Raw genomic sequence first — 72089 nt, forward strand, 5'->3', positions numbered from 1 at the left:
TCCATTCCTTCTTCCTGGGGGCACTGCTGCCCCCCTGAAAAATGCCAACCTAGGCAAATGCCTTGCTTGCCTTGTGGTAAATACACCCCTGTGCAAAACCATTGCATAGAGCAGGTAAGTATAACATGTTTATTATTTTAATAAAATAAAAAAATGAAGGTTTACGATCACTTTAACCATTTGACGTCCGGCCTATGGCCAAATGGCGTCCGCAAAAATGCATTACCTTTCCGGGAGGCCGCCATATGGTGTCCTCCCGTACATGCGCAGTTTGCGCGCCTGCAGAGCCGAGCAGCGGCGTGATCTGTCACCGGCCTTGCACCTCGGACACGGCCGATGACAGATCTGAGTACCGACCCCCGTTGTCGGTACTATGTGACCTGCTGTGACCAATCACAGCAGGTCACATGACAGTTGTATACAATGGATGGCTTCATTTATGCCATCCATTGTATACTAGTGTCTAGCTGTGAATGGTCACAGCTAATCACATACACATGTCATGTGATTAGCTGTGGCCAAATCACAGCTAAGCACAAAAAAAAAAAAAAAAACCCTGAATGAATCGATGTCATTCAGGTAAATGCTTGCTTATAGCAAAGTCATTCTTTGCTATAAGCAAATTGTGTAAAAAAAAAAAAAAAAAAAATACTGATCACTTCCCCAAAGTAGTACAATGTTACTATGGTAACATTGTACTACTTTGGTCATAGTGAAATATGAAAAAAAAATCTTAAAAAAATAAAACAAATTTAATAAAAAATTTAAAATAAAATAAAAAATAAAAAAAATATATATTTTTTTTTCACACTGTCACCAGTCAGTGTCCCTGATCACTGCCATGCCAGTTATATGATGACGCTGTACTGCACTGGTGACAGTATGTAAAAAAAAAATAGTGAAAATAATTTTTTTTATTTTTTCATTTTCCGAAAAATTATGACAAAAAAATACAACTTCAAAAAACTCGCCATTCCTCTTATGAAGTACGTCGGACTGTCTACTCTGCAAAAAGGGGTCATTTGGGGGATATCTGAACTGTCCTGACATTTGGGGGATATCTGTACTGTCCTGACATTTGGGGGATATCTGTACTGTCCTGACATTTAGGGGATATCTGTACTGTCCTGATATTTGGGGGATATCTGTACTATTCTGACATTCTTGGACCTCAAGAAATTAGATTGGCTGTCAGTACTTCAGGATTGATCAATATTCAGATCTATACCATAGTTTGTGAACTCTATAACTTTCCTACAAACTAAATAATACATCCTAATTTGGGTTATTTTCACCAAAGACATGTAGCAGAATACATCTCGGCCTAAATTTATGAAGAACAATTATTTATTTGCAAACTTTTATAACAGAAACAAAGAAAAACGTGTTTTTTTTTCAAAATTTTCAGGCTTTTTTCTTAATTTAGCAAAAAATAAAAACCCCAGCGATGATTAAATACCACCAAAAGAAAGCTCTAGTTGTGTGAAGAAAATGATAAAATTTTAGTTTGGGTACAGTGTTGTATGACCGCGCAATTGTCATTCAAAGTGTGAGAGCGCTGAAACCTGAAAAATGGCCTGGGCAGGAAGGTGTAAAATTGCCCGGTATTGAATTGGTTAATATTTGGGTAACAATCCCCTTTAACCTCCCTGGCGGTATGATTATTTCAGATTTTTGGTGCTGAAAGCGGTACCATTATTTTGCATGGAAATATGTAGTTTTTTTTATTGTAGGCTGTAATTTTTAGGAATAACTCACTGAAATCTGTCCGAACAAGAGTCCTAGTAAACATCCCGGGTATGATAAAATTTGAAACACAAAATCATAAATTATAATTTAATAAATAATCATAAAAAATAATAATAATAAATGTAATTCAATAATATAATCAAACCAAAAACACTGAAATTTGAAATAGAGCGCAAAGTCGAAAAATCGTTTTCAGTGTCTGATGAGGAATTTCCCCCACGAATCATTATCACTCAATTCTGCAAGTGGTTCTGATTTACTATCGCTGTTCTCTAGCCGATCTAAACCCGCTTTTGACCAAAACGGACACTTTTTGGACGCCATGGACTTTTCTAAGTTTCCAGGCAGAAAGAACATTCAAAATGCAGACAGGGGACAGGACAAAGCACTCGGGACAAAATGTATGTGAAATGGGTTGAAACAGCAATGTTTTACTATGTAAAATCGTTTTGAAAAAAAATGACATTTTTTTTAAATTTTCAAATTTCCCGCCGCCGCCCGTACGTCCCGACGTCACAGGGACCGGAACACAGGAGCCGGATGCCGGCATTGGTCAGAGGAGATGGCCGGGGACGCTGCAGGGGGGACATCGCGGGAGCGAAGGACAAGGTAAGCTCTACAGGGACTCCCTATGCAGCGCCGCATGGTAAGCCCGAGTGTAGCTCGGGGTTACCGCTTTTGGTATAAAAATTTTACCCCGAGCTACACTCGGGAATACCACCAGGGAGGTTAATAAAAAAAACATCCCTGTAGATCAGAAAGAAAATCAATATGAAATCATAATGCATTCAAATGTAGGCAACAACATACAATGTTACATTGTAATATTTTTTATTTACTCTCTATACTATACTATACTATTTACTTTAGCTTGCTATCGTACATTTATATAATGACTGAATATTTATTGTCAGTTTAGGATGTTTCCAAAATATAATTAGATCTAATCTTTTAAGACAATTCAATCCTCTCATAAATATTCCATTGTCTTTGCTTTGGCAGTTGTTGAAATTGCCCCAGTGTCTGAGTTCTAGAATCCAGCCGCGATGAAACAAAGTTTTAGAAGTGTCATTGTGTTCACCGCGCCGTTTTTGACAGACGTCATCCTTTATGCTCCTAACGAGAGGTCTAATTGCCATTAGGCAATGGTGGAATAATTTATTTAATGATATGCAGCCTTTGAGACCTGGAGACCCTCACAGGCAAGTATGAATAATCTTTCCTGGTTTCATCTGATCATAAAGACCACACAGGAGCCGTTTCAGCAGATTTCAATCTTTTTTTTGAGCAACAGTTCCTAAATATAGCTCTGGGACTGGTTCTGTGCTTTATGTTCCTGGGGTGTCTGTATGATTAGGGGGTCCCTTAACCAGCAGGTGCCATGCCAGCAGGCTTGCTCTTGTTTTGCCACTGGCCTTGCAGAGGTAACCTGGGAATATGAGTAATCGTCGGAATAGAAATGATGGTAAATTTTCAGTCAGCACGTAGTTTGAGTTATTACTGCAGTGCTTCCCAAAGTACATTTTGGTGCAATCTATATTTTTACATTTTGCATTTCTATAATGAGTTGCAGATTCTTCCTCTAGAGTCTATATTGCTCTGATATTACTCCTTGATCAATGAAAGCTGAGATAAATGAGACCTAAAAGATGCAATTGCTGACAGTACTATTAAAGCCCAACTCCTGTCTCTCCCAGAGACCCCTCACATATACGGGTGAAGGGTATTTCCACATAATATCCATTGTTTTGGAATGGGATGTCCAACAGCTCAGGGAGCTATCATTTGACGAACAGTGCTGTCAGGATCGGTAGAGTGCACTAGGTCTGTTTGGTTTTTAATTTTGGCGAGCCAGCAGGCTGCAGGCATCGTGATTGACAATTGATTTACAATGAGAGCGATTTGTGGGGGGGGGGGGGTATTTTTCTTCAAAAAAGGACATGTCAAACATGTTGGCATCTTTATTTCTAGGCTACATTTTTTTTGTGAACGAATATGTGTACTATGTACCCCATACTCATTCATGTAGGGGGGAAGTGTCTGGGGGCATTGTTAAGGGGGGCTGTCAGGATCGGTAGAGTGCACTAGGTCTGTTTGGTTTTTAATTTTGGAGAGCTAGCCGGCTGCAGGCATCGTGATTGACAATTGATTTACAATGAGAGCGATTTGGGGGGAGGGTGATTTTTCTTCAAAAAAGGCTACATTTTTTTTGTGAACGAATATGTGTACTATGTACCCCATACTCATTCATGTAGGGGGGAACTGTCTGGGGGCATTGTTAAGGAGGGCTACCAGGTTTCGCCAAGCCCTCCACTCACAGGCCCCAAAAGCCACTGGGCCAGAGTTGTGGAGAGGAGGCCATTGTCCTCATCAACATGAGAACAAGGTCAGCGGCGGAACTATCGGGGTCACAAAAGTTTCACTTGTGACCAAACACTGGCATTCCACTGCTGTGGGGGCCCCAAGACCAAGCATCTCCCCTTGCACCTCCGGCTACCAGTTGGAGGGGGGAGGGAGCAATCGGCAGCTCTGTGGTGCATTCGGCATCTTCCTCTGCTCTTCCAGCCAGCAGTTCACGCTATACAGTGGACAGGAGAGGGGTTTCTAACTTGGCCAGGTATCAGCTTCAGTGCACAAGCAGAGAGACTCACTTACTGACTGACTCACTTACTGTACTGAGGACGGTGCCTGCCCGGGTCAGAGGACCATCCTTTCTCCATTCTATAGCTGAACTGCTGGCTGCAGGGACAGAGGGAGATGCACTACAGAGCTGCCGATCAATATATGCAACAGAGATGAGTGGCCATGGGGTGACCAGGATACTGAAAGTTTACGATTGTGTGTGTTGGGAAGGGGGGGGGTTGTACAGAGATGTGCTGTGGGTTGGAGATGTGCTGGAGAGGTTGGAGGTGCAGAGATGTGCAAGAGGGTACAGAGGTGTGTTCAGGGTGTGGGTGGGATGCAAAGATGTTCAGTAGAGTACATAGATGTAATACGGGGTAGAGAAGCATGCTGGTGGTTACAAAGGCTTGCTGTGGTGTACAAAAGTGTGCTGTAGGGATACGGAGGATGGAGGGAGGTGCAGAGGTGTGTGTGTTGGGGGGGGTACAGAGGTGTGGGGGTTGCAGAGATGTGCAGAGGAGTACATAGATGTGCTGGGAAGTGTTGAGGTGTGCTGAGGAATACGGAGAATGCCGGGGGGTGCAGAGGTGTGTGGGGGGGAGGGGGGTGCAGGTGTCCCGGGGGTTACAAAGGAGCTGCAACAATGTGAAAATGGATACAGAAGTGTTCTGGAGGGTATGGAAGTGTGCATGGGGTACGGGGGTTATTTGGGATATACATAGACATGCGGGAGCTATGGAGGGGTGCTGGGGGGTATGGAGGAATTCCATGGGGGTGTAGAGACATGCAAAGGGGTATGGCATAAGGTGGCTCTTGTAGAACCATGCCCATTTTAAATTCCCCACTCCTAATTAAGATGTTCTCTGCTTACAATGGCTGGCTGAACACATAGCAAAAAAACATGTCCCTAAAATTTGTTTTGGAAAGATTGGCAACTATGCAGGAAGGGAGCTCACTGCAGAACACATGAAAGGGTCCTGCAATGGGGATAAAGAGCCCTGGGATCAGTGGGAAGGGCCTCAGAACCAGTGGCAAGGGCACTGGGACAGATGGAAAGGGCTTCCAAGATAGGATCTGGGGGGCCCTTCATGTTTTCCTGCACCAGGGCCCTGGAGGTTCTAGTTACACCTCTAAACAAGGTGCTTTTTGGGGGAGATTGCCGTGGGCATGGCGACCTCCCTTGTTGAGGGCATGTGACCTGGTATGCTTTAGGAGGGGGGGATTACACCCCCCCCCCTTCCTTTCCTGGACAACATGCTGCATGCTTTGATTAAGGTATCCACTTTTTAGCTGTCCTCCTCAGGCTTTCAGCACAGTAGATGCTTAGGCCCAGAGGCGGACTGACCATTTAGACACTCGGGCACTGCCCGAGGGCCCGGGGTCAGTAGGGAGCCCCATGAGATGTCCCTGGTACCTTTTATAAGCTTTTTTGAGTTTGGGCAAGGGCACAGAGGCCCCATGATTTCCTATTGCCCGGGGGCCCCATGAATTGTCAGTCCACCCAAACAGTGGTTTCTTGTCTTGGTAATCCTTCTCTTAGTGGCAGCAGCCCCAGTAGTACTGGAACTTTCCAGGACAATGATCTGCCCAGGGCTCCTACACATTTACACCTTCCCAGCCACCTTCCGTATGTCCTCTTGCAGGGATTGGCCAGGGCACAATACATATTCATCTGATCATTCGAATCTCCCTCTCTATGCTCTGGAAACTTCTTCCAGAGGCAGGGGAAGCCATCAAACTCTCAGCCTAGGAAGCCTGAGCAGACTGGAACAATCAACCATCAATCCATTGATTACAATGAAGCCAAAAAAGCTGAATTTGCCTAGCATTCTAACTAGGAGGGCACTAAACTTGTATTTTAAAAATTCACTGCCCCGACCAAATTGAATTTGTAAACATTTTTTTTACACTGGTACATGTCCCTGAGGGAAGTTTCCCCATGCTATTTGTTTGACAACCCTAAGCCTATTAGCCCAGAAAATTTACTTTTTTTTTATTTAATCAATTTGACTTCCATTGATTTAGTGGAAACTTTTTTAAAGTTTGCCATACCCTGCCTAAACCAAACCCAGCCCACTAATAATAGTCAGGTGTACACAAACATATAGCATTGCTGCTAAAATGAAAGGACAGGGTGCGCTCAAATTCCAATGTGCTTTTGATTTTTTTTATTTCATAGATCATGCTAAAAAATGATGAATGTAATGAGAATTTTCTCAGAAACCCTTTAATAGGCAGAAGAGTTTCTCCTCGGACTATAGCAGAAGAGCGAGGTGGAAGATTAATGTCACTTAGTAGGAGTGCTAATTAAGGCTGACAGATTTTTATGTTTTGGTATTTGAAAGCAGTTTATGATCTGCTGTGAGCTGCTGAAGAATAGAGAACAATGATACATTTGAAATGTTCCTGATCTTTAATTCTTCATCATTAATCATGGGAATTAGAACCTTTTATTGCTGCTTACATCTTTCCACTAGCTGTGTAGAAGATTGTTCTAATGAAGAAGCTGTTGTATCGCATTAAGGAAGATATTCTAAACCACCAAATGAATGCAGTTATGTATTAATTAAAAAAAAAATTAATATAAATACCTGAATCTGTCTTCATATCAGCACACCATGATCCTCTTGGAAGCAGTACCCTGGAAAAACCAGAGCAGCACTACCGGCCAATGAGGGTAACCCTAAGAAATGTGGGGTGCTGCTCATCCTTCAGCTCTGGTGACTCCTAATCAAGGGTGCAGGTGGTTAAAGAACCTGTCCATTAGCTTTGCAGCATACACTGGAAAGGGAGAAATATCGTCGCCTACCAACATGGCCCAAGAGGTGAACCAACAAGACGGCTTCAGCTTGACTCCATCCAAGCCATATCCCGATGCATTTCGCCCCGCCCACGGGACTTAATCATGGACATCATCTCCATGAATAAGACTCATGAGCAGGGCAAAATGCATTGGGCATGGCCTGGGTGGAGTCAGGCTAAAGCCATCTTGTTGATTTACCTTTTGGGGCAGGTTGGTGGTGGTGGGGGGGTTCTCAATGTCCAGTGAATGATGACCTGGCAGATTGTGGCTCCTTGTTTTGTATCTTTTAAGGTCAAGCAGTAAGCAAGTAAGCGGTAAAAACTTCTGTAGCGTATGAATGTGCTTTACTAAACAAAATGCTGTCCATTCAAACTACTTACAATTTTAGGAAAACTATAAACAACATACAAAGTATCACAAAATATGCATACAATAAATACATGCACAAGCTATCTATCCGTCTTAACAAATGAGCATGGACAATGTATGTAATAGGAATAGGAATGCACTAAACAGTTACTTAACCTCCCTGGCGGTATGATTCTTTCCGATTTTTTGAGCTGAAAGCGGTACCATTTTTTTTGCATGGAAATATGTAGTTTTTTATTGTAGGCTGTAATTTTTAGGAATAACTCACTGAAATCTGTCCGAACAAGAGTCTAGTAAACATCCCGGGTATGATAAAACCTGAAACACGAAATCATAAATTATAATTTAATAAATAATCATAAAAAATAATATAATAATAATAAATTTAATTCAATAATATAATCAAACCAAAAACACTGAAATTTGAAATACAGAGGCAAATTCGCACATTGCTGAGCAAAGTTGCAGAATCGTTTTCAGTGTCTGATGAGGAATCATTATCACTCAATTCTGCAAGTGGTTCTGATTTACTATCGCTGTTCTCTAGCTGATCTAAAACTGCTTTTGACGTAAAAGGACGCTTTTTGGACGCCATGGACGTTTCTCAGTTTTCAGGCAGAAAGAACATTCAAAATGCAGGCAGGGCGCCGGACAAAGCAGTAGAGACAAAATGTATGTGAAATGCATTGAAACAGCAATGACAGCAAAAATGACATTTTTTTTAAATGTCAAATTTCCCGCCAGCGCCCGTATGTCCCGACGTCACAGGGACCGGAACACAGAAGCCGGAGGCCGGCATCGGCCGGAGGAGATGGCTGGGGACGCTGCAGGGGACACATCGCGGGAGCGAAGGACAAGGTAAGTGCTGCAGGAACCCCCTGAGCAACACCGCATGGTAAGCCCGAGTGTAGCTCGGGGTTACCGCTCTTGGTACTGAAATTTTACCCCGAGCTACACTCTAAGGAGGTTAACCTTGGTTCTTTCTGGTGATATGGAGTCTTCTTCCTTCTATCTGGAATCTTTTCCTTACTTCTCTGAGTCCTCCAAAATGACTACCCTTTGTCTTCAGCACAAGTCCTTTGTTCCCTCTCCCTACTTCCTCCCAATATCACATCCTGTTTCATGAGCTCCATGAACCAGTCAACTTCAGTAATTAGCATATGAATAGGGGAAACCTAGCTGCTAAAAACAACACATAGTAACCAAAATGCCATATATACTATATTGCCAAAATTATTGGGACGCTTGCCTTTACATGCACATGGCATCCTAGTCTTAGTCCGTAGGGTTCAATATTGAGTTGGCCTGACCTTTGCAGCTATAACAGCTTCACCTCTTCTGGGAAGGCCATCCACAAGGTTTAGGAGGGTGTCTATGGGAAGGTTGGACCATTCTTCCAGAAGCACATTTGTGAGGTCAGGTATTGATGTCATATGAGAAGGCCTGGCTTGCAGTCTCCGCTCTAATTCATCCCAAAGGTGTTCTATTGGGTTGAGCTCAGGACTCTGTGCAGGCCAGTCAAGTTCCTCCACCCCAAACTCACTCCTCCATGTCTTTATGGACCTTGCTTTGTGCACTGGTGTGCAGTCATGTTGGAACAGGAAGGGGCCATCTCCAAACTCTTCCCACAAAGCTGGGAGCATGAAATTGTCTAAAATGTCTTGGTATGCTGACATCTTAAGAGTTCCCTTCACTGGAACTAGGGGGCCAAGCCCAACCCCTGAAAAACAACCCCACACCATAATCCCCCCTCCACCAAACTTTACACTTGCCACAATGCAGTCAGGCAAGTACCATTCTCCTGGCAACCGCCAAACCCAGACACATCCATTGGATTGTCAGACAGAGAAGCGTGATTGGTCATTCCAGAGAACACATCTCCACTGCTCTAGAGTCCAGTGGTGGCATGCTTTACACCACTGCATCTGAGGCTTTGCAATGCACTTGGTGATGTAAGGCTTGGATGCAGCTGCTCGGCCATGGAAACCCATTCCATGGAGCTCTCTATGCACTGTTGTTGTGCTAATCTGAAGGCCACATGAAGTTTGGAGGTCTTTAGCTATTGACTTTGCAGACAGTTGGCGACTTCTGCGCACTGTGCACTTCAGCATGGGCTGACCCCGCTCTGTCATGTGACGTGGCCTACCACTTGGTGGCTGAGTTGCTGTTGTTCCTAGTTGCTTCCACTTTGCTATAATCACACTAACAGTTGAGCGTGGAATATTTAGTAGCCAGGAAATGTCACGGATGGACTTATTGCACAGATGACCACCTATCACGGGACCACGCTTGGAGTCACTGAGCTCCTGAGAGCGACCCATCCTTTCACCAATGTTTGTAGAAGCAGTCTGCATGTCTAGGTGATGATTTTATACACCTGTGGCCACGGAAGTGATTGGAACACCTGAATCCACTGATTTGAAGGGCTGGTCCAATTCTTTTGGCAATGTAGTGTATTCATGCTATAATAAAATCAGAAAAATAGTCATAGCAACACACTCCTTTAACATCAAATCATTATTTTGTTACTTATTTTTAAAAGATTTAGTTCACCTATTCAGAAAAAAAATGAAAATGTACACTAAATTATAAACACTCTTTCAGTTTCCTGCCTGTGAATTCTTGCCTCCTTATGGCAGTGCTTCTGCTTGAACTAGAATTTTATTCACAAGTGTTGCTCACCTGTGTTCAAATATAGAAGGTACCTGCTGTACTGTAAATTTATGTCTCTTTCCCTTCTATCACTTCCTGGCCCACCTCCCAGTCTGCTTCCCTATACAAGACATGCTCAGGACAGCCCACATTGCCTGAGCATCTTCCCAGTTTCTCTGAGCTCCTGGTTTGCCTTGTATTACTTGTATGCCGTGTCTGACTTCCCATGTACCAACCCCAGCTTTGTTTGCCTGTCGCCTTCACTGACCTTGGCTTGTTTTCTGGATCCTTTTCTTTCTCCTGCCATATGTACTTTGCATACACAAGTGGTCTTCGTATCTTCAGCAGGATGTACCCTGGAGGTTGTGACCTGGTCCCAGCTTGCTGCAAATCTATCCCCACCATCAGTTGTATAATCCAGCCTTTTTCAACCAGGGTGCCCAGGCACCCTGGGGTGCCTTCAGGTTTCTTCAGGGGTGCCTTGGCAAAATGCCTGCCTTTTAGTTACACAAAGTCACAGATTTTCATTGTTTACCATCACAACCTTCTAGCCCCTGGTATCCTAACATCCAATTACGTCATTGGTTGATAAGGACATCAGGCGCCTGCACAGCATCCTTTTTTTACCCCTCCCCTGCCCCTCTCCATCAGCACTGGGGTCACATTAGCTGAAAGAGGGAGAGAAATTGAGGGAGAATAGAAACATTGGAATACTAGTCAGTACCAGTGTGCAAAGGTTTATTTCCTTTGGAAGAATAAATCACCTCTAACATTGGGTGTCCTACGTACAGTATGTGTGTGGATTCTGATGCCCTATGTAAAATGATTAGTTTAGTTTTACATTTTAGAATGGGGTGCCCTGAGATTGTGCATAATTTTAAAGGGTGCCTTGACTGAAAAGAGGTTGAGAAACACTGGTATAATCAACACAAACAGCGCAAAATAATTTGTTAAGGTTCTAAATTAATATAAAAAATATTATAAATAATATTAACAAAATAAATATTAATAACAAAATTTTAAACATATAAAGTCCCACTCCAAAACACATGAAAAAAATCTAAGTGAGGAAAATCTTTAGATACTCAAAAAAGTCCTTTTTCCAAAGACGTGTGCTTCCACCAAAAATGTGTGCTGAAACATTATATATACCGCACTCACCAGATTATGGTGACAAAAATGCCTTGTTAGGTATTTATGGGATCCAAGACCCTTATAATATGCCTCCAGATCTCCACTCCACCAAAGGAAAGCTTTCCTCCAATCTCCAAGACCACCAGATTTCACTTCCCAGAGATACTCAATATAATGTAGGGAAAAACAAAATAACATAGCGTAATACTGCAACACCCGGTTATATCAATCATCCAATACCAGGCCACTCACATTTTGAAAGATAAAAACCAGCATTTTAATTGTATAAAATGAATCCACAATTGTCACAACTCCAGGATAATTTTCAGAGATCCTACAGTCAGCAGGAGATGACAGCATAGAGAATCTCCCATACAAAAGATGGCCCCCAGGAACGCAGCACGCCGGCGTACGTTCCACTCACTGGAAGTGACGTAGTACGTAGGGAGGTGGAACTGGAAGTGCGTCAATGCGTTTCACCCCTCCCCCAGGGCGTTTTCACAGCCACCATCAGTTTCCCTGATGAAGAAGCAGTCTGGGGCTTAGAACCCCACGCCCTGGGTAAACCCAGGGTTGGAATTCTACTAGGGCTTACTATCACATAAACCTGGTAACCCTACTTACCCCTTCAGTCCCTATTGCATGTAACTTATATGATCTCCATCTTTCGCTGCCCTCTCCAGCCAGTATAATGGTGCAGTAATTAAAGGATAGACAACAGCATAATGTGAGAAATGGTAAGTGCCCATTGGTCAGCATTGGCCATGTGACTGCACTAACCAATGAAAATCCTTTTGAGACTCTTTTCTTCTGGGATGGCATCTCAGAACTAGGGGCGGACTGACCATTGGGAACTCAGCCACTGAGAAGCCCATGGTAGCTTTCATAGGCTTTTTTGGGTGTGGTTTGAGTGCGGGTGAGGACCAGGGGCGGACTGACCATTTGGGAACTTGGGCACTGCCTGAGGGCCCAGAGTCAGTAGGGGGCCCCATGAGAAGCCCCTGGTAGCTTTCATAGGCTTTTTTGGGTGTGGTTTGAGTGTAGGTGAGGACCAGGGGAGGACTGACCATTTGGAAACTCAAGCACTGCCCGAGGGCCCGGGGTCAGTAGGGTGCCCCATGAGATGCCCCTGGTACCTTTTTCATAGGCTTTTTTGAGTTTGGGCAAGGACACAGGGGCACCATGATCCCCTATTGCCCGGGGACCCCATGAGTTGTCAGTCTGCCCCTGCTCTCCTGTTAAAGTTCTGAGCAATAAATCCTAAAAACACATTCTCTGGACTGAGTTTGAATCATCAGTATGCTTTGGTCACTGGAGGCCTCTGTGATGCTCTAGGAGAAGCTGTTTTTTACCAGCAGCCCCTTTGGGAGTGATTGCTACACTGACTGCTAGGCCCCATGATCCCCTATTGCCCCAGGGGCCCCATGAGTTGTCAATCCGCCCCAGGTGAGGACACAGGGACCCCATGATTCCTTATTGCCCGGGGGCCCCATGAGTTGTCAGTCTGCCCCTGCTCAGAACAAAGAACGCCAATAGGTCAGTGATGACAAAGGAGCACGAACAATTGTAAGACAATTTTTTAAAGCACTGGACCACTATACCAGCTGCAGAGGGCGCGGGAAGATGGGAATCACAATTTTTATTAAAACAATATACCAAATACCAAGCTTTATTAAAATAATATATGCAAAAATGATTTAGGTTGGGAATCTACTTGTAGTGTTATTGCCATGTTAGCAGATGCTTATTTTGGGAATCCTGGCTTCAATCACCTTTAGACATGTTGGGTTTAAAAAAAGAACACTTAAATACCAATGGCCACCATTTTTAAGGGTTGTTATTAGGTGTGAAATAATGACTATTATGTGCCTGTGATCTCACCAGGCACTTCGCTTAAGTAAGACATTGAAGTGGCTTGATTTGGTGACAGGTTCCCTTTTAAGCCGAAGCTTATTGCACTATTGTCTACTTTGTGGCAGAGCATTTTTCCCGGTAATGATGGCTTTTCACTATATTTCTTCAGCAAATGGCTCAGTGTGACATGATGAGGGTGACAGAAATGGTTTATTTGTGCATCTGTGTTAAGACTGACGGATCATTAGAAAGGCGAAGACTTCGAAAGAACTATCAGTTCAAGGCCAAATGTTATGAAATTCGATGCTGACAATATTGCTGCAGGTTGGCCTATGTTACACAAGTAGGAGGTTTATTTCGGGACCGCAGTTTAAAGAAGTCTAAAGAAATGTAAGTTTCATTTTAAAGAAGTTCTCATATGGGCGATTTGGAATTGTGGCGAAACGCGCAATGCACATTTGGGTGCTATTCATCTTAACCTCCCTGGCGGTATGATTATTTCAGATTTTTGGTACCATTATTTTGCATGGAAATTTGGCGTTTTATATTGTTGGCCTGTAATTCTTAGGAATAACTCACTGAAATCTGTCCGAACAAGAGTCTAGTAAACATCCCGGGTATGATAAAACTTGAAACACGAAATCATAAATTATAATTTAATAAATAATCATAAAAAATAATAATATAATAATAAATTTAATTAAATAATATAATCAAACCAAAAACACTGAAATGTGAAACAGAGCGCCAAGATCGCACATCGCTGAGCAAAGTCGCAGAATCGTTTTCAGTGTCTGATGAGGAATTTCCCCCACGAATCATTATCACTCAATTCTGCAAGTGGTTCTGATTTACTATCGCTGTTCTCTAGCCGGTCTAAAACCGCTTTTGACCTAAAGGGACGCTTTTTGGACGCCATGGACGTTTCTCAGTTTCCAGGCAGAAAGAACAATAAAAATGCAGGCAGGGCGCCGGACAAAGCACTCGGGACAAAATGTATGTGAAATGGTTTGATACAGGAATGTTATACTATGTGATTTTAGTGATTTTAGTGAATGTCACTTTTTGTCACTTTCAAATTTCCCGCCGTTCCGTCCCCCGTACGTCCCGACGCTCGCAGGGGATGGAACCCAGATGACAGATGCTGGCATCCGCCTGATTACATTGCCGGGGACACTGCAGGGGGAACATCGCGGGAGCGCAGGACAAGGTAAGTGATCGAGGGATTGCGGAGCAGTGCTGCATGGTATTTCCGAGTGTAGCTCGGGGTGACCACTTGTGGTACTGAAACTTTAGCTTGAGCTATGCTCGGGAATACCGCCAGGGGGGTTAAAGTGGTAGGAAAGCCTAACTGCCCTAAAATAGGGCTTACCTGTATGTACAAAAAATACCTCTTAAACGTGCACCGTTCAAAATACATTAGCAGCTGTGATGTCACTGCGCTCTCAATGGACGGCGTGCCTGTCATTGAGAGAGCCATGCCGCAGCCGTGAACGTCACATGTGCGGGGTTGACGTCATCACGGCTCGGCCAGTCAAACAGTTGAAGCCCGCGAACCCGGAACAAAGACCGGGTGCAGATGGAGGTGCCTACAGCGGTGACAGCTCTCTGTTGGAAGGCTATGTTCTAAGGTAAGTGTTTCATATGCGACGCAAATTAGCACATTATGCTATTTTTTTGCAACACAAATAGATATAAAATTCTGGCGCACAAACAGGACCAAAAACCTATAGCCAGTCAATCAAGCAATGCCAAAGTCCTTCAAACTGATTTAAAATTTTCAATGCCCAGTAGACTCTAGTGCAGCCATTCGCAGAGTTTGGCCAGCTCTGTATGAGGAAGATAAAGAAGAGAGGGGGAGGCGCCAGCTGATTGCATAGTTACATAGTTAGTCTGGCTGAAAAAAAACAAAAGTCCCTCCAGTTCAACTAAAAGTTATAACCGTATACTCACAGTTAATCCAGAGGAAGGCAAAAAAAACCCAGCAAAGCATGATCCAATATGCTCCTGCAGGGAAAAAAAATTCCCCCGAGAGGCAATCGGATATTCCCTGGATCAACTTTACTTCTAAATATTAGTATCCAGTTATATTCTGTGTATCCAAGAAAGAATCCAGGACTATTTTAAAGCAATCCACTGAGCTGGCCACAACCAACTTTTGAGGGAGTCTATGCCACATTTTCACAACTCTCACTGTGAAGAAACCTTTCCATGTTTGGAGATTACATTTCTTTTCCTCCAGACGTAAAGAGTGCCCCCTTGTCCTCTGTGATGACCTCAGGGTGAATAACTACACCGAGTTCACTATATGAACCACTGATGTATTTATACATGGAGATCATATCCCCCCTTATGTATTATACATGGAGATCATATCCCCCCTTATGTATTATACATGGTGATCATATCCCCCCTTATGTATTATACATGGAGATCATATCCCCCCTTATGTATTATACATGGAGATCATATCCCCCTTATGTATTATACATGGAGATCATATCCCCCCTTATGTATTATACATGGAGATCATATCCCCCTTATGTATTATACATGGAGATCATATCCCCCCCTTATGTATTATACATGGAGATCATATCCCCCTTATGTATTATTTTTTTTTGTTTACAAACGATTTTATTGTACATAAGTAGACAGTAAAACAACAGCACAGTATGAAAGTGATATTGTCAACAAAAATATGGCACATTTGAACCGTACAATACATAAAAGTATATTAACATAAAAAAGAAGATAGAGGAAGAAAGAAAGTTATGAGTGCATGAGATACATAATGATAAAACAGATTGAGTGATACAGCTATCAACAATATATGTCAGCCATTCCTTACTGGGATGTTGTCAATCATGCAATAAATGTCTACAATCCTTCCATGACTCCCATTTTTTATCGTATAAGTGCATCTTATCCAGTAGTGTATAATGAATACGTTCCATAAGCATTACAGCGTCAATTCTGTGTAAAACAGAGTCCAAGGGTACAGCATTAGACCGCCAGTGCAGGGCAATGGACCACAAAGTGGCAATACATAATGTATGTAGCAATCTCAGAGTGGCATCAGAGACCCCTGGGATATGAACCCCCAATAAACAGGTCTGTATAGACAACTGTATCGGGTTGCCCGATAGTGAGGTAGCCACCTCAGATATCTTACGCCAGATCAAAGATATGTTTGGGCAATCCCAAAACATATGGACCAAAGTACCTGTGCGGCCACAACCCCGGAAACATAAAGGGGATGTTTGTGGGAACATTGTATGTAGTCTGGACGGAGTATAATACCATCTGGTTAAAACTTTAAGGGCCGTCTCACGAACCGAAAGAGATCTAGAGCTCTTGCATATATTATCCACCATGGAGTCCCAATCCTCATCCGAAAAAGTGATACCACAATCCTCCTCCCACCTCTGCCTGTACATAGGAGGAGCATGAAAAAGACAGATCAAAAATTGGTGATAAAGATCTGAAATAAGACCCCTACCTCTAGGAGAGTCACGGCTGACACGCTCAAAAAAAGAGATCGGAGAAGACGGGGTAAGGCCAAAGTGTGCATTAAAAAAGTGCCTAATCTGTCTATAACGAAGGTACTCACGAAGAGGAACATCAAATAGCACGCGCAGCATATCGAAGGTAATATAAGATCCTCCTCTTTGGAAATCAGATAATCTGATAAAGGATCGATCATACCACCAACGAAACATGTGAGGGGAAGAGAAGGCTACAACAAAAGTAGGATCACCAAAAAATGAAACACCTGGGGGAATATGAGAGACTAAACTCAGCTTAGCCTTGTATTTGGACCAAAGTGTCAGTGAGTGGGTCACTATAGAGTTATGAAAAGTAAGCGATCGGGGGGAGATTTTAGACCACAAAATTCCCGGTAAATAAAAAGGACGTATCGACTGAGACTCAAACTTAATCCATGGGATTTGAGAGTTAATAGTAGCCCATTGTGACAATTGCGCAAAACGAGCCGAGAGGTAATATAGCCAAAAATTGGGAAGACCAAGACCTCCCGTCCGTTGTGAGCGATATAAAATGGATGAGGCAAAACGTGGATGCTTATTTCCCCAAATAAAATTGTTAATAATCCGCTGAAAATGATCCAAAAACGTTTTTGAAACCGGAACTGGAAGTGCTCTAAAAAGATAAAGTAGTTTGGGCAAGATATTCATTTTAACCGCCGTGACTCTACCCAGAAAGGAGATATGATAACCATGCCAAATCTTTAGTAGAGTAGAGAGACGTGACACACATGGTGGATAATTAGCCACAAACACATCAGAGTATCTTGGAGCAAGATTAATCCCCAAATAGGATATCCTGTCCTTGACCCAGCGAAATGGAAAAGAACTACGGAGAGATGCACTTAGGGAGTCAGGAACATTAACAGGCATAATTACCGATTTGGTAAAATTAACAGTGAGGCCTGACACTTTAGCAAAATCATTCAATACGGCACACAAATTGGGCAAAGAAGTCAACGGGTTAGTAATAAAAAGCATAACATCATCAGCATACATGCTCAGCTTAAAGTGTGAAACTAATAACGAATAACCAGAAATATCCGAATGTGATTTGATCGCCAATGCCAAAGGTTCCAACACCAGCGCAAACAAAAGGGGCGAAAGAGGACAACCCTGACGGGTACCTCTACCCAATGTAAAAAAGTCAGAGTTACAGCCAGGAAGCCTTATTCTTGTTTTAGGAGAATCGTATAGGGCATGTATGCCTGCCAAGAACCCATCACTGAAACCCATTTTCTGTAGCAAAGAGAACAAGTAGGGCCAAAGGACACTGTCAAAGGCCTTGTTTATGTCTAAACTCATCAACAGAACCTCTTTGGAATGTAAATTGGCATCTTGGATAACGTTTAGAGTGAGACGAATGTTATCAGTAATAAATCTGTCGGGAATAAAACCCGACTGGTCTGGAGATACCAAAGAGGAGATAATAGAAGCCAACCTGTTCGCCAAAATGCGGCTAAATATCTTCAGATCGTTATTCATTACTGAGATTGGTCTATAGTTTTGCGGCAAACAGTGGTCTTTCTGTGGCTTGGGTATTAGAGACATGTTAGCTAACAACATCTCCTCGGGGAATTTACCCCCCTGTAAAACATCATTAAATAGTGTTATCAAGTATGGAGCCAATGTAGAGGCAAAATGTTTATAATAGCCAGCAGTAAATCCATCAGGACCCGGTGCAGTAGAGCGTTTCAGCGTTCCTATTGCACATGTTATTTCCTCTAAAGTACAGGGGGCATTAAGAGAGGCAATCTGAGAAGGTGTGAGAACAGGAAGGGGTATAGAATCTAGCCATGAATCTGATAGAGAAACAGAATCCGACTGTGGAGAAGCCAGTAGTTTAGAATAAAAATTTTCAAAAATACCCAAAACTTCCTGAGGTAATGATGAGATAGCACCTGAATTAGTACGCAATTTATACACATGTGGGGGGCGCAAAGAATGGTTCAATTTCCTAGCAAACATGGTAGATGCTGAGTTGCTATGTAATAGGAACGAGGCCTTCGACCAGCGGAGGGCCTTTTCAGTTTTTTGGGAAAGTAGGGCATTTAGTTCCAAGCGTTTTTGGGACAACAGCTGTTTATTAAGTAGAGATGGATCAGCTACATGGCTTCTATAGTGTGCTTCTAATTCTCGGGTTAAAAGTAGTATCTGCTGCCAGCGTTTTTTATTTCTGGCCGAAGCCATAGAGATAAGTCGGCCCCGCAGGACCGCCTTGTGGGCTACCCAGAGTGTGGCTGGGGAAATATCAGGGGTTGAATTAGATTGAAAGTATTCCTTAAGAGACGTAACCACCTCCTGCCGAGAGTCAGTATCAGTTAACATAGAATCATTAAGTCTCCATGAAAAGGGAGTAGGTGCCAATCCCACAAACGTGATAGATAAGGCCATAATACTGTGATCCGACCAGGTGCTCAAATGAATACTAGCTATCCTAGAATTAGCTAGCAAAATAGGGGTACAAAAGATATAGTCTAGTCTAGCATAAGAGTCATGTGGGTGGGAATAAAATGTGTAATCCCTGGCTCCCGTGTTGTGCGCCCTCCAAGCATCCACCAACTGGAGGGTATCTAGTTTCTTAGTAAGGGATTTTGGGAAAGCTTGGGAAGTGTGCGAGGCAGAGCTACGGTCCAAAAGAGGATTTGCCACCAGATTAAAATCACCACCCACCAATAGATGGGGGGACAAAAATTTATCCAGAGCACCAAAGAATTTAGAAAAAAAGGTAGCCTGTGCCGAATTTGGTGCATAAACATTAGCAATTGTAAGTTCTCGACCTGAAAGGGTGCCCTTAAGAATAATAAACCTACTGTCCGGATCACGATACACTTGTTGAACCTCAAAAGGAAATGAGTTATGTAGAAAAATGGCCACTCCCCTACTCTTGGAGGAATGTAGGGTATAATACCCCTGCCTATAGGATCTATGAAAAAAGGTCGGGTGTTTTGCGGCTGCAAAATGTGTTTCTTGTAATAAGATGATTTTTGCTCCTAATCTTTTATATTGAAGAAAGGCTGTTTTGCGCTTATTTGGCGAATTAAAACCCTGGACATTATGCGAAATACATTGCATTACCATAATAAACAGAGCCTGCCACTATCACCATAAAAGTACACATTACAAGGATATCCCCTAAAGTTATTTGACTAGACATAGAAACCCGCAAGTCTGCATCAGACAGACATACAGGTGGCAGAACCAGTCTAGGGGACCTCCAGACCCCAACATAGGGGTCGTGACGTCCACAGACCGACATAATACCATCCACATGCACTAAAGTTTTAAGAAAAGAAAAAGCAAAACACAATGGAGAAGAAGCTTTAACATCTTCTATATTTGAAAGGGTAACTGAAGAACGTGGATCAGGCAGAAAAGTCGTCATACCTGATAAAACAAAAAGTTCAAACATTAAGGGGCCACATGGGCCCAAACCCTGTCCCCTTAGAACATGGAGAACAGAGCTGCCACCCCGCAATCGGGCGGCGACACCTCCGGCCATGTCAGGAGGCAGGGTGGGGTAACGTGTCAAAGAGTAGTACAACCATGAATTAATGGGCGCAATTAGGAGGGTCCAATGACCCTTGTTATACCTTAACCCGTACAATTATCAATGCAAGGCATACAAAATATTCAGTATTGCAAAAATAGCACAGTAACAACCACAGAAATATACAACCTGACAATGTAAAAAATAGAGAGCAAAATCCCTGTGTCCCAAATCTTAGTAAAGTCATAAAAAAACAATAGACCAAACCAAAGACTATCAAGACAATGAGTATTAGGCAAGTGAGAGTGGACACGTCAACCCGGTTCTTGTCTGACTCTCCTTCTATCCCTCCGTGGGGAAGGGGTATGCCAAATGGGAGAAATACGAGGGGTGGAGGGTGGACGTTGAGGTGATGGGGCATCCGCCAAGCCCAATTTGGCCAAGATTGCTCTACCTTCGGGAGGGGATGTAGCTATATATGTGCTCCCATTGTGTGGAACTATCAGCTTAAAAGGGAAGCGCCACTTGTAGCGGATACGAGCTGAGAACAGGGCAGTTGTAACTTCTTTCATCTTTCTACGTTTTTCCAACGTGGCCGGGGAAACATCAGGATAGATTTGTAAAACCGAGCCCTCAAAGGAGATTGTTGGAGTATTGCGAGCAGCTCTAAGGATTTCTTCCTTGGTCAGAAAATCCTTCATGCACAAGACAATATCCCTAGGCGGCTTGTCAGCAGGAGGTTTAGGGCGTAGGGCTCTGTGGATGCGGTCACAAGCAAAAGATCCAGGATCACGATCTGGGAGGAGTGACTTGAACAATTTGGTTATAATTAATGAAAGATCTGACATAGACTCCGGGATTCCCCTGATTCGCAGATTATTTCTGCGATTGCGATTGTCAAGATCCTCGACCTGCGCCTGCAGTTGTGAAAAAGCCGTTTGTAAATGATCATGTTCTCTGGAAAGTTCACCATAGGCCAGGCTAAGTTCATCGTGTTTGGTTTCCAAGCGGTCTGTCCTAGAGCCCAGCGTGGCTATTTCCTGAGAGAGAACATTAGTGCTTTTATGCAATTCTGATTGAAATTTGGCAGCTAGTTTGGCGTACATAGATTCCAAGCAGGACTCCAAGTCCCCTTTTGTGAGATGCTGTGTATTTTCGCTGACTAAGGCCGATAAGGGAGCGGTGGTATCCCGCGCGGGATCAGACAGGGATGCTTGCTCTGTATTGACTGGAGACATGCCGCAGATCTCGTGAGCCTTAAGTAGGTATGTTGTGAGGGACTTCTGAGCTTGTCCCTTTTTTTTCTTGGTGGACGGCATACAAGAAATCTCCCGGGGGTGATCAACTGAAAATTGGAAAGTGAGTGAAGATTATAACCCCAGGGGACCTATAGCGCCCAAAATAGGTTCAGGGTTGTAGTTACATGGAAGCTGTCAGATCCATATGCGATAACATTATATTGTAAAAATATTCAGCAGGCCTTGAGAGGGTAGATAGAACATAAGTCGCAGCAATCCTGCAATAAATTCACGTTGGAGCAAGATGATGGCACTGGATCCCAACTCAGGACATGAGAGGGACGGATGAGAAGCAGGAAGCAGAGGACCTCCAATTCTGAGTACAGGGCCCAGCAGGGAGACACCCTCTGGGGCAGTATCAAGGCCCCAGTAGGCCTCTGAGCACAGTAAGGGCCACAGTCACAGAGGATGGTGGATTCTGGGGCTATTAATATGTGGCCCACTCCCCAAAGCACTGTGGGGAGATCATAGTGACAGGATGCCGCCTGTACCCCCCACTCACTGTGTCCAGGTGAAAGAAGGCCTCAGGCAGAAGGTGTAGGCCGCAACCGTCGCCGCCGCCGCGGGGAGCAGCAATACACAGCGGCGTCCCTCTCCCAGCCTCTGTGATACAGAGGATGCTGCAGACGTCCTCGGATGATCCCCCACAGCCCGGATGACAGCGGGTGCAGATGGAAGACGCCGGAGCCCCGGCCCGCGCGGCCGCACTAGGCCGCGGATGTCCGCCGCCACGAGGGGCGGAAATGTCGCCCGGATTCCACCTCCCAGGTATCCGGAATGACACCAGGGCCCTCCTCTGCTCCACCGTGATCCGCTGCTGCACGGATGGCAGCGGATTCCGAAAATCGGCGCCGGAGCTCCGGATTATGCGGCCGCTCCGGTCACCATCTTGGACACGCCCCCCCCCCTTATGTATTATACATGGAGATCATATCCCCCTTATGTATTATACATGGTGATCATATCCCCCCTTATGTATTATACATGGAGATCATATCCCCCCTTATGTATTATACATGGAGATCATATCCCCCCTTATGTATTATACATGGTGATCATATCCCCCCTTATGTATTATACATGGAGATCATATCCCCCCTTATGTATTATACATGGAGATCATATCCCTCCCTTATGTATTATACATGGAGATCATATCCCCCTTATGTATTATACATGGAGATCTTATCCCCCCTTATGTATTATACATGGAGATCATATCCCCCTTATGTATTATACAGGGAGATCATATCCCCCCTTATGTATTATAAATGGAGATCATATCCCCCCCTTATGTATTATACATGGAGATCATATCCCCCCTTATGTATTATACATGGTGATCATATCCCCCCTTATGTATTATACATGGTGATCATATCCTCCTTATGTATTATACATGGAGATCATATCCCCCTTATGTATTATACATGGAGATCATATCCCCCCTTATGTATTATACATGGTGATCATATCCCCCTTATGTATTATACATGGTGATCATATCCCCCCTTATGTATTATACATGGAGATCATATCCCCCCTTATGTATTATACATGGAGATCATATCCCCCCTTATGTATTATACATGGAGATCATATCCCCCTTATGTATTATACATGGAGATCATATCCGCCCTTATGTATTGTACATGGAGATCATATCCCCCTTATGTATTATACATGGAGATCATATCCCCCCTTATGTATTATACATGGAGATCATATCCCCCCTTATGTATTATACATGGAGATCATATCCCCCCTTATGTATTATACATGGAGATCATATCCCCCCCTTATGTATTATACATGGAGATCATACCCCCCTTATGTATTATACGTGGAGATTATATCCCCCCTATGTATTATACATGGAGATCATACCCCCCTTATGTATTATACATGGAGATCATATCCCCCCTTATGTATTATACATGGAGATCATATCCCCCCTTATGTATTATACATGGAGATCATATCCCCCCTTATGTATTATACATGGAGATCATATCCCCCCTTATGTATTATACATGGAGATCATATCCCCCCTTATGTATTATACATGGAGATCATATCCCCCTTATGTATTATACATGGAGATCATATCCCCCCTTATGTATTATACATGGAGATCATATCCCCCTTATGTATTATACATGGAGATCATATCCCCCCTTATGTATTATACATGGAGATCATATCCCCCCTTATGTATTATACATGGAGATCATATCCCCCCTTATGTATTATACATGGTGATCATATCCCCCCTTATGTATTGTACATGGAGATCATATCCCCCTTATGTATTATACATGGAGATCATATCTCCCCCTTATGTATTATACATGGAGATCATATCCCCCCCTTATGTATTATACATGGAGATCATATCCCCCCCTTATGTATTATACATGGAGATCATATCCCCCTTATGTATTATACATGGAGATCATATCCCCCCCTTATGTATTATACATGGAGATCATATCCCCCCCTTATGTATTATACATGGAGATCATATCCCCCTTATGTATTATACATGGTGATCATATCCCCCCTTATGTATTATACATGGTGATCATATCCCCCCTTATGTATTATACATGGTGATCATATCCCCCCTTATGTATTATACATGGAGATCATATCCCCCTTATGTATTATACATGGACGTCATATCCCCTTTATGTATTATACATGGTGATCATATCCCCCCTTATGTATTATACATGGAGATCATATATTCCCTTATGTATTATACATGGAGATCATACCCCCCCTTATGTATTATACATGGAGATCATATCCCCCTTATGTATTATACATGGAGATCATATCCCCCCCTTATGTATTATACATGGAGATCATATCCCCCCCCTTATGTATTATACATGGTGATCATATCCCCCCTTATGTATTATACATGGTGATCATACCCCCCCCCCCTTATGTATTATACATGGTGATCATACCCCCCCCCTTATGTATTATACATGGTGATCATATCCCCCCCCCTTATGTATTATACATGGAGATCATATCCCCCCCTTAATCTCCTCTTCTCAAGAGAGAATAAATTCAGTTCCTCTAATCTTTCCTGAGTCTACCCCCCATGCACATGCACACATGAGCATAAAAATAACTGTCAAGGGCACCTAAGGTTCACCTCACCGCTCACTCCAAGGTCCTTCAGGGTTCGAGCTTGGAGATGGAACAGAAGGGGCCCGGGATGCCCATTAGGAGGTGCACCGAAACGAGCGTGGAAAGCACGGGCAGAAGTGACATCACTGGAAGGAGAGTATCGGAACCACAGACAGGCTACGTGCTCCTTCTACAGGCCTGTAGTTCCTGGTTCTGGTGCAGTTCCTGATGTACACAGGGCATCACATTGGCCTAAGGAGTTATTTATTGTTTGCACATGACCGTTGCCAGCATTAGTAACAGCAGTCGGTGCGCACTATGGAAAGAACCAACCGTGGCTTTAACCCCTTTGAGCCGACGCCTCCAGGACCTTTAAGAAGTTTCAGAAGCCGGGAGGCTGGGCGGGATTTTAGGGTCATGTGACCGCCGTGATTCGCTGTCACAGTATATGACCATCGTGATTCGCTGTCATGGTGGTCACATGATCGGAAAAGATTCCTGACCGCAAGGGGAGATACGGACCTTTACACGAGTCACGGACGTATGTGCTGGAAACGTGCAGGACTTTTGACCTTGACCTTTGACCCTGACCTTTACCCGAACACTTACCCTGGCAATAAACTAGATCAAACCTTGATCTGGGTATTTTTTCTTTATTTTATTTTTTAATATTTATTTATTTATCTTTTTTTTTTTTGACGAACATTTTCTCCCCTCTATGCCACGAGTTGGAGAGATACAATGTATCTCTCTCCTCCATTCATGGAGAAAGAAAAAAAAAACAAGGGGGCCGGGCTGTACAGTGACTGATCACTGTGATAGCCAATCAGAGGCTATCACACTGATCATGTGAGTCCCGTGTCCCGATCATTAGAACGGGACCCGACGCTCTCAGTGACAGGTCTCAAGAGCATGGAGGAGATTCCAGGAGACAGGCAGTTACTCTAGGAGAGCTGGACAGGGCCGTAGAAGGTTCTTAACCCATCAGCAGGACCGGTATCTGCTCCTTTGTGCAAGGAGGAACAGGATGAGCACTGGCAGAGCCCTACAAAATGACCTCCAGCAGGCCACTGGTGTGAATGTCTCTGACCAAACAATCAGAAACAGACTTCATGAGGGTGGCCTGAGGGCTCAACATCCTTTAGTGTGCCCTGTGCTCACTACCCGGCACCATAGAGCTTGGTAATGGCCATTTGTGCTTTTCACAGATGAGAGCAGGTTTACCCTGAGCACATGTGACAGACGTGAAAGGGACTGGAGAAGCCGTGGAGAATGTTCTGCTGCCTGTAACATTGTTGAGCATGACCGTTTTGGTGGTGGGTCAGTGATGGTCTGGAGAGGCATATCCATGGAGGGACGCACAGATCTCTACAGGCTAGACAATGGCATCCTGACTACCATTAGGTATTGGGATGAAATCCTTGGACCCATTGTCAGATCCTACGCTGGTGCAGTGGGTCCTGGGTTCCTCCTGGTGCAGTGGGTACTGGGTTCCTCCTGGTGCAGTGGGTCCTGGGTTCCTCCTGGTGCAGTGGATCCTGGGTTCCTCCTGGTGCAGTGGGTCCTGGGTTCCTCCTGGTACATGACAATGCCTGGCCTCATGCGGTGAGAGTATGCAGGCAGTTCCTGGAGGTTGAAGGAATTGATACCATTGAATGGCCTCCACTCTCACCTGACCTAAATCCAATAGAACACCTCTGGGATATCATGTTTCGGTCCATCCGATGCCACTAGGTTGCACCTCAGACTGTTCAGGAGCTCAGTGATGCCCTGGTCCAGATCTGGGAGGAAATCCCCCAGGACACCATCCGTCGTCTCATTAGGAGCCTCCCCCGACGTTGTCAGACATGCATACAAGCACGTGGGGGCCATACAAACTACTGAGGACCATTCTGAGTTGCTGCAATGAAATTTCTGCAAAATGGACTCGCCCACTGCATCATTTTTTCACTTTGATTTTCAGGGTGGATTTGAATTCAGTCCTCTGTAGGTCAATCATTTTCATTTCCATCAAACAATGGGGCGTCCTTAACTTCCTAACACATTGCCCCGTCCATATCAGTATAGAGATCCAGCAGGAGATTTCCCCCATTGAGATCTGATGTGTTTTCAAAGTGTTCCTTTCATTTTTTTGAGCATTTTCAATTTGTGGTGCACAGATGAGTTCTACTTTCACCCCCATTTTTTTTTTTTTTAGCACCTGTTGCATTTGGTGAATTTCTCTCTGCATTCACAGAATTTGCATCTCTTTCAGCAAAAAAAAAAAAAAAATGAGTATATTTCTGCACCTGTTATATTTGTTACTTCTTGCTGTGAATGTTTCCGAATTCAATAATGATTCTGCGGGCAATTATAGATCATTACGGAATTGAAGATTCCTCAAAATAGCAATTGCAAAGCTTTTATTGAATTTCTCTGACGGAGTGACATTCTCTACTCACTTGTCTGTTACGTTTCCGGCAGAATTAACCATCATTGAGTGTTTGTCACAATCTGTAGCCTAGTAATGCCTTCAAATCTCTCCAACACACACTGAAGAGACAGTCAAGAGGGTATTTCCATCTATTGATTGACGTTCAGCAGGACACAGGCAAAACATTATTGGGAATTGAATATTAAAGGGCATTAGAGCTTAAGCGGCTCTTCCGCAGATTATTTTAAGGACTTTGTGTGATTTTTGCTTCAAAGAATCCCCCCCGCTGTGAGCACTTACCTGTATCTATCGGGTTTGGAGTATGAGTGTTCTACATTCTAGATTTTCTACTGGGTTTTGACGGTGGAAAGAAAACTGAATTCTTTATGAAGCAACTCTTATGTGCACTATAATTACCTTCTTTTTTTTCCTTCTAAACTGCTGGAGAACTTTAGTGAATACAAATCAACCAAATTTTTTAGACTTTTTAAAGTTCTCCAGCAGTTTAGAAGGAAAAAAAAGTTCTTCTCTTATTCTTTATTTATTTCAGGTACTTATATAGCGCCGTCAATTCACGCAGCACTTTTCATATATATTGTACATTCACATCAGTCCCTAACCCTCAAGGGGCGTACAATCTAAGGTCCCTAACCCTCAAGGAGCGTACAATCTAAGGTCCCTCACCCTCAAGGGGCGTACAATCTAAGGTCCCTCACCCTCAAGGAGCGTACAATCTAAGGTCCCTCACCCTCAAGGGGCGTACAATCTAAGGTCCCTAACCCTCAAGGGGCGTACAATCTAAGGTCCCTAACCCTCAAGGGGCGTACAATCTAAGGTCCCTAACCCTCAAGGGGCGTACAATCTAAGGTCCCTAACTTACATTCATACATACACATACTAGGGACAATTTAGACAGGAGCCAATTAACCTACCAGCATGTCTTTGGAGTGTGGGAGGAAACCGGAGTACCCAGAGGAAACCCACGCAGGCACAGGGAGAACATGCAAACTCCAGGCAGATGGTATACTAGGGACAATTTAGACAGGATCCAATTAACCCCCCTGATGGTATTCCTGAGTGTAGTTCAGGGTAAACTTTCAGTACTAGAAGTGGTAACCCCGAGCTACACTCAGGAACAGGGGCGGACTGACCATTTGGAAACTCGGGCACTGCCCGAGGGCCCGGGGTCAGTAGGGGGCACCATGAGATGCCCCTGGTACCTTTTTTCATTTTTTTGAGTTTGGGCAAGGACACAGGGGCCCCATGATCCCCCATTTCCCCATGGGCCCCATGAGTTGCCAGTCCGCCCCTGCTCAGGAATACTCTGCAGCGTTGCTCTGGGATCCCTCCAGCACTTACCTTGTCCTGCGCTCCCGCGATGTCCCCCCTGCAGCGTCCCCGGCAATGTCCTCCTGCCGATGCCGGCATCCGTCTTCAGGGGTCCGTTCCCTGCGAGCGTCGGGACGTACGGGGGACGGAACCGGCTGGAAATTCAAAAATGTAAAAATGTGACATTCACTAAATACACTAAAATCACATAGTATAACATTCCTGTATCAAACCATTTCACATACATTTTGTCCCGAGTGCTTTGTCCGGCGCCCTGCCTGCATTTTTACTGTTTTTTCTGCCTGGAAACTGAGAAACGTCCATGGCGTCCAAAAAGCGTCCCTTTAGGTCAAAAGCGGTTTTAGACCGGCTAGAGAACAGCGATAGTAAATCAGAATCACTTGCAGAATTGAGTGATAATGATTTGTGGGGGAAATTCGTCATCAGACACTGAAAACGATTCTGCGACTTTGCTCAGCGATGTGCGAACTTGGCGCTCTATTTCACATTTCAGTGTTTTTGGTTTGATTATATTATTGAATAAAATGTATTATAATTATATTATTATTTTTTATGATTATTTATTATATTTTAATTTATGATTTCGTGTTTCAAATTTTATCATCCCCGGGATGTTTACTAGACTCTTGTTCAGACAGATTTCAGTGAGTTATTCCTAAGAATTACAGGCCTACAATAAAAAAAACAACGTGCAAAAAATTGTACCGCTTTGAGCACAGAAGTACTGACATAATCAGACTGCTAGGGAGGTTAACCTACCAGCATGTCTTTGGAGTGTAGGAGGAAACCGGAGTACCTGGAGGAAACCCACACAGGGAGAACATGCAAACTCCAGGCAGGTGGTGCCGTGGTTGGGATTTGAACCAACGACCCGAGTACTGCCAGGTTGAAGTGCTAACCATTTATCCACTGTGCTGCCCAAAACAACCAATCAGCTTCCAATATCAGATTGGGAAATTAAGCTTTGGCAGTAAAACCTAGAAGCTGATTGGTTGCTATGCAGACTTGCACCGCACTTAGTAAATCTCCCAAATAATATCCAAGATAATTTTTTGGGAAATTTTAAAAGCCTTTACAGGTTCCACTGGAGGCCTGGTGCTAGAATTATTTCTCTTGCTCTGACGTTTGCAGTGATACTTCACATATGTGGTATGATCGTAGTTTACATATGTGAGCAGGACCTTTGTGTGCAAGGACAGAAGGAGGGGGGGGTGAGGGGGTGGCGAGGCGTGGGCACTTAGTTTTTTTTTTTTTTTTAAATTTTAATATGTATTTTGTTTCATTGTATTTATTTTTATTCTGTACCTTTAATTTTTTTCTTGATCAACTATATTGCTATCAAAAGGATGAATGGCATCCATTGCGATAGGGCTGTGACAGATCCTCTTTATGGAGAGTTGTGGGGTCTATGAGACCCCCTCTGATCTCTTCTCTGGCCTCCAAAGCAGCAGGTCAAACCAAAATAGTACGGTGGTTGAAAAATTTTTTAGCCCTGAAGATTTCATAAAACCCTTATCTATTTTCTGAAAGCAGACACCGTAGAGACTAAAATAGTGGTAGTTCCATTTTTTTATGTTACACGATATTAACGCAAAGGTCGAGGAAACGCAACATGTCATTGTATGTGTATGAATGTGAGTTAGGGACCTTAGATTGTACACCCCTTGAGGGTTAGGGACCTTAGATTGTACACTCCTTGAGGGTTAGGGACCTTAGATTGTACACTCCTTGAGGGTTAGGGACCTTAGATTGTACACCCCTTGAGGGTTAGGGACCTTAGATTGTACGCCCCTTGAGGGTTAGGGACCTTAGATTGTACGCCCCTTGAAGGTTAGGGACTGATGTGAATGTACAATATATATGTAAAGCACTGCATACATTGAAGGCGCTATATAAGTACCTGAAATAAATAAATAATTAACTAACCCCTTGCCTGCCTTTTGCACTTTTACCCCATCCTGCCCAGACCAATTTTCAGCTTTCAGCGCCATCATTTTGAGACAGAAAAAGCTTTCTTTTGGTGGTATTTAATTACCACTGGGCTTTTTATTTTTTGCTAAACAATTGGAAAAAAAAAAAGTTTTTCTTAGTTTCTGTTATAAAGTTTTGTAAATAAGATATTTTTCTCCTTCACTGATGGGCACTGATAGGCTGCACTGATGGGCACTGAGGAAGAGTCACTGATGGACACTGATAGGCAGCACTGATGGGCACTGTTAGGTGGCACTGATGGGCACTGTTAGGCTGCACTGATGGGCACTGTTAGGCTGCACTGATGGGCACTGTTAGTGGCACTGATGGGCACTGTTAGGCGGTACTGATGGGCAGCACTGATGGGCACTGTTAGGTGGCATTGATGGGAACTGTTAGGTGGCACTGATGGGCATTGATAGGCAGGAATGATTGGCTCTGTTAAGTAGCACTGATCGGCACTGACTCAACTGATGGGCACTGATTCAATTGATGGGCACTGTTAGGTAGCACTGATGGGCTGCACTGATGGGCACTGAATCAACAGAAGGGCACTGATGGGAACTGATGGGCACTGATGAGCACTGATTCAACTGATGGGCACTGATTGCCAGCACAGATTGGCACTGATTGCCAGCACAGATGAGCACTATTGGCTGCACTGCTGGGGCTACACTGATCACCAGGACACTGATGATTAGTGCCCTGATGATCAGTGTAGATGTTCCCATGCGAAATGCCACTTACCGGCTCTCCTCTCCCCACGCGCTGTCAGCATGAGGGGAGGACTTCCGATAACCGGCATTTCCTATTTACCCGGTGATCAGTTGCAATTGGACACAACTGGTCACAAGTGCCTGCGACTAAGGAAGCGGCTGTTCCTTAGTCATGTGGTCAGCTGTGCCCCACAGCAATCACAGATTGCTGGCAGTGCGTGCCCCGAAGGGAGCGCAGTGGGTGTGGTTCTGGGAGGATGTCCATGGATGCCCTCCCAGAACTAGCCGACCGTGCTGTGGCCATCTTTTGGCTATAGTGCAGTTGGGAACTGGTTAAAAAAATACACTAAAGTGAATTGTAGGGCACACAAACGCATTATTTTTTTTGGTAAAATATAAAAGATGAGGTTACACCGAGTAAATAGATAACCAACATGTTAAGCTTTAAAATTGTGTGTACCTGTGAAATGGTAAAAAACTTCAGTACTCTATATTTTCCATAGGCAATGCTTTAAAAGCCCCAACAGGTCATCAGTTTAGTGGAATGAGAGGAGCTCAAAATGATTGCTTATACGGCGATATGTAACATGTGTATTGCAATCAACGTTTTTGTAGGCACCTCAAAATTATGATCATGCATGCATGTATGTGGGGGTGAAGGAGACCTCAAAAAAAATTTTTTTGGGGGTAAGGGGATTTTATGTTCTTGGGTGTAACTTTAATTTTTTTTTAAATACAAAAAAATCCCCTTTTTTTCGTCACATGGAGGACAAAAAGTCCCCTATGTGATGATTTGTTTGGTGATAGTTTCTATAGGGGTTTAAAAGACCCCCAATGTCTCACCTGTCCCCCAGTGAATCTAATGCCATGCAGATCTCACTGCATGAGATTCTTCCCCAGCCATAGGATGTGCAGAGCTGGCAGTAAATGGGTTAATAAATACTCCTATCTCCATGAGTCCCACCCAACTGGGATAATACTTACAAAACAAGAAGCCTGAACATTTGTATTTCTTTAGGCATCAGAAAAAAACAAGCACAAAAAATAAAAATAATCAATTTTATTGCACAAGTTCATAAAACATAATCATAAAAGTGGTTATAATTAGCCAGTAATACCCATCATGTCCTAGTTTGTATCAAATACAGTCAAACTTTGACAAATTCTCAAATTCTCAAATGAGCTTGGATGCAGCTGCTCGGCCATGGCCATACAGCTCTCTACGCACTGTTGTTGTGCTCATCTGAAGGCCACACCAAGTTTGGAGGTCTTTAGCTATTGACTCTGCAGACAGTTGGTGACTTCTGCGCACTGTGCACTTCAGCATGCGCTGACCCCGCCCTGTCATGTGACGTGGCCTACCACTTGGTGGCTGAGTTGCTGTTGTTCCCAGTTGCTTCCACTTTGTTATAATCCCACTAACAGTTGAGCGTGGAACAGGGGCGGACTGACAACTCATGGGGCCCCCAGGCAATAGGGGATCATGGGGCCCTAGTGTCCTCGCCCACACCCAAAAAAAGCCTATGAAAAAGCCAATAAAAGGTACCAGGGACATCTCATGGGGCCCACTACTGACCCCGGGCCCTCGGGCAGTGCCAGAGTGCTCGAATGGTCAGTCCGCCCCTGGCGTGGAATATTTAGTAGCCAGGAAATGTCACGGATGGACTTATTGCACAGATGGCCACTAGAGATGAGCGAATCGAACTTGGCGAAGTGGAATTCGTTTCGAAGATTAGGAAGAATTTGATTGGCGATGGAGCGGGGATCTCTGGGAAGGCGCGCAGACAAGGCGCGCTGACCCATAATGCATTCATTCATGACATGTGATCGCATTAGCCAATCAGCAGCCAGCCAGCCAGCACTGTGTAATGGTGGAGCTATAAATTGCGGCCATCTTACAATTCTCCATTAGCCTCCGGTCATTCAAGAGAGACAGACCTGTCTGTATTAGGGACAGAGTTAGGGCCAAAGAGACTTTAGGGCCACAGAATCGTTACTTAGGGACACAGAACTGTTACTCAGGGACACAGAATTCTTACTCAGGGACACAGAACTGTTACTCAGGGACACAGAATTGTTACTCAGGGACAGACACAGAATTGTTACTGAGGGACACAGAATTGTTACTGAGGGACACAGAATTGTTACTGAGGGACACAGAATTGTTACTGAGGGACACAGAATTGTTACTCAGGGACAGACACAGAATTGTTACTGAGGGACACAGAATTGTTACTGAGGGACACAGCATTGTTACTGAGGGACACAGAATTGTTACTCAGGGACACAGAACTGTTACTCAGGGACACAGAATTGTTACTCAGGGACACAGAACTGTTACTCAGGGACACAGAATTGTTACTCAGGGACAGACACAGAATTGTTACTGAGGGACACAGAATTGTTACTGAGGGACACAGAATTGTTACTCAGGGACAGACACAGAATTGTTACTGAGGGACACAGAATTGTTACTCAGGGACACAGAATTGTTACTCAGTGACACAAAATTGTTACTCAGGGACACAGAATTGTTACTCAGGGACACAGAATTGTTACTCAGGGACACAGAATTGTTACTCAGGGACAGACACAGAATTGTTACTGAGGGACACAGAATTGTTACTGAGGGACACAGAATTGTTACTCAGGGACAGACACAGAATTGTTACTGAGGGACACAGAATTGTTACTGAGGGACACAGAATTGTTACTGAGGGACACAGAATTGTTACTCAGGGACACAGAATTGTTACTCAGGGACACAGAACTGTTACTCAGGGACACAGAATTGTTACTCAGGGACAGACACAGAATTGTTACTGAGGGACACAGAATTGTTACTGAGGGACACAGAATTGTTACTGAGGGACACAAATTGTTACTCAGGGACACAGAATTGTTACTCAGGGACACAGAATTGTTACTCAGGGACACATAATTGTTACTCAGGGACACAGAAATGTTACTCAGGGACACAGAATTGTTACTCAGGGAAAGACACAGAATTGTTACTGAGGGACACAGAATTGTTACTGAGGGACACAGAATTGTTACTGAGGGACACAGAATTGTTACTCAGGGACAGACACAGAATTGTTACTGAGGGACACAGAATTGTTACTGAGGGACACAGAATTGTTACTGAGGGACACAAATTGTTACTCAGGGACACAGAATTATTACTCAGGGACACAGAACTGTTACTCAGGGACACAGAATTGTTACTCAGGGACACAGAACTGTTACTCAGGGACACAAAATTGTTACTCAGGGACAAACACAGAATTGTTACTGAGGGACACAGAATTGTTACTGAGGGACACAGAATTGTTACTCAGAAACAGACACAGAATTGTTACTGAGGGACACAGAATTGTTACTGAGGGACACAGAATTGTTACTCAGGGACACAGAATTGTTACTCAGGGACACAGAATTGTTACTCAGGGACACAGAACTGTTACTCAGGGACACAGAATTGTTACTGAGGGACAGACACAGAATTGTTACTGAGGGACACAGAATTGTTACTGAGGGACACAGAATTGTTACTCAGGGACAGACACAGAATTGTTACTGAGGGACACAGAATTGTTACTGAGGGACACAGAATTGTTACTCAGGGACACAGAATTGTTACTCAGTGACACAAAATTGTTACTCAGGGACACAGAATTGTTACTCAGGGACACAGAATTATTACTCAGGGACACAGAACTGTTACTCAGGGACACAGAATTGTTACTCAGGGACAGACACAGAATTGTTACTGAGGGACACAGAATTGTTACTGAGGGACACAGAATTGTTACTCAGGGACAGACACAGAATTGTTACTGAGGGACACAGAATTGTTACTGAGGGACACAGAATTGTTACTGAGGGACACAGAATTGTTACTCAGGGACACAGAATTGTTACTCAGGGACACAGAACTGTTACTCAGGGACACAGAATTGTTACTCAGGGACACAGAACTGTTACTCAGGGACACAGAATTGTTACTCAGGGACAGACACAGAATTGTTACTGAGGGACACAGAATTGTTACTGAGGGACACAGAATTGTTACTGAGGGACACAAATTGTTACTCAGGGACACAGAATTGTTACTCAGGGACACAGAACTGTTACTCAGGGACACAGAATTGTTACTCAGGGACACAGAACTGTTACTCAGGGACACAGAATTGTTACTCAGGGACAGACACAGAATTGTTACTGAGGGACACAGAATTGTTACTGAGGGACACAGAATTGTTACTGAGGGACACAGAATTGTTACTGAGGGACACAGAATTGTTACTGAGGGACACAGAATTGTTACTCAGGGACACAGAATTGTTACTCAGGGACACAGAACTGTTACTCAGGGACACAGAATTGTTACTCAGGGACACAGAACTGTTACTCAGGGACACAGAATTGTTACTCAAGGACACAGAATTGTTACTCAAGGACACAGAATTCTTACTCAGGGAAAGTCACAGAATTGTTACTGAGGGACACAGAATTGTTACTGAGGGACACAGAATTGTTACTGAGGGACACAGAATTGTTACTGAGGGACACAGAATTGTTACTCAGGGACACAGAATTGTTACTCAGGGACACAGAACTGTTACTCAGGGACACAGAATTGTTACTCAGGGACAGACACAGAATTGTTACTGAGGGACACAGAATTGTTACTGAGGGACACAGAATTGTTACTGAGGGACACAGAATTGTTACTCACGGACAGACACAGAATTGTTACTGAGGGACACAGAATTGTTACTGAGGGACACAGAATTGTTACTCAGGGACAGACACAGAATTGTTACTCAGGGACACAGAATCGTTACTCAGGGACACAGAATCGTTGAATTAAAGAGTATGTCAGACAACACGCAGAGGAGTGGCAGAGGAGGCAATGTTTCAGGAGCGAGCAGACGTGGCAGCAGAGGAAGGGGTCGAGGCAGCACTAGTCGCAGCCAGAGGCCAGTGCTCCCGGTGTCATCCAGCGGTCGTGTCTCCACCGACAACCCTGCCGTCATCGATTGGTTGGCTCGGTCGTTTTCCTCTTCCCAGGTCACCTCTGACACCTACAGCCAACGGTCGGTGGGTATGTCAGACACAACCGTTAGTTGGCATGGCCCGGGAGCAAGCCCACTGAAATCACGTGTCCTCTACCTGCCCCTGTCCTTTGGTGTTCCCTCACCAAGCGAAGTATCGCATGCTGTGGGCTCAGCCCCACTGTACAGTGAAGAAGAGCTAACAGAGGGCGGTCAGGAACGGGGGGAGACATCCGCCTCTTCAGCAGCCAGGCGAAGAAGTACTGGCGAGGAGAGTGGCTCGGTAGCCGGTCTAGAGACAGGTCTGTCTCCTGACCCACACGCAGCCGAGGGGGCTAGTAGTGAGGCGGAGACCCTAATTGATGATGATGAGGCTGATCGCACTTGGCAGCCTCGTCGTCATCAGGCTATTGCTTCCGCATCATCAGGAGAAGAGGGTGCCAGCTTGGCAGCGAGCAAAACAGTCGGTGGGTTGCCCAGGAGGCAGCAGGGTTGCAGCAGTGTCAGTGGAGGCAAACGGCCACGGAGTAGAGCACCAGCTCCACTGCAGCCTACCACCACGGCCAGTAGTGGTGCCGGTGTGCACGGAGGAAGTAGCAGTCAGCCAGTGAGGAGTAGCGGGGGCAAAGTTTCCTACTCGGCGGTGTGGCAATTTTTCGTCAAGCCGCCCGAGGAAGTAAACGTAGCCGTATGTCGACTATGTGGCCAGAAAGTCAAGCGTGGCCAGGGGGCCCATGTTGGGACTACAGCGTTGCGGCAGCATATGCAGCGTCGCCATTCGGTGGCCTGGGAAAACCGTGATAAAGATACGGCGGTTCTGCCTGCCCCAGCCCCCGCTCCATCACCCGCTCCGTTACTTGCTCCGTCACCCGACGTCAATCGCCCTCTATCAGCCAGTCAAGGCTCCAACAGCTCTGCTGAGGGGAGTTGTCGCTCGTTGGCATCTTCCGCTCGTTCAGATGCTCCTTCTCCTGCTACTCCTCTTCACAGATTCCGTCAGCAGTCTTTCTTGGAATCCGTTTCCAAGAGACAACAGTTTGCGAGCACGCACCCGACGGTGCAAAAGCTGAACGTCCTCCTGTCCAAGTTGCTGGTGCTGCAGTCCCTCCCTTTCCAAGTGGTGGACTCAGCACCTTTCCGAGAAATGATGGCTTGTGCCGCGCCGCGGTGGAGAGTGCCAAGCCGGCATTTCTTCGCCAAAAAGGCAGTGCCAGCCCTGCATTCACATGTAGAAGAGATGGTGGGCCAGTCTTTGAGCATGTCGGTCTTTGCCAAAGTGCACGGCAGCGCCGACGTGTGGAGCTGTAACTACGGTCAGGGACAGTACATGTCATTTACGGCCCACTGGGTGAACGTGGTGCCGGCACAGCCGCACCAGCAACTTGGACAGGTCACGCCGCTTTTGCCTCCACGTTTGCACGTCCTTGGTCCAGAAAAGATGTCCGCCTCTACCACCTATTCTTCCGCCGTGTCCTCAGCCGCCACCCCCGTGCCAAGTCCCATTACCCGACCGGCATATCACATGTGCAGGGCGCAACGGTGTCACGCTGTGCTGCACCTGGTATGCCTTGGCGAACGTAGTCACACAGGGGAGGAACTTCTGAGTGTAATGAACAGAGAAATCGACAGATGGCTGTCTCCGCGCAAACTGAAAATCGGAACCATGTTGACCGACAACGGAAAGAACATGGTGTCTGCTCTGCGTCAAGGAAGGTTGTGCCATGCGCCATGCATGGCTCACGTGTTCAATCTGGTTGTCAAGCGGTTCCTAAAATCCACCATCCCACTGCAAGACATCCTTAAAATGTCACGTAAACTTTGCATGCATTTCAGCCATTCCTACACCGCAAAGCACATCCTCCTTGAGCTGCAGCGGCAGAACGGAATTCTACAGCATCGCCTGATCTGCGACGTTGCAACAAGGTGGAATTCAACCCTACATATGTTAGACCGCCTTTACGAACAGCGAAAGGCCATCACCGATTTCCTGATGTTACAAGCGGATAAAGGTACTCCCCTGTGTAACTTAGATGTCAGCCATTGGCAGCTCATGCGTGACACCTGCCGCTTGCTCAGGCCCTTTGAGGAGGCCACGCTATTCATGAGTCGGCAGGACTATGGGATGAACGACGTCATTCCTCTGTTGCACGTCCTGGAACAAATGCTGTTAACAATGGCTGGTCAGGGTGCGGTAGACGTGGCGCACAGATCTCAACGCCACATGACCCCTGTGGGGGCAGGACAGGAAGAAGAGGAGGAGGTAGAGGAGGACATTGGTGCTCAGGAATTATTGAGTGAAATGGGTGGTTTTTCCACTCAGCGGACAGGAGTGGAGGAGCAGGAGCATCTGGTAGAGGAGGAGGAGGAGACAGAGGACCCAGACGCACCGTGGCAGTATGCTGTGGAGATGGAGGCAGGGAGTCCCTCGCATTCCTTGGCACAAATGGCCCATAGCATGCTCGGTTGCTTGCGTAGCGACAGCCGAATAATAACCATCAGACAGAGGGATGACTTTTGGCTGTCCACCTTGTTGGACCCTCGCTACCGTTCAAAAATGGTGGCCTTTTTCACACCTGCTGAGAGGGAGGCCAAAATAACGTACTATAAAAACCACCTATGTAGTCAGTTGGTCTCTGCCTTTCTGCGCCAACGTCCATCCTCAGACACTGTGGGCCCTGTGCGCTCACGTTCCGCTGCCATGGCAGCAGGGGAGGGGTGGGGTGGTAGGAGCAGTGGCAGCTCCACCAGCAGCGGCTGCCTCAGTCTGCAGTCGATGATGAGTAGCTTTCTTCACCAGCGCAGTGAGGAAACTACTAACCAGCCGCAGCAGCAGCAGCAGCAGCAGCATCAGGTGGACCTGGAGCAGGACCTCAAACAACAGGCTTGGGCCTACTTGGACAGCACCCTGCCAACCGAGGTAGACAATCCCCTTGACTACTGGGCAACGAAACTTGACCTTTGGCCCCAACTAGCTGAATTTGCCTTTGAAAGGCTGTCATTCCCGGCCAGTAGCGTGGCATCGGAGCGCGTGTTTAGTGCGGCAGGAGGTATTGTAACTCCGCGGAGGACACGACTGTCCACCCAAAGTGTGGAGAGACTCACGTTTGTGAAAATGAATCAGGCGTGGATTAGTCTGGATTTCAAACCACCAGTTCCTGACACAACTGACTAAATCCGCCATGAATCATGCCCCAAACATGTTATTATTTTTAAGATAGGCCTCTGTATGGCCTTCAATTTAAGCTGCTTACGCTTCGCCACTCTGCCATGGGCCCCTGTACCGCCTCCTCTTGCTGCTGCCAGGTCCAGAGTGTCTCATGGGTCCCTGTACAGCCTCCCATTGCTGCTGTCTCCATCGCCACACTCTGCCATGTGCCACTTTCAGGTCTCCTCACACTGCTGGTGGGTTCCATTTTGTCATAGGGTGCTGGCAGATTACGGGCCTCCCATTGCTGCTGCCAGGCCCGTAATCTGCCATGGGCCCCCGTACCGCCTCCTCATGCTGCTGCCAGGTCCAGAGTGTCTCATGGGTCCCTGTACAGCCTCCCATTGCTGCTGTCTCCATCGCCACACTCTGCCATGTGCCACTTTCAGGTCTCCTCACACTGCTGGTGGGTTCCATTTTGTCATAGGGTGCTGGCAGATTACGGGCCTCCCATTGCTGCTGCCAGGCCCGTAATCTGCCATGGGCCCCTGTACCGACTCCTCATGCTGCTGCCAGGTCCAGAGTGTCTCATGGGTCCCTGTACGGCCTCCCATTGCTGCTGTCTCCATCGCCACACTCTGCCATGTGCCACTTTCAGGTCTCCTCACACTGCTGGTGGGTTCCATTTTGTCATAGGGTGCTGGCAGATTACGGGCCTCCCATTGCTGCTGCCAGGCCCGTAATCTGCCATGGGCCCCCGTACCGCCTCCTCATGCTGCTGCCAGGTCCAGAGTGTGTCATGGGTCCCTGTACGGCCTCCCATTGCTGCTGTCTCCATCGCCACACTCTGCCATGTGCCACTTTCAGGTCTCCTCACACTGCTGGTGGGTTCCATTTTGTCATAGGGTGCTGGCAGATTACGGGCCTCCCATTGCTGCTGCCAGGCCCGTAATCTGCCATGGGCCCCCGTACCGCCTCCTCATGCTGCTGCCAGGTCCAGAGTGTCTCATGGGTCCCTGTACGGCCTCCCATTGCTGCTGTCTCCATCGCCACACTCTGCCATGTGCCACTTTCAGGTCTCCTCACACTGCTGGTGGGTTCCATTTTGTCATAGGGTGCTGGCAGATTACGGTCCTCCCATTGCTGCTGCCAGGCCCGTAATCTGTCATGGGCCCCTGTACCGCCTCCTCATGCTGCTGCCAGGTCCAGAGTGTCTCATGGGTCCCTGTACGGCCTCCCATTGCTGCTGTCTCCATCGCCACACTCTGCCATGTGCCACTTTCAGGTCTCCTCACACTGCTGGTGGGTTCCATTTTGTCATAGGGTGCTGGCAGATTACGGGCCTCCCATTGCTGCTGCCAGGCCCGTAATCTGCCATGGGCCCCCGTACCGACTCCTCATGCTGCTGCCAGGCCCGTAATCTGTCATGGGCCCCTGTACCGCCTCCTCATGCTGCTGCCAGGTCCAGAGTGTCTCATGGGTCCCTGTACGGCCTCCCATTGCTGCTGTCTCCATCGCCACACTCTGCCATGTGCCACTTTCAGGTCTCCTCACACTGCTGGTGGGTTCCATTTTGTCATAGGGTGCTGTATGGCCTCCCATTGCTGCTGCCTCCACCGCCACACTGTGGCTCCACACTCTGGTTTTGGCCCCGTGACTGCCCAAATGAGTGAAGTGTGCGGTGATTCTAAGATCGACGGCACTCATCTGCATGTCATACTGACTGACAGTATTATTTCTCTTCCCCAGCAGACTCCAAGGGCATTTAAATTAAAGGTACAGTGTTCTGCACTAATATAAAGGCTCTCTGAAGCCTAGAAACACCCTTTTTATAAGTTAAATTCGCAGCGAATATATTCGCCTCGAATCAAATTTATTCCTCGAATTCGCCGAATCAGCCGAATCGAATTTTTGAATACTTCGCTTATCTCTAGTGGCCACCTATCACGGGACCACGCTTGGAGTCACTGAGCTCCTGAGAGCGACCCATTCTTTCACCAATGTTTGTAGAAGCAGTCTGCATGCCTAGGTGATGATTTTATACATCTGTGGCCATGGAGGTGATTGGAACACCTGAATCACATGATTTGGATGACTGGCCCAATACTTTTGGCAATATAGTGTGTATAGTTTCAGCAGAGCATGCTAGTCTTCTGCTGCTCTCATTGTATTCACATGGTTGTGACCCCCACAGGGGAAGAAGAGTAGGGCAGCTTTGTATTGCGTGAAATAAGACCTTTATAGATTTGTTAAGGGGTCCTCTGCAGGAGCAAATTGGATCGAGCTTTGCTGGGTTTTTTTTTTGCCTTCCTCTGGATCAACTGTGGGTGTAGGACTATAACTTTTTTGTTTTGGTTGAACTGGATGGACTTTTGTCTTTTTTCAGCCAGACTAACTATGTAACTATGACTAGACCTTTTCCTCAACTCTTTTTTGGGCACAGCTTCAACAGTACAGGTCCTCTTTAATAAAGTGAGTTTGTGGGACTTTTCCATTAACCACCTCAAGTCCGGCCATGGTATATAAACGGCCGGACGGTGGCAGTGCAGGGTCAGGTGGCCGTTTATAAACGGCCTCCCCGCACCCTGCTTGTGCGCACTCCCTGGGAGCGATCCGGTGCCCGCTGTGTCCTCCGGACACAGTAAAACACCGACTGTCGGACGGGACCTCTGAACGAGGTCCCGATCATGTGATCACTGATTGGCCAATCAGTGATCACATGCAAAGTAGTAAGCAAGATGTCACTTGTGACATCATTGCTTACTACGTGTGAAATCTGTGAATGATCACAGAGGTCACATGGTACAAGGCTATTCACAACAGCCTTGCACCATGTGACAAGCTGTGACCAATCACAGCTCACTCAGTACTTCTCAATGAGTGCAAGAATGCAGACAGAGAGAAGGAGAAATGATTGCTTTTACATCCTATATGGGTGTAAAAGCAATCACTGTAAAAAAAAAAAAAAAAAAAAAATCTTCATCACCCCCCACAAGTAGTACAGTGTCACCATGGTGACACTGTACTGCTAGGGTGACAGTATGTAAAAAAAATAATAAATAAAAAATAATAATATAAAAAAATAAAATAAAAATATTAAAAAAAATGTTTAAAAATTATAATTTTTGGTTATAAACTAATTTGGATTTTTTTTTTTACTAAAAAGATAACGGAATAAATTTTGGCCAAGATTTATGATCAAATATTATTTATTTGCAAAATTTTATAAAAAAAACACTTTTTTTCAAAATTTTGGGACTTTTTCATTTACATAGCAAAAAAAATAAAACTCCCAGCGGTGAATAAATACCACCAAAATAAAGCTTTATCTGTCTCAAAAAAATGGTAAAAAATTCATTTGGGTACAGTGTTGCATGACTGCGCAATTGTCATTCAAAGTGTGATAGCGCTGAAAGCTGAAAATTGCCCTGGACAGGAAGGGGGCAAAAGTGTCCGGTCTGGAAGGGGGTGAAAGTATCCGGACTGGAAGGGGGTGAAAGTGTCCGGTCTGGAATGGGGTGAAAGTATCCGGACTGGAAGGGGGTGAAAGTGTCCGGTCTGGAAGGGGGTGAAAGTATCCGGACTGGAAGGGGGTGAAAGTATCCGGACTGGAAGGGGGTGAAAGTGTCCGGTCTGGAAGGGGGTGAAAGTATCCGGACTGGAAGGGGGTGAAAGTGTCCGGACTGGAAGGGGGTGAAAGTATCCGGACTGGAAGTGGGTGAAAGTGTCCGGTCTGGAAGGGGGTGAAAGTATCCGGACTGGAAGGGGGTGAAAGTGTCCGGTCTGGAAGGGGTGAAAGTATCCGGACTGGAGGGGGGTGAAAGTATCCGGACTGGAAGGGGGTGAAAGTGTCCGGTCTGGAATGGGGTGAAAGTATCCGGACTGGAAGGGGGTGAAAGTGTCCGGTCTGGAAGGGGGTGAAAGTATCCGGACTGGAAGGGGGTGAAAGTATCCGGACTGGAAGGGGGTGAAAGTGTCCGGTCTGGAAGGGGGTGAAAGTATCCGGACTGGAAGGGGGTGAAAGTGTCCGGACTGGAAGGGGGTGAAAGTATCCGGACTGGAAGTGGGTGAAAGTGTCCGGTCTGGAAGGGGGTGAAAGTGTCCGGACTGGAAGGGGGTGAAAGTGTCCGGTCTGGAAGGGGGTGAAAGTGTCCGGTCTGGAAGTGGTTAACATAGATACTGACATTTAATGCGATTCATTTAATGAAGTATGGTTTTCCGCATTGGTGACCAACGATCATTGATAGAGACCCAAAAGCCATTCGTAATAAAGTAATCTAAGCAATGTCAACAAACGTAACCCAGAAAAATTATGCAGGAAATAATTTGTAAAAAAAAAAAAAAATATGACAGACAACCTGCAATTATGGGAGCCGCGTTAATTTCTTTGTATAAGGAGCTCTTGCCGGGTTAATTAGTGACTAATCAAAAGATACAAATTTGGCACAGGACAAAGGAAACGGTTACGCACTGCATGTTAACGGCGAACAAGCAGCTTGGAAGGAAAGTGAGAGCGGTTGAAACACAAGATGATTCAAGAACATTCCTACTTCCAGTTAAGTCGTCTCTGTAAACAGGCGCAAGTCATCACATGACAACTGTTTCCGTGGTAACAGACGTAGCAACACAAATCTAAAAAAAAAAAAAAAAAAAACGAAGCCAAAAAAAGTAGAGAGGTTGCCCCTAAGATGTTCTTCGAGCTGGAAAATATAATGATATCAGCTCTCCATGGGCAGCAAAATAATGTTTAACATGGAACTGTATCCTGAACTCAACAAGCTGGAAACGACATTTCATTCACTTTTAATAGTTGAAGCAAATTCCAAAACTTTATTTTGTTAAGGGCCATTTCCCATTTCTTATACTAACCCCCCCCCCCCCCCCAGGGCTACACAAGGATCTCCTCTCCATATGTGAAAGGACAAAACATGTTTTTGGCTCTGATGAAGAGAGGTCACCCTCGAAACGCGTCAGCACCTGTAGAGCTGAGTGACATCTTCCAAACTACATCAAACTACATCACCGACCTAATATCCAAGTACCACCCAACCCGCACTCTCCTCTCCTCACAAGACCTCCTTCTCTCTAGTTCCCTGGTCTCCTCCTTCCATGCCCACCTCCAGGACTTCTCCAGGGTGTCACCCATCCTCTGGAACTCCCTGCCCCAACCCATCAGATTATCACCTACTCTCCTCTCCTTTAGGCGCACCCTGAAAACCCACCTCTTCAGGGAAGCCTATCACACCCCCTGCTAACTTGCTGACCTCCTCCACTCTTCCTATCACTCCATCCCCCACAGCTATCTCCTCCTGTACCACCATCCCCTCCCTCCTAGATTGTAAGCTCCAAGGAGCAGGGCCCTCGATCCCCTCGTGTTTTGCATTGTATTGGTATTGTTCTGTCACATGTTCTGTCCCCCTTTGTAATGTACAGCGCTGAGCGAACTATTGGCGCTTTATAAATACTGTATAGTAATAATAATAATCTTCCATCTGGAGGCATGCATGTTGGTTCTGGACACTCTTTAGGAGATATCTGATGAGCAGGGGTGGACTGACAACTCATGGGGCCCCCGGGCAATAGGGAATCATGGGGCCCCTGTGTCCTCGCCCACACTCAAAGCACACTCAAAAAAGCCTATGAAAGGTACCAGGGGCATCTCATGGGGCCCCCTACTGACCCTGCGCCCTCGGGCAGTGCCTGAGTACCCCAATGATCAGTCCGCCCCTGGTGATGAGTATGTTGTTTCCTATCGTTTGTGACTATATTACTTATTTTTATTTTTGGCAATAATTAGTGTCTTGGTTGGTGCATGAGGTTGGTGTGCCCTCTTTTGTTCTTTCACTTATAGGAGTTGGTTTACTAAAACTGGAGAGTGCAGAATCTGCTGTCGTTGTGCATGGGAGCCAATCAGCTTCTAACTTCAGCTTGATCAATTACCCACTTCAGTACCGGGCACTTTCACCCCCTTCCTGCCCAGGCCAATTTTCAAGTTTCAGAGCTGTCGCACTTTGAATGGTAATTGCGCGGTCATGCAACACTGTACCCAAACTAAATTGTTATCATTTTGTTTTAGAAAAATAGAGCTTTCTTTTGGTGGTATTTAATCACCACTGTTTGTTTTTGTTTTTTTTTAATCTTTGCTAAACAAACGAAAAAATAAATGAAAAAAAGAAAAAAAAGGTTTTGTTTATTTCTGGTATAAAATTTCGCTAATAAATCATTTTTCTTTTTTACTGATGTGCACTGATGAGGCTGCACTGATTGGCACTGATAGGATGCACCGATGGGCACCAATGAGGCTGCACTGATGGACACTGATGTGCACTGATGAGGATGCAATGATGTGCACTGATGAGCACTGATGGACACTGATGTGCACTGATGAGGCTGCACTGATCGACACTGATGAGCACTGATGAGGCTGTACTGATGTTCACTGATGGAGCTGCACAGATGGACATTGATGAGGCTTCACTGATGAGCACTGATGAGGCTGTATTGATGTGCACTGATGGGCACTGATGAGGCAGCATTGATGGATAAACTGATGAGCTGTCATGATAAGGAGGCACTGATAAGGCTGCACTGATAATGCAGCAGTGATGAGCATTGGTGAGGCTGAACTTGACAGACACTGATGAGGCTGCACTGATGAGGCAGAACTGATAAGGTGGCGTTGATGGACACTGATAGGCAGCACTGGTAGCTGGCACCAATAATCTGCACTAATGGACACTGATATGCTGCACTGTTGGCCACTGATGAGGCTGAACTGATGGCAAATGATGAGGCTGCACTGACGGGCACTGATGAGGCTGCATTGATGAGGCACTGATGTGACAGCACTGATGAGACAGCACTGATTGATGCTAATAAGCTGCACTGATAGGCATCACTGATAGCTGGCACCAGTAATCTGCACTAATAGACACTGATATGCTGCACAGTTGGACACTGATATGCTGCACTGATAGACACTGATTGGCATTGATGGAGCTGCACTGACAATTTTGGGCACTGATGATCAGTGCCCTGATTATCAGTGTAAATGTTTGCTGTCAGGTTTGACAGTTATTGGCATTTCTTTCCTCACACAGTGACAGCGCTGAGGAAAGGAAATGCCGATAACCATCATTTGCTTACATGTGATCAGCTGTGATTGGACACCACTGACCACATGGTAAAGGGCCACTGTGATTGGCCCTTTATCTCGATCTGTGATCAGCTAACACAGTGATCACAGATCACTCCTGATGTGTGCCCGGGGGGAGTGGGGTTGTGGTAGGATATCTATAGACTCCCTCCCAGAACTAGATGACAACGCCATCGTTCGTTGATGGCGCGGTCGGGTGGCAGTTAAAGCTGATTTCCAGCTGAAAAAAAAAGTCAGCAGCTACAAAAACTGTAGCTGCTGAGTTTTAAATTACAGCCACTTACCTGTCCCTCGGTCCAGCTGTGTCCTCACCACGGCTGGTTTCACCTGCTGTCTTCTCTCCCTGGTGCCGACATCTTCAGTGTGGACACCCGGCTGTGACAGCTTGCGGCTTCACACCCGGGTGCCCACTGCGCATGCGCGAGAAGTGCTGTGCCGTGTGAATGGCCCCCATAGTCTTCTGGGACCTGTCACGTCGCTCAGAAGACTACGGGGTGGGAGGGGGTAGGAAAACTTCCACTTCCGATCGCCTAGGCAATCGCAGCGGAAGTGAGAGCGGGTACCAGTCAAATTCGGGTACCCGCTCCCCAAAGGTGACAATCCTTAATGAGGCATTAATTAAAAATATATATTTTTTAAATATAGTCTTCAGATTTTTTTTAACATATAAAAAAGTCATTTTTACATATATTTGTAAATGCATTCCAAAAATGTAGATTTGTATTTATAACGACATACAGTATATTTGAAATGTACTTTTAAAAATATTTTTCAGATATTTTGTAATAATAACGCATTTCAACATGCAGTATATATATATATTTATTTATTTATTTATTTATTGAAATATATTTTGAAATATGGTAAAAATTGTAGCATTTCAAATATATGGCAATATATTTGGGAAGAAGATTTTTAACCTCCCTGGTGGTCCAAATAATGAATATTTGTGAATGTCAAAGCAGTACATTGTTTTGCATGGAAATTTGTTGTTTTATATTGTAGGCCTGTAATTCTTAGGAATAACTCACTGAAATCTGTCCGAACAAGAGTCTAGTAAACATCCCGGGTTTAATAAACACACAAAATCATAAAATATAATATAATAAATAATTATAAAAAATAATAATATAATAATAATAAATTTAATTCAAAAATGTCTGATGAGGAATTTCCCCCACGAATCATTATCACTCAATTCTGCAAGTGGTTCTGATTTACTATCGCTGTTCTCGAGCCGCTCTAAAACCTCTTTTGTTCTAAAGGGACGCTTTTTGGATGCCATGGACGTTTCTCAAGTTTCCAGGCAGAAACAACAGTAAAAGTGCTGGCAAAGCACTCGGGACAAAATTTAGGTGAAATGGTTTGATACAGGAATGTAATTCTAACAGATTACAGTGTATTGTGCTTATGTCATATTTTTACTTGTTTGAATTACCTGCCGGTTCCGCCCCCGTGTGTATCGACGTTCGCAGGGAACGGGACCCGGAAGACAGATGCCGGCATTGGCTGGAGGACATGGCTGGAGGACACAGCGGGAGGACATCGTGGGATCTCAGGACAAGGTAGGGATTGGGGAGAAAGCAGGAGAAGCACTATGGAGTAATCCTGAGTGTGGCTCGGGGTTACCTCTTTTGGTGCTGAAAATTAACCCCGAGCCACACTCGGGATTACTGATAGGAAGGTTAAAATATATTTCAAATATATTTTTCTTCCATGTGGGCAAAGCCTTAAAGTGGAACTTCCCCTTTTGGGTAGAGCTCCGCTTTAAGCTTTGAAAATAAAACCTGGAAGCTGATTGGTTTCTATGCAAAGCTGCACCAGATTTAGTAAGTCAACTCCATAAAGTCTCTGGATTCCCCAGTCTGAGGAGGACAGTAAAGCCAAGTGAAACCTATCGGACTGAGACCGTACCAGGGGCGGACTGACAACTCATCGGGCCCCCGGGATATAGGGGATCATGGGGCCCCTGTGTCCTTGCCCAAACTCAAAAAAGCCTATGAAAAAGGTACCAGGGGCATCTCATGGGGCCCCCTACTGACCCCGGGCCCTCGAGCAGTGCCTGAGTTTCCAAATGGTCAGTCCGCCCCTGGACCGTACCTATGCTCTTGAGATTTTGAGGGAGTTCTCCCACAGTATAGGAAGGCCCGGAGTAAGAAAAAAGAAGACCTGAACGAAGGGCAGGCATGGCAAGGGTTAAAGGGGGTTGGGAGAGGCAGAGTCCCATTAGCATAAGGGGGAGTCAAGATAGTTAGGGAAGGAGTGGGGGGAGCTAAGAGGGGTGGTCTTAAAGGGTGTGGCAAGGGAGATTGTATGGAGAGAGTTTTCACAGAGCAAACTTCCCTCCCACCCGCCGTTGTTTTATGGTCTGTCTGGGTGGTGGTTGTGCCATATTGGTGCTGGGGGACGTTGGGCGGGTTGTAAGGTCCTCATTGGGTAAGGTGGGCACAAGAAAAGGCACTTTTAGAGGTTCTAATCATTGCCACCTAATGCGGAACACCCGGAACACATTTACATTTTAAGAAGGAGAACCCGATGATTTATTCTAAGGTACTGTAGGATGGAAGTTTACACTTCTCTTGGAGGTATTCTTTGTGCCTATCTCGCTGTGAACCCTCAGTTGATAGACGTAGTCTGAACCCATGCCTACAGAAATCTGTGGGGGTTGATGACTAAATACTTCAGAACAGAGTACCGGGACCAGGGGCGGACTGACCATTTGGAAACTCGGGCACTGCCCGAGGGCCCAGGGTCAGTAGGAGGCCCCATGAGATGCCCCTGGTACATTTTTCATAGGCTTTTTGGAGTTTGGGCAAGGACACAGGGGCCCCATGATCCCCTTTTGCCTGGGGGCCCCATGAGTTGTCAGTCCGCCCCTGACCGGGACTGAGTGCTACTTGAAAATGGCAGGATTTACCTACAGGGGACAACTTCATGGAGCTCCTTATAAAAACGAGGTACGGCTTCCAGTTGTACTGGTGGGGGTATCTGCGGTGGTGTGTCCGAGTCGGTGATGTTGCGGCTGAAGGCCTAGTTAAGCAGGACCCAGGTATACGTTTTTCTTGATGCCTATTGGGACCTTGCAAGAATGTATGTTTATACTGTGTTTCTGTTATTTAAAATCTTATGTATTGATGGTTATAATAAACGTCCGGTTTTGAAGGCCATTAACTCCATTTGTTGTCAGTGTGGTAACATAGCTTAACCTCCCTGGCAGTATTCCCGAGTGTAGCTCGGGGTAAAATGTCAGTACCAAAAGCAGTAACCCCGAGCTACACTCGGGCTTACCATGCGGCGCTGCATAGGGAGTCCCTGCAGAGCTTACCTTGTCTTTCGCTCCCGCGATGTCTCCCCTGCAGCGTCCCCGGCCATCTCCTCTGGCTGATGCCGGCATCCGGCTCCTGTGTTCCGGTCCCTGTGACGTCGGGACGTACGGGCACCGCCGGCGGCGGGAAATTTGAAAATTTTAAAAAAATGTCATTTTTTTCAAAACGATTTTACATAGTAAAACATTGCTGTTTCAAACCATTTCACATACATTTTGTCCCGAGTGCTTTGTCCTGCTCCCTGTCTGCATTTTGAATGTTCTTTCTGTCTGGAAACTTAGAAAAGTTCATGGCGTCCAAAAAGCGTCCCTTTTGGTCAAAAGTGGTTTTAGACCGGCTAGAGAACAGCGATAGTAAATCAGAACCACTTGCAGAATTGAGTGATAATGATTCGTGGGGGAAATTCCTCATCAGACACTGAAAACAATTTTGCGACTTTGCTCAGCGATGTGCGAACTTGGCGCTCTATTTCACATTTCAGTGTTTTTGGTTTGATTATATTATTGAATTAAATGTAATATTATTATATTATTATTTTTTATGATTATTTATTAAATTATAATTTATGATTTTGTGTTTCAAATTTTATCATTCCCGGGATGTTTACTAGACTCTTGTTCGGACAGATTTCAGTGAGTTATTCCTAAATATTACAGCCTACAATAAAAAAACGACATATTTCCATGCAAAATAATGGTACTGCTTTCAGCACCAAAAATCTGAAATAATCATACCGCCAGGGAGGTTAAGGATGGGGGGTAGGTATTGTTTGAGTGGGACTTACAAGCCATCTTTAGTCCCTTGGTCATGAGCACAGAAGATTTTCATTCTGCCATCTCCTTTCCATACGATCAAAGTTTGATCATCAAACCTCTACAGAAGAAGAAACCTGCAGATTGTATATCCAGCAGTATGGAAATCAGGTTAAGACGGGTTCCTATTTAATAGTCGAGAAAAAGAGCTCTCTAATTAGGGGATGAGTAAACTTGATGTACATTTGTCTGCTATCACAGTGACCCCTCTCAATATCTTGTTTGTGATGTCGTAAGAACAGGAAAAATGACTACACTTGGTAAATTGGACTATCAAGCCATTTTATAGCTCTACACAGTAACCAGCCACATGGGAGCACTTACTGGAGCCAAAGTCTCCTCATTTAGCTAATTAGCTTGCCCTGAAAAAAGGTGTCTATGACGGCACGCGTGTCCTACAAATTCCTCAGCCTACACAAATCGTATCAGATTGCTTCGGATTCCGTGCTATCTTATTTTAAATGATCATTTTGGATAGAAGGATGGTTCTAGGGTTGAAAGAAATCGCGAAGGCGGCGCTCGAGGCGAAAAATGATAGAAAAACACCGAGAATAACGTCATTAAATGTTATATAATGTGTTTGGATCGCTTTGCCAAGAGTGTCTCGCAGCCGGGGGAAATGCACGGCGTAAGCCAAAAAGAATTGGATGAGCTACTGAACGTACATATGTACATAAATTCTGAATATGCACCGATTAGGTGTACATAAATTAGAATTTTATTTCCTATGTGTAGGTGTAGATTGGTAACATGTTTCCAATAATCAGAATTTGGGTCCATCATGTCAATCGGCCAATCTGTATAACGAGCTGGACCTTGGCTGAACTTGTTTTAATCTTAAAGTGGTTCTAACGGCAAAAGATTTTTTCGCCTTCTCATCATTAAAGCGATTGTAAAGGCATTTCTTTATTTATAAATAACAAACATCTCTATACTTACCTGCTCTGTGCAGTGGAATTGCATCTGGTAGCCCCCGATCTCCTCTTCTTGGGTCCCCCGCTGGCGCTCCAGGATCCACTTCTCCGTCCAGTGCCCCCACGGGAAGTCGATTCCAATGGGGCACTCGTGCATGCTCATTCCTGAGCCCTGCTGCTGCATCCATTGATATAGGCGCCCCCCCTCCCCACTCTCTTGTCACTGGAGTTGAGCCAATGGCTCCTGCTGCTATCAATCTGCCCAATGAGGAGGGAGACTGCTATTGTTCACGTTGCTGGATCAGATCGGGCTCAGGTGAGAATATGAGGGGGCTGGGGATTCAGTAGCAGAGGTTTTTTTTACCTTAATGCACAGAATGCATTAAGGTAAAAAACATTGAGCCTTTAGAACCATTTTAAGGTAAAAAGCCTTCTGTACCCCCCTTCCCCCATACGTAGCTGAGCCCAATTTTGATTCACTGTACAAGAACACAGCAGCTCTCTCTGCTTTCTCCCTCCTCATAGGCTCAGAGACAGCAGTGAGAGCCATTGGCTCAGGGGCGGACTGACCATTTGGAAACTCGGGCACTGCCCGAGGGCCCAGGGTCAGTAGGATGCCCCTGGTACCTTTTTCATAGCCTTTTTTGAGTTTGGGCAAGGACACAAGGGCCCCGTGATCCCCTATTGCCCGGGGGCCCCATGAGTTGTCAGTCCGCCCCTGGGTCAGATACGACTGAATGGATAGATAGATACTTTAGGATAGCACCTGGGCTCAGTTTCCAAAGGTTCCAGGCCCAACATATATTCAGATGCTGAATCCAAACCCCATTGAAGTCAATAGTTACAGAATCTGTCAAATCAAATGTGTCCATTATTTGAAGGGCTTGGCAAAAAAAAGTGCATGGGGGCACTTTGAAATAAAAAAATTACATAAAAATACAGTTTTACAGGAAGTTGTGAATATATTCATGCTGAAAGTTCAACTTTAAAAATTGTATTCCTTAAAAAAAAAAAAATTGCATGGGGAGTCCTCAGCCTATGAAGTGGCACATAAAACTATATATAAAATGGTATTTAAATTATAAAATGCCAGTGAATGTTCACAGGAATGACTACTGTAGGCTGGGAACAATCACATCCGAGAACGTCACTGACGGACGTACGGCCATCTTTGAAACATTTACACCATTCAAATGTCTTACTGCAGCTGAACGTCTCACCACCGTACTGTACTTGAAGTCTTCTATCTTCCACACCACAACCACGGCACCACCTGCCTGGAGATTACATGCTCTGCCTGTGCCTGCGTGGGTTTCCTCCAGGTACTCCGGTTTCCTCCCACACTCTGCTGGTAGGTGAATTGGCTCCTGTCTAAATTGGCCATAGCATGTATATGTATGAATGTGAGTTAGGGACCTTAGATTGTACACTCCTTGAGGGTTAGGGACTGATGTGAATGTACAATATATATGTAAAGTTCTGCATAAATTGATGGCGCTATATAAGTACCTGAAATAAATAATAAATATCCGCAGGTTTTACACCTTTGTTCACAAGAAACTTCCTCACCACACGCTGTTCCATGCATGCACTAACTCTGTTGTCTGCCGCCCAGGGGCCCCCGGGCAATAGGGGATCATGGGGCCCCTGTGTCCTTGACCAAACTCAAAAAAGCCTATGAAAAAGGTACCAGGGACATCTCATGAGTCCTCCTACTGACCCCGGGCCCTCAGGCAGTGCCCGAGTTTCCAAATGGTCAGTCCGCCTCTGTTGCCGTCTTGAATTACAGTCTCTGGCAGGGACTGACTGACCATTTGGAAACTCGGGCACTGCTTGAGGGCTCAAAGTCAGTAGGGGGCCCCATGAGATGCCCCTGGTACCTTTTTCATAGGCTTTTTTGACTTTGGGCAAGGGCACAGGGGCCCCATGATCCCCTATTGCCCGGGGGCCCAATGAGTTGTCAGTCCGCCCCTGGTCTCTGGACTGGCCCGCAACATGTGCGCGACCTATCAGTAATAGGACACACTTGCCACTTACTACTGCGTGTAGTACCCCCCTTTTAAACCTGTCAAATGAAAAGTCCTGGTTTGACTTGAAAGCCCCTCATATAAAAACAAGACAAGACAAAAAACCAGCAGGGAGTCGTACTCAACCGCCCAGTGATGTATACATTTTCATTCTATAGACCTGTAATGAAATGCTAAGACAGCTCTTAAAGGCAATTAATACCAATTTGCAGAAATTGGATTATAAAGACGGTAAACAAAGAAGAACTTGGCCTCCATGTGTTACTGACATGGAAAGCAGAGCAAATAGCTGACTTTATTTTCACCAAAGGACATGAAACATTAATTTCCTACAATTTTCTTGTCTGACAGCAATGGGTCCTTCGTGTTTCTGAAACATCGGTGGAATCATGATTTTTTTTTATAGTAAAGTCTTCTTTTTTTGTATTTGGTCTTTCGTACTTATATCTTCGGTAAAACATTGAGGTTGTAATTCTGGTGTGTTGGCTACGTTTTCATATGTATTTCATGGCAACACCATGCGGTAAACACCCTTTGATATGGTGTAAAGGGTATGGTACAGAGTACATTTTTTTGCCTACAAGAGGGGTCTCTAAACTTTCTAAACAAAAGGACCAGTTTACTGTCCTTCAGACTTCAGGGGGGCCGGACTGTGGTCATTGGGAGTAGATATTGTCTGTGAGAGTAAACAGCACATCTTTGGTATTAGGGGGAGGAATAGTGCACCATCGTTGGTGGCAGTGGGAGGAATAGTTCCCCATCTTTGGTGTCAGTGGGAGAAACACTGCCCCGTTGTTGATGTTAGTAACAGGAATTATGTTTGTTTGTTGGTGTCAGTGGAAGGAATAGTGTATTGCATTAGTGACAGGAAAAGTGCCCTAAGAGCCAGATAAAAGCAAGCAAAGGGCCTGTCAGTACCTTGCATGGCCACAGAAATGCACGCTGGCAAAAATCAATGCACATTGGCGCATGGGCGTGAGCCAAAATACGCATGCGTATTGGCGCATAGTTACGCACGCATTAGCTCAGTTTGGCACCAGAGGGCCTTTATAAGGAAGCCCATCACTCCCTCCAATTACTTGTTGATCTCTGGCTCTCCAGTACCTTTGTCCGTGTTCCCTTGCTACTGTGATCTCCTGTTACCAATTTGGCTTGTTCTTGGACCTGTCTTCTCTGTCTGACTCCAGATCTGACATCGGCTTGGCTCATGGATATTCTTGCCTGCTCTCCTGATCTGACCTCGGCTTGGCTAATAGATATTCTCACCTACTCTCCTGATCTGACCTCGGCTGGGCTAATAGATATTCTCACCTGCTCTTCTGATGTGACCTCGGCTGGGCTAATAGATATTCTCACCTGCTCTCCTGATATGACCCTGGCTTGGCTAATAGATATTCTCACCTACTCTCCTGATCTGACCCTGGCTTGGCTAATAGATATTCTCACCTGCTCTTCTGATCTGACCCTGGCTTGGCTAATAGATATTCTCACCTGCTCTTCTGATCTGACCTCGGCCGGGCTAACGGATATTCTCACTTGCCTTCCTGTGTATGACCCCGGCTATCCTATTGACTACATCTGCTCCAATCTCCACCTGACATCTGATCTTGGCTTTGAACGGACTACTCTGTGGTCCTCTGCTACCCTGAAGGCCTGCATACCTCTCACGGGCACCACCTGTCTGCAGACTCCATTCCAGTGCATCCGCTGTGCTCCTGGGTGTACCTCTCACAATCACTCCTACAGGAGACCCGTGCTACTTTGGGCCTGACTCCTTCTGTCCCATATCCAAGGGAGTCTGGAATTTAGTAGCAAGGGAAAATTCACCAGGTACGTGATAAGGCCACATCTGGCCCCCGGGCAGCAGTCTGGAGACCACTGGTTTACAGCAATAAAAATCCAACAGGGGTTTAACAACCCCCCCCCCCCCCATACAAACTCTATTCACATATACATCTATCTAAATCAATCTAATCAATCTATTCCAAAATGATAAAAAGAAAGCCACATTTACCTAGACTTTAAGATATTTAGTTCAAGTCGAATTATACTCCACATTTGACACTATCTTAAGCAACTTGGTGTTCAACTTTTGTTGAAGTCCAACTCTAGGCAAACATAAAAGTGCCCCTATCCCTCCATCCCACTTTTCTTTAACTCATTGAGTAAGACTGTTTTGCTGTCTTACCTGGTGAATAAAGAGATACTCACCTAAGTCCGCCATCATTGTTCCTCTCTGGTGCCATTTCCTGCTGTGAGATCATCAATCCAGATATGAAGGTTATCCCTCATTCATCCAGTTCCCTACTATCCCCTCACAATGAAGTTGCTCCTGTTCTGGATCAGGAGAGGTCCATCTTTGACATTCATTTACTGATGTGCTAGATCAGCTGTGCTTTATTGTCCTCCGGACCTCTGGTGCCCATAAATACCATTTCCAAGATGGATGCCACACAGCTTGGAGAAGGAGCATGCATGCTCTGTAATTCATAGGCACGCTCATGCTGTAGCACATGTGATGTCATGTCCACTTCCCCAGTGCTCTACCCGGAGGGATTTGATCCTTGCAGGACTTTTCTGTAACTCCATCCACAAAGCTGGAATCCCAGGACCAGATATCTTGAGAGTTGTTGTGTACTCAGATGAGCATTACCTTTGCCTGATTTTATGTGAAATGCTGTAATTGCGCTCATAAATGGTTTTTAATTTTTGCTACACTTAGATGGCGCTTGTCTTTTTATTTTACTCTCATGCACAAGCTATCTGGAGTGTGCATTGAACCACATTATAATATTTTTATTTGAGGACCAATTATGGACTTTTTAATTAATGGACTATTAGACACCCCCTGGAAGTCTTTCATTGTGTCCTTATTTGAGGGATCCCGTGAAGACCTGCCGCTGGACCGCCAATAGGAAGTGTCTCCAACACCCAAAGAAGGACCCTACCAGAAGAAAACACAAGAGGAGTGAAGGATTGGAACCTAAAATTCATGTAACCAAGGGTGTTTTAAGTAAATGTAGCACCCTCTAATGTGCTACTAACATAGTGTATGCAAATCTATTGTGTATGACTCATGGTAACTGTGTGAGTCCTTGATTAAGTTCTGGTTACTGCTGGTCAAGCTGGATGGCTTAACAGGTTGGGACTCTATCACCTCCACCTGGTTCTGCAGGACCATCGGAACCTTCCAGGAGCCAGTAGGCAGAAGAGATGGACACTTAATCTGCATGCTTATGGGGGTCTAACCAATCCAAGGTTTGGAGGCCCTGGTCAAGTGGTGGACCAGTCCATAAGTATGGGATAGTCTCACCAGCTGGAGGAGTCCGGTGGAAGATGGATTGCTAAGGAGACTGTTGGTGGCCTGGGAGAGATCCCTAGGTCTGGGGAAAGGGAGGGGGGGCTGGCCTCCAGGCTGGGCATGGGCTGACTCAGAAGCAGCCTTTCTCAACCAGGGTTCTGTGGAACAAAAGGGTTCCTCCATAGGTTGCTAGGGCTTCTGTCAGGGCTCCAGGTATGACCAGAGGTGTGTGGACTGACACAGGGAAACGCAGGCTTCAGGTATAGTGTAAATAAGACAATTTATTAAGACTAAACAACACATACGCAGTGCAAGGTAAACATAACACAGTGCAATCAACCCAAATCCAACAGATAACCATATATACAAATCAACGTAGTCGGGCAGGCCGGGTCGGTAGCAAACGGGCAAACAGGGTACCAGGAGAGAGCAGAAGAGTGGTCAGGAATAGCCGAGGTCAGGACAGGCGGAGTTCACTCAGAGTCAGGATCAAAGCAGAATCAGGAATCAAGCAGGAAGCAGACAGGATGCAGGTACAGGGGCTCATGGGAAACATACACCAAGGCCCTGACTGCAGGTCTGGCCATTCCTTAAATACACCTTCTGCAATCATCCCCAGGTGTTGGCTGATTGCAGGAGTGAGCTTCTGGCTGCTGAGAGCACCCGCTGGTCAGCCCTAGTACTGCAGCCCACACGGCAGGTGAGTCCCACCACCAGTGCTGAGTCCATTCCTGACAGCTTCCTTGAGCAATCAGCCTTTTCTGTAAGGGGAATACTCCCCATGACCACAGACTTAAAAAGTATTCTTCCCAATGACCATTACCGTGTGCTGTAGATACAGTAATTATTATGTTATTTCAAAGGTTCCTCCATGTTTAACAGGTTGAGAAGGCTGATCTAAAGCCCATGGCTAGTTGTATATACACATGAAATCTGCTTCCCCAGACACTGATAAAATACTTGCTAGCCTGCCCACTAAAAAAGGTCATCCTTTGAAAAAAAAAAAAAGAATATTTCAATAATCCAGTGTTCCAAATACCATATAGTCCATTAATCTCTTCTTTTCACTGAAGCCTCTAAATGTCCTTGTGTTTCATGAATTCCTTTTATGTGGAAAAGAAAATATATATATTTAAGACAGGACAAAAGACCAGCGGGTAATCGTACACAACCACTCAGCGTTCTATAAATTTGCATTCAACAGACCTGTAATAAAACACTAAAACAGACCTTTAAGGCAATTAATACTAATTTGCGGAAATTGGATTATAAAGACGGTAAACAAAAAAAGGACTCGGCATCCATGTGTTACTGACACGGAAAGTAGAGCACAGCAAAAAATAGCCAACCTTATTTTCACCAATGAACATGAAAAATGAATTTCCCACAATAAGCGCAGGAGATATTGTTTGAAATGAGAGTTCTGGAACACTGGCCCTGAGCAACATATCATTTCACCGGCTGAAATTTAAAGGAACACTATCACTAACCTAACAAAAAATACAACATAAGTACATTATTTTATTTGCCTTTTTTTTTTGGCATATTCCAATGCCAAAAAAAAAAAAAAAATCATTTAATACAATTAATATTTAGTTAGATTTTAGCAGGAAAATACAGTATTAAAAAAAAAATCCCCATCACACGTTCCAGCTAATCAGAACAAAAAGTCTAAACTGTTTCAACAATTTAAAAATAAAGGCTTCTAGCATACACATTTAAATATATCTACAGCCCAGGGGCGGACTGACAATTCATGTGGCCCCCGAGCAATAGGGGATCATGGGGCCCCTGTGTCCTTGCCCAAACTCAAAAAAGCCTATGAAAAAGGTACCAGGGGCATCTCATGAGGCCCCCTACTGACCCCGGGCCCTCGGCAGTGCCTGAGTTTCCAAATGGTCAGTCTGCCCCTGGGACAGCCAGACTGATCCATAAATCTAGACCGGCAGTTTTCAACTATTTTGCCCAAGAGGAACCCTTTAAATAATTTTCAGGTCTCAGGGAACCCCTGCTAAAATCAAGTCATCAGGGGCCAGGGGACAAAAGACCCTTAAGCAGCCCAAAGGAAAGTTACCCCCTTGGGACTTTAATGCAGCTTAAGTATACCACACATACATTGATATTATTATTATACAGTATTTATAAAGCGCCAACAGTTTGCTCAGCGCTGTACATTACAATGGGAGACAATACATGCGACAGTACAATAACAATACAATACAATACACGAGGGGTTCAAGGGCCCTGCTCCTTGGAGCTTACAATCTAGGAGGGAGGGGATGGTGGCACAGGAGGAGATAGCTGTGGGGGATGGAGTGGTAGGAAGAGTGGAGGAGGTCGGCAAGTTAGCAGGGGGTGGGGTAGGCTTCCCTGAAGAGATGAGTTTTCAGGGTGCGCCTAAAGGAGAGGAGAGTAGGTGATAATCTGATGGATTGGGGTAGGGAGTTCCAGAGTATGGGTGACGCCCTGGAGAAATCCTGGAGGCGTGCATGGGAGGAGGAGACCAGGGAACTAGAGAGAAGGAGGTCTTGTGAGGAGCGGAGTGTGCGTGTTGGGCGGTACTTGGATATTAGGTCAGTGATGTAGTTCGGGGCAGTATGGTGGACGGCTTTGTACGTCAGTGTTAGGATTCTGAATTTGATCCGTTGGGCAATCAGAAGCCAGTGGAGGGATTGGCAGAGGGGGGTGGCGGAGATGGAGCGGTTGGTGAGGTGGATGAGTCTGGCTGGCGTATTCAGGATCGACTGAAGCGGGGATAGCCTGTGGCGAGGCAGGCCAGTAAGGATATATAAATATATATAAAAAATATTTACTTTATTAACCTCTTCCTGTCTAGACCATGTGCATAAATGGCTGGAAGGGGGTAGCGCCGATGCGGATTGCTGTTTATAAATTTCCCCCCGCATCCACCGCCTGTGAGCACTCCCTGGGAGCAGCGCAATCTGTGCCCACTGTGTCCACCGGTCACAGATCCACAGATCAGTGTACCAAGCCACTGTGGGCGGATCTAGTACCATGTGATTGCTGATTGGCCAATTAGCGATCACATGCACAGTAGTAAACAAGATGTAATTTCCTGGCATCATTGTTTCCTACAGCGAGCTCTGTGATAGGAGAAACACCCCCCTTAGGATTTAAAGCGATACTAAAAGGTAATTTTTTTTTTGGTAAAATTATTATTATTATTATACAGGATTTATATAGCGCCAACTGTTCACTCAGCACTTTACATTGTAATGGGAGACAGTACACGAGACAGTACAGTAACAATACAATACGATACACAAGGGGTTCGAGGGCCCTGCTCCTTGGAGCTTACAATCTAGGAGGGAGGGGATGGTGGCACAGGAGGAGATAGCTGTGGGGGATGGAGTGGTAGGAAGAGTGGAGGAGATCGGCAGTTAGGTGAGGGTGGGGTAGGCTTCCCAGAAGAGATGGGTTTTCAGGGTGCGCCTAAAGGTGAGGAGGGTAGGTGACAGTCTGATGGATTGGGTTAGTGAGTTCCAGAGGATGGGGGAAGCCCTGGAGAAGTCCTGGAGACGGGCTTGGGAGGAGGAGACCAGGGAACTAGAGAGTAGGAGGTCTTTTGAGACAAACATGTCTATACTTACCTGCTGTGTGCAGTGGTTGTGCACAGAGTAGCCTGGATCATCCTTGTCTCGGGTCCCCCACAGTTTCTCCTGTCTCCTCCTTTCTGTCTGGCGCCCCCATAGTAAGCAGCTTGCTATGGGGGCACCCGCTGCTCCGTGTGTCCATTCACACACAGAGCTGCTGCTTGGCCCCGCCCTCTCTCTCCTCATTGGCTGACTGTCTGTGATTGACAGCAATGGCTCCAGCTTGCTGTCTCAGCCAATGAGACCCGAGATAGCTGAGGATGCTGTGCGCATCGCTGGATCCCAATGGGGCTCAGGCAGGCGTGGACTGACCATTTGGAAACTCGGGCACTGCCTGAGGGCCTGGAGTCAGTAGGGGGCCCCATGAGATGCCCCTGGTACCTTTTTCATAGGCTTTTTTGTGTTTGGGTAAGGACACGGGGGCCCCATGATCCCCTATTGCCCAGGGGCCCCATGAGTTGTCAGTTTGCCCCTGGGCTCAGGTAAGTATTGAGGGGGCTGGGAGGCACTGCTGCACACAGACGTTTTTTTACCTTCATGCATAGAATATATGAAGGTAAAAGACCTTGAACCTTTACAGACGCTTTAAAGTATAACTAAAAGCAAAAATTTTTTAATTTTTTTTTTTTAATTTTGGATAGATTAGAAAGGAATTAAAATGCTTGTCAGGTTTTATTGCTGTCTGTGCTTCCATTGAGGAAAGTCTCCCTCTCTATTTGTCCTGTTTACTATTATTATTTAAAGTGAAAGTAAAATAAAACCTCAAATTTTGGGTTTTCCGCAGAAAAGTAATAGAGGGGAAATCTTCCAATGGGGACAGTAGTTCTGGTGACCTGGGGATCCCTAAGAAATCCCCTTACCCCCTTCCAGTCCGGACACTTTCACCCCCTTCCTCTCCAGGCCAGTTTTCAGGTTTCAGCGCTATCACACTTTGAATGACAATTGCGCGGTCATGAAACACTGTATCCATATGATTTTTTTTGCATTTTTTTGAGACAGATAAAACTTTATTTTGGTGGTATCTATTCACTACTGGGATTTTTTTTTTTGCTATATAAATGAAAAAGTCCAAAAATGTTGAAAAAAAGTGTTTTTCTTATAAAATTTTGCAAATAAATAATCTTTCTTCATAATTCTTGGCCAAAATTTATTCAGTTATCTTTTTAGTAAAAAAAAATAACCCAAATTAGTTTATAACCAAAAATTCTAATTAAAAAAAAAACATTTTTTACATTTTTATTTTTTTTTATATTATTGTTTTTTTTTTGTTGTTTTTTTTTAACATACTGTCACCCTAGCAGTACAGTGTCACCATAATGACACTACTACTTGTGGGGGGTGATGAAGATTTTTTTTCTCTACACTGATTGCTTTTACACTCATAAAGGCTATAAAAGCAATCATTTCTCCTCTCTGGCTGCATCCTTGCAGCCATTGAGAAATACTGTGTGAGCTGTTATTGGTCACAGCTTGTCATGTGGTACAAGGTGTTGTGAATAGCCTTGTACCATGTGACCTCCGTGATCATTCACAGATTTCACACCTAGTAAGCAATGATGTCAGCAAGTTACATCTTGCTTACACCTATTCATGTGATCACATGATTGGACCTCGCACAGAGGTCCCGTACAGCGATTGGTGTTCCACTGTGTTCTTGGGACACAGCGGGCACCGGATCGCGGTGCCGCGCACTACCAGGGAGCACGCACAATCCAAAATGGCGGACGCCATTTATGAACAGCAACTCGCCCTGTACTGCCACCATCCAGCCGTTTAGATACAGCGGCCGGACAGGAAGTGGTTAAATTGCAGGGATTTCTTCTCACTTCCTGTTTGGCTATGGTACAGGAAGTGAAGGGAAGTCTTCGCAATGGGATTCAGATGGAGTAAAGAAAGCATGACAGGGGTTGTAGCCCTCCCTTGCTCTATCCAAAATGAAAAAAAGTGTTGCCTATAGTTCTATATTTAATTTCTTCTCAAATTAACTAATTCCTAACAGTATATGTAATTTTCATTCAGGACATCCCATTTGTTCTAAAATTGAATGTTCAAAACCAATGAAATTTTGAAGTACTTTCTAACAACATTCGTAAAGTCATCAAATGTTTGAAGAATTTTTTTTAGAAATGTTTGAATGAATTTTCATACGAATGTTCTTTAGAAAATCTGCTAGTGAATGATCAGCTTTAGAGGTAGCTGAAAAAGATCATTGGTGTCATGCAACTAGCTCTGCCAGTTTTTCTTAGTTTTTGTTATACAATTTTGCAAAGAAGTAATTTTTTTGTTTGTTTTTACTGATGTGCGCTGATGAGAAGGGGTGGACTGACAACTCATGGGGCCCCCAGGCAATAGGGGATCATGGGGCCCCTGTGTCCTCTTGCCCAAAGGCAAAAAAGTCTATGAAAAAGGTACCAGGAGCATCTCATGGGGCCCCCTACTGACCCCGGGCCCTCGGGCAGTGCCCGAGTTTCCAAATGGTCAGTCCGCCCCTGCTGATGAGGCTGCACTAATGGGCACTAATGAGGCTGCATTGATGGGCACTGATAGTCTGCACTGATGGACACTGATGAGGCTGCACTGATGGACACTGATAAGGCTACACTGATGGGCAGTGATGGGCACTTATGAGGCTCCACTGATGAGTTGGCACTTATGGGCACTGTTGCGCACTTATGAGGCTGCACTGATAAGCTGCACTGATGAGCATTGATGAGGATGCACTGATGAGGTGGAATTGATGGGCACTGATAGGTAGCACTGATGGGTACTGATAACCTGCACTGATGGGCACTGATAAGCTGCACTATTGTGCACTGATAGGAACTAATAGGGCTGCACTGATCATAAGGGCACTGATGACCAATGCCCTGATGATCAATTTAAACAATTTACAGACAGTCTTGGCAGTTACTAGCACTCCTTTTCTCACACAGACACAGCGTATGAGAAGAAGACTGCTGATAATCGGCAAGCCTGTTTACATGTAATCAGCTGTGATTGGACACAGCTGATCACATGGTACAGGGCCATTGTGGTTGACCATTTACCAAAAAGACACAGAAGTTACAGAGTGTGCCCGATGCACGCCCAAGGGCGTGCAGGGGGAGGTGTACTAGGAGAATGTTCATGGATGCCCTCACAAAGCAAAACTTGACACCCACGTTGTAGCCATTTTTCTGCTATAGTGTGGTTGGGAGGTGGTTAAGGAACCCTTAGAAACCTCTGGAGGAACCATAGGGTTCCATGGAAGCCAGGATACAAATAGCTGTTTTAGGAATTTGGAGACCAAGTGTAGCACCCTCCTATAGGATGCTAAAGATGTCTCTGTTGAGAACCTTCCAAATTAATCTCCCACCTGAATATTTACTACCCTCTTGACAGTCCCTGGGAAGATGTGTCCAGTAGGTGGACAGAGGGTATAAATGGGCTGAAACCCCTTCAGACTTGGTCTTCCTGGAAGAAAAGTGAAGCCATATTCTTCAGGGGGCTGTTTACCCTGAAGAATTATCTGTGCTAGATGTTGGACTGCTCTCCCTTGGACGAAGTGCATGGACTTATTCTCAATCAAGATCTGTGAGTAGAGCCAAACTTCCTGAGCTGCAGTTTATCCATGATCCCCAACTGTGGATGTTTGAATTGCTCCAGCCTACCTATTTGTGTGTCCAATTTACTAGGTGGTCCTCAGCTGCAAGAACCTAGACTGCTTCAGTCTATCTTCACTAAATGTGCTCAACAATTCCCCTGGTCCTCAGCTGGAAGTGAAAGACTGTATTGCTGCTATCGTGAGATAGAAAAGTAGCCTTTGGAGACTTTTTGTTCAAGCTTTTTAGAGCATTGTATACCCCATTGTCTTTCCCAGTTACAAGTTATTGAGCAATACACATAAAGAAGAAATCCCCTAGACCAGGGTTTCTCAACCAGGGTTCCATGGAAGCCTAGGGTTCCTATAGAGCAGGGGCGGACTGACAACTCATGGGGCCCCTGGGCAAAAGGGGATCATGGGGCCCCTGTGTCCTTGCCCAAACTAAAAAAAGCCTATGAAAAAGGTACCAGGGGCATCTCATGAGGCCCCCTACTGACCCTGGGCCCTCGGGCAGTGCCCGAGTTTCCAAATGGTCAGTCCGCCCCTGCTCCAGAGGTTGCTCGGGGTTCCTTGAGACATGAGCAGTTTCTGCTTCTAAGATAAGTTCCTACTGATACCATTGAGCTTTTCAGCTATCTGTATGGGGGGTCATTCTTCCCAATGATTACAAGTGTATGCAATGTTGGGACAAGGCCATCCACGCCTAGAGCAAAGATGCCAAACTGCGCCCCCCCCCCCCTTCCCGGTTATGATGTGCAAGCTTAGGGGATTCTATTTCGAACAGTCACTTTCTTGTCAAAAGAGCTGTGCAGTTCCTGATCTGTCAGTCAGATTTGCCACTGTTACTACTCCTGTCAGCCTTGTAACAGAAAGAAGGCACCCCATCCCTACAGTAAACCATTGCGTCCTGGGCAGCCGCCCCTCCCGCCCACCCCTTCCCCCGCCCCTGAGCGTATGGAATATTCTTCCCAATGACCATCACACTAATGTATCATGAATTGTAGTTGTAGTAATTTTTAGCAGGGGTTCCCTGAGACCATAAAGTTATTTTAGGGGTTCCTCTGTGTTAAAAAGTTTAAGAAACCCCAACCACAGCATCACCTGCCTGGAGTTTCAAAGTTCTCCCTGTGCTTGTGTGGGTTTCCTCCGGGTACTCCGGTTTCCTCCTACGCTTGTGCCGGCCCTGAGTGTATAGAAAATTCTTCCCAATGACCATCACACTAATGTATCATGAATTCTAGTTGTAGTAATTTTTAGCAGGGGTTTCCTGAGACCATAAAGTTATTTTAAGGGTTCCTCTGTGTTAAAAAGTTTAAGAAACCTCAACTACAGCATCACCTGCCTGGAGTTTGCATGTTCTTCCTGTGCTTGTGTTGGTTTCCTCCGGGTACTCCTGTTTCCTCCTACTCTTCAAAGACAGGCTGGTAGGTTGATTGGCTCCTGTCTAAATTGGCCCTAGTATGTATGAATGTAAGTTAGAGACCTTAGATTGTATGCCCCTTGAGGGTTAGGGACTGATGTGAAAGTATTAAAAAAAAAGAAAAGAAAAGAATGGAAAGAAAGGAAAGAGAAAGGAAGGAAAGAGAGAAAGAAAGAGAGAAAGGGAGAGAGAAAGAAAGAGAGAAAGGAAAGAGAGAAAGGGAGAGAGAAAGGAAAGAGAGAAAGGAAAGAGAGAAAGGGAGAGAGAAAGGAAAGAGAGAAAGGAAAGAGAGAAAGGGAGAGAGAAAGGAAAGAGAGAAAGGGAGAGAGAAAGAAAGAAAGACTGTTCTAAACTGATTCCTGAATAGGAATGTTAAACAGTTTAAGAACTCCCAACCACAGCATCACCTGCCTGGAGTTTGCATGTTCTCCCTGTGCTTGTGTGGGTTTCCTCCGGGTACTCCGTTTTCCTCCCATGCTCCAAAGACATGCTGGTAGGTTAACTGGCTCCTGTCTAAATTGGCCCCAATATGTATGAATGTGAGTTAGGGACCTTAGATTGTACGCCCCTTGAAGGTTTAGGGACTGATGTGAAAGTACAATATATACCGTATGTAAAGTACTGCATAAATTGAGGAAAGAGAGAAAGAGAGAGAGAGAGAGAGAGAGAGAGAGGGGGGGAGAGAGAGAAAGAAAGAGAAAGAAAGGAAGGAAGGAAGGAAGGAAGGAAGGAAGAGAAAGAAAGAAAGAAAGAAAGAAAGAAAGAAAGAAAGAAAGAAAGAAAGAGAAAGGAAGGAAGGAAGGATGTTCTAAACTGATTTCTGAATAGGAATGGTAAACAGTTTAAGAAATCCCAACCATAGCATCACCTGCCTGGAGTTTGCATGTTCTCCCTTTGCTTGTGTGGGTTTCCTCCTGGTTGCTCTGGTTTCCTCCTACACGCCCCTTGAGGGTTAGGGACTGATGTGAAAGTACGATATATATGTAAAGCGCTGCGTAAATTGAGGGAAAGAAAGAAAGAAAGAAAGAAAGAAAGAAAGAAAAAGAAAGAAAGAGAAAGAAAAAGAAAGAAAGAGAAAGAAAAAGAAAGAAAAAGAAAGAAAGAAAGAAAGAAAGAAAGAAAGAAAGAAAGAAAGAAAGAAAGAGAAAAAGAAAGAAAGAAAGAAAGAGAAAAAGAAAGAAAGAAAGAAAGAAAGAGAAAAAGAAAGAAAGAAAGAAAGAAAGAAAGAGAAAAAGAAAGAAAGAAAGAAAGAAAGAGAAAAAGAAAGAAAGAAAGAAAGAAAGAGAAAAAGAAAGAAAGAAAGAAAGAAAGAGAAAAAGAAAGAAAGAGAAAAAGAAAGAAAGAAAGAAAGAAAGAAAGAGAAAAAGAAAGAAAGAAAGAAAGAGAAAAAGAAAGAAAGAAAGAAAGAGAAAAAGAAAGAAAGAAAGAGGCTGTCCTAGACTGATTCCTGTATAGGAATGAATGGACTGTTGGCATGTGCCTTGGCTGCCTCTTCACTGATTGGGAAAGAACCTGTGGAACCCACAGTGGCCCCGAAGAATGTAGCTCTGCACAAGTCTTTAGTGATGGGACTTATAACACTCTGATGGGACTGATAAGAGTAAAAAAAAAGATGAAACAAATAAAATCTAAATAAAAGAATTAACCAACTATGGGATTATTGTCATTTTTAATGATCTCAAAGTAAAATGCAACCCAGCTTTATTGTAATGAATTCCTTTCTTTGTTTTAATAATCTTTTAATGTTTATCACGCCTTTGTTGTCTGATTTCTTTTTTTTTTTTTTACTTAGGAAAGTTAAAAAAAAGCCATTTAATTATAGAAAATCAAGGCAATTATTTGGCTCCTTGAGTAAGTTTTCCTAATCTTTTCTGCACGGTTTATTTCATGATGGCTTCCAAAGCAATTTTTACGGTGAGCATTAAACAGGGATCCCTTGAGAGACAGCTATTGATACTGTGAGACTTAATGCAGTGCCAATAAAAAAGAGGAACGTGATTATACATTTTAACCGTCTGTTTTTCCCCTCTCCATCTTCAGCTGGTACCAATAAACACATCACTTTCTTCTTAATATACCATCAAACACTAGGCATAATGAAATGGATTGGGACGTGCAATCAATCTGAAAGGAATATTTAATAATATACAGGAGCGAGGCATGAATGTTCCACCGTTAATGTGGATGTGTCATCCATGATAAAACGGAGATGTCTGAAAAACCACTTATGAATGATTTTTCTTGTTGACTGCATGTATCAAACTAAAATGGGCAACATGGATGAATCCGGAATTTCATTGTGTATCTAAACACTAAAAAGCCTGCTTTATAACCTAGATGGGGAAGTAACTTTAATGAAATGACAAAATGCATCAGGTGTTCGTGCGATCACAAAAAGAAATAATTCTCTTTCAGTGTGAACGTGGGGGAACGCAGTTCCAGCACCTCCAGTACTGAGTATATGTAGTGACAAGGGGTGCTGGGGGGTGTTGGAGGCAAAGCCGTGGATAAGGGGGTACCACCAGTGGTGTATTTAGGTTTTGTGCTGCTCTAGGCAACACAAAAATTGTTCTCCCCCCCCCCCAGAGAGAATCTGACATTGACCAACAACGCCCCTGCCTCCCCCTGGAGACAGCCTTCCACTACCACTGCCCCCCCATGCACCAGCCACCATCCCCCATGGCGAGAGAGAGAAAGACACTCACTTTCACACCCCCGGGAACTAGAGTCGGGCTGTGCATACACCGTCATGAAAGCTGCAGCCTCTCTTGGAACCCACCAGATCCCCATGCCACCTGTGTCCCTTCTTCCGTCCCTTCTTCCAAGGGGCAGTGCTGCCCCCCCCCCCTGAAAAATGCTGCCCTAGGCAAATGCCTTGTTTGCCTTGTGGTAAATACACCCCTGGGTACCACCAGTCTTCCTGTATGGGGTCCAGGTCAGCAGAGGGGTCCAGGCAGCTGGGTGAATCGTATGCAGGCAGAGAGAGTGATCAGCAGTGGGGGGGGGGCAATTACTGGAACCGATCCCCTGTATGGCTCTCTCTGCAGCAGCTGAAAGCCATCGAGAGGTAGATGAAAGAAGCCAACTTTCAGCTCCTGCAGAGAAAGCCATACCAGGAAACGGTAATTGTCCCACCCTGATGCACCCATTACCTCCCTGTACACCAAACATTTCCCTGTGCTGCCCCCACCCCTATAATATTGCCGGCTTCCCTCCTCTCATTCCCATCGGCAATTGAAAGCATGCAATAGGATCCTTCAGGATGGAGAGTGGGGGAAGGGTCTGGTAAATATGTCACATTTACCAGCTCTCTTCCTTTCCTGAATGAACACAATGACTGATTGGTACCAATGTACCACTGTGTTCATTCATAATTGAAGCATAGTAAACTGTGTTTTCTTGTGGGGGTGTGTGTGTGTGTGGGGGGGCTTGTCAGGTTGGCTGTATGGGGCCCCGTGGTTTGGATGGCCCTGTCATGTAGGCTGTATGGAGCTCCATGGTTTCTAGTAGCAGCCCTGGCTGGATTGTCTATTACTGGGTGGTCTCTTGTTGCTGGAATGGATCCATTTTTGCATGGTGGTCTATTGTTTCTGCGAATATCTATTGTTGTTGGTGGGACTTAAGTTGCTGGGGGGAGGGGTCATTTGTTGCTGGAAGGGATCTACTGTTGAGGGGGGTCTTCTGTTGCTCGCTGCTGGGGGTCTATTTTTGCTGTAAGGCATCTATTTCGTGTGGCTGTCTATTGCTGCCTGGGAGATCTATTTTTGTGGCTGGAGGATCTATTGTTGCTGCCGGTGGATCTATTGTTGCCTTACAGGATTTACTGTTGAGTCAGGGGTCTATTGTTGCTTTCTGCTGGAGAGTCAATTGATGCTGGCTGTTGGGAAATCTATTGTTGCTGTAGTCCATTGTTGTTGGGGGTGGAATCTATTGTTGCTGGGGAGGGTCTATTGCTGCTGGCTGCGAAGGATATGTTTTATTGCTTTTCTTGTTGTCATTAACAAATTCCATACAAATTACTTAGCTCCACAAAATGATACTTGGCTCTGTATTCTCTAAAAGAGACGGTGCTCAGAGGTGGGTAGGGGGTGGAACCAAGAGACGGTGCTCAGAGGTGGGTAGGGGGTGGAACCAAGAGATGGTGCTCAGAGGTGGGTAGGGGGTGGAACCAAGAGACGGTGCTCAGAGGTGGGTAGGGGGTGGAACCAAGAGATGGTGCTCAGAGGTGGGTAGGGGGTGGAACCAAGAGATGGTGCTCAGAGGTGGGTAGGGGGTGGAACCAAGAGATGGTGCTCAGAGGTGGGTAGGGGGTGGAACCAAGAGATGGTGCTCAGAGGTGGGTAGGGGGTGGAACCAAGAGATGGTGCTCAGAGGTGGGTAGGGGGCGGAGACAAGAATTGACTCAGAAGGGGGGAGTTCCTGCACCTATTCTCTGAGAAAAAAAGCCATGATTCTCAATAAATCTACTTCCGTATTGTTAAATGGCTTTCACATTTAGTCACTTTTTTTTAATTCAATATAGACTGTGCAGAAAAATGGGTCCAAAAAATATATCAAAAGGTGCTGGAGGTATTTCGTACAAGTTGGGAAAAGTGGGTACAGTTTACAAATTCAGAGGTATACCTAGAATATGTGAAATAAGGAAAAGAAGGGAAAGGGGATACATATAGGTTCAGGATTTCTAGAATGAAGTTAAAAATGCATAATCAAAGGGTGGGGGGTGGGGGGGGGGATAGGTAAGGGGAGAGGTAAAAGGTCACCGAGATTAGGGTTATTTCTGGGGAGTGTTATGACAGAAATGTGTAATGTATACTGTCTGTTTTATTAGCTTTTGTACATTTAATATGGTGATTTGAAAACAATAAAATATTTAAATTAAAAAAATAATCAGGATGGAGAATGGGGGAAGGGTCACATTTACCAGCCCTTCCTTTCCTGAATGAACACAATGAGTGATCAGTACCAATCACTCACTGTATTCATTCATAACTTTGTTTTTTGTTTTGTTTTTGTTTTGTTTTTTTTTTGGAGGGGGGCTTTCAGGTTGGCTGTATGGGGCCCCGTGGTTAAAAAAAAAAATAATTAAAAAAAAAAAAAAGGTGCGTGGACTTCAAAGTCTATTCATTCAAGAATATTGAAAGAACATAATTAATCAATGCGTTAATAACAATGAAAACTCAAAACCAAAAGAAACCAAAAATAACCAGTTCAGCTCTTTGGATACACTATGTACGTCCAAAGAGTGAAATGATACTAACAAAAACAAACATGTTCAACAGACATGTCATACCCAGGGCTTTTTTTCAATGGGAACATGAGAGATAGCTGTTCCAGCACCAACAGCACTGAATGGGGTGCTGGGGTTTGCTGGAGGGCAGGGGCGGACTTACAACTCATGGGGTCCCCGGGCAGTAGGGGATCATGTGGCCCCTGTGTCCTTGTCAAAACTCAAAAAAGCCTATGGAAAAGGTACTAGGGGCATATCATGGGGCCCCCTACTGACCCCGGGCCCTCGGGCAGTGCCAGAGTTTCTAAATGGACAGTCTGCCCCTGCTGGAGGGTCTACTGATGCCAGCTGGTAGGGGACCTCATGTCACTGGGGGGATCATTGGTTGCTGGGGAGGTCTATTGTTGCTGGTGGGGGTTCTATTTTGCTGCAGGGATCTTATGTTGCCAGGGGGTCAATTGTTGCTGGGAAGTATCTACTATTGAGAGAGGGGTCTATTGTTGCTGTCTGCTGGAGGGTCTATTGTTGCTGGCTGTTGGTAGATCTACTGTATTTTTACATTGGGGTCTATTATTGCCTAAAGGTTCTATTGTTCTTGGGGGGGGGGTATTTTGGTGCTGGTTCTTTATTGTTGCTGAGGGAAGGGGATCTATCATTGCTGGAGGTGGCCTGTTGTTCCTGGCTACAGAAAATTGTGTTTGGAGATGGGTAAAGGGACAGAGACAAGGGGTAACTCGGAAGCAGAGAGTACCTGCCCCTATTCCTGAGAAAAAAAGCCCTGGTCATGCTTATCTGCTCTGTGCAGTGGTATTGCAGAGAGCAGCCTGGATCCTCCTCTTCTTGGGTTCCCCACCAGCGCTGCTTGCCCCTTCCCTTATGTCGGGTGCAACCACATCAAGCAGTTTGATACGGAGGTACACGAGTAGGCGCAGTCTCGAGCCTCAGCTCTGCATGTCCATTCCCACCTAGAGCCACAGCTTGGCCCCGCCCCTTCCCTATCTTGATTGGCTCACTGGCCAATGGCTCCTGCTGCTTCCTCAGCCAATGAAGAGTGAGAGTTCCTGGATAACTAAGGCTCTAAGGCTCTCCTGGACATCACTGGATGGAGAGGGGGCTCAGGTAAGTGTTGAGAATCCAACTAATGTTCAATGTATCAGTAAGTCCCATTCAAATAATAGTTGCCACTTCCTGTCAACCCTATAGCAGAAATACTGCTACAGGGCAGCAGGGGTGCGCAAAATTACATATGTATACGTGACTTTTGGTGGAGGGCCTGGATGTCTCTGTGAGATAGTTGCAGTTCCATTTTTGTTAAATTTTTGTATCACTTTTGCTACAGTTGTCTAACTGATAAGTAAAGCTTTGCTGATCTTCTTGTAGCCTTCACCTTT

The sequence above is a fragment of the Staurois parvus genome, unplaced genomic scaffold, assembly GCF_062004578.1.
Source record: "Staurois parvus isolate SC_StPar_1 unplaced genomic scaffold, SC_StPar_1.0 ptg001044l, whole genome shotgun sequence".
Taxonomy (NCBI): Eukaryota; Metazoa; Chordata; class Amphibia; order Anura; family Ranidae; genus Staurois; species Staurois parvus.